Source organism: Meles meles, chromosome X (assembly GCF_922984935.1).
Source record: "Meles meles chromosome X, mMelMel3.1 paternal haplotype, whole genome shotgun sequence".
Classification (NCBI taxonomy): Eukaryota; Metazoa; Chordata; class Mammalia; order Carnivora; family Mustelidae; genus Meles; species Meles meles.
The window spans coordinates 26,533,815-26,605,903 of NC_060087.1; positions in this window are offsets into that span (position 1 = coordinate 26,533,815).

Sequence of the window (72,089 nt, forward strand, 5' to 3'; positions counted from 1 at the left end):
TTGTGCCTGCCATGACAGGCAAAGTTTTAAAATAAATTTGTCACCAGTCACTTGTCGCTGGTCTTGCCTGAGCAAGGGACACCCACGGAGCTGTGTCTCAGTGCCATTCATTCTGTTCTTTTCTTACCACTTCAGCCACATCCTGGGTCAGATAGGACTTGTCTCCGGATATAGCAGCTTGAACTTTTCCTTGACAAGGAAAAGTCGAGATAGGGAGCTGAGCTGATACAGAAATAAATGGAAGGAAATCTACAAACATATGGTTTCTTAAAGTGAGCCCCTAACTATGTGCGTTATAACTACCAGGGTTCTTTGCTAAAAATAGTTATTCTTTGAGACAACAGACCACACTGGATCAACTATTCCAGATTCCTCTGGATGGGGCAGAGGGATCTATAATTTAGAGATTTATGGCAAGCTTCTAAAAATGAGGTAATTGTATCTGTTTTTTACGGCAGTGACCTCAAGGGTCTGGAAAACTCTAGTATAAACTTGGCACATGGGGCGCCTGGGTGGCTCAGTGGGTTAAAGCCTCTGCCTTCAGCTCAGGTCATGATCTCAGGGTCCTGGGATTGAGCCCCGCATCGGGCTCTCTGCTTGGCAGGGAGCCTGCTTCCTCCTCTCTCTGCCTTCCTCTCTGCCTATTTCTGATCTGTCTCTGTCAAAGAAATAAATAAAATCTTTAAAAAAAAAATAAAAAAAATAAACTTGGTACATTATTCTGAAGAGGGACGTTTAAGAGCATGTGGCATCCAGTAGGCTGGGTTCAAGTCCTGACCTGTCATGGAGACTGTCTGTTACTTAACCTCTTAGAGTCTCAGTTTGCTGAATTAAGAGAACCAGATAGGAACATAGGCATGAAGCACTTATAAAGCATCTAGCATTTACTGAGCACTCAATAAATAAAAGCATTATTATGAAAAAGCACATCAAATAAACTTGAATTTCTGTTACAAAACAAGAGATTTTCCAGAAATGTTTTATTTGAAGCTGGTCCTTTCAGACTGTGTTTCTTTCTGCTCTGCCTGTATTCATACTTCCTTGAAAGGTTTAGGAAGCTCTGATCTGAGGAAAGAATGCCATGTGTTTTTTTTTTTTTTTTCTTTAAGGCATTGCTATTAACTAGTCCTTTCTTTGAAATCTTGCTATTATTAGTATTTGCTATTATCTAGTCCTTTCCTTGAAGACTTGCTATTGTAAAGACCCAGGATTGACCATAGCTGAGAAAACAACTAATGCTAACCAAAATATACTTTAGACTAAGGTACCAGAATGCTACATCATTGATTTCAAACAAAAAAAAAATGTGGAAGGATTTTGAATACCATATTGGCATGATCAGGATATTCTTATGCTTAGTCAAGCTATAGAGAAACCAGATATCTTAAAAGGCAACATTTTTTTAAAGTGAAAAATTGTATTCACAGAAATAAAGTAAGTGCCATAAGCCAAACTCTGTCCTATAATCTGCATGCATAGGCATCAGAAGGTCACTAAAAAGGAGACTAACAACAAAAGGACTTCTGTAAATCAAATGTTAATGACAATAGATTACAGTATAATTTTGCTGCAAGTTCTGGAACCTTCCCAGTCTCTTGCCTAAAACTGCATACAGCCATCTTCACTTGGGATTTACATTTGTCATCAACACTGACAAATTCAAAATGTATTAGCTAAGACTTCCTTTCCCGTGAACACCAAACTCAAGATCACCTCCAAAGTTGTCTTGTCTGTTGGTGTTTCTCTTCCCTGTCTTTTCTGTGAAGGCTACAGTGTACTTTTTATAACTTTAACAAAAGTTACTTTCTAGTTAAGTTAATTCATTAAGATGTAAAGACTATAACCTGTTGATGAGTCTTTCTATATTTGAAAAAATGTTACACATATTTTTATCAGGTATCTGTCTGTCTGCCTCTCCATCCCTCCATCCATCCTAATTCTGTTAAAAAATAAATAAATAATGACAGTCTGGTTCCTGTTCCTAAAACTGAATTCTGAAATGCTACAACAACCGGTACATATGAAATTGTACCTGGCTGGTATAAGAACTGGTATAAGAAATTATACCAGGACTGGTATAAGAAATGTTCAGGGTGAGTCTGTGGTATTTGTATGAGAAAGCAAAGAAATATTAAAATCTTGAGAGTTTTATATCCAAAGGACTGTGGGATCAAAACAAAGGAACTCCCACTAAATAAGATGGGAAAACTTGTGCAACAGAAATAAAATCAGATTGCAGCACCTGGGTGGCTTAGTTGGTTAAGTGTCTGCCTTCTGCTCAGGTCATGATCCCAGGGTCCTGGGATTGAGCCTCACATCAGGCTCCCTCCTCCTTGGGAAACCTGCTTCTTCCTCTCTTACTCCCCCTTCTTGTGTTCCTACTCTTGCTATCTCTCGCTGTCAAATAAATAAAATCTTTTAAAAAAATAAAAATCAGATTGTATTCATTAATATACATGGAAAATATATTTTAAAAGTGAGTTAATGAGGATACTTAAAGGGGAGATAGAGTCAAACAATAATAACAACAAGACAGAACACAAACAGAAACTTTATTGATTACCACATAGGTATTTAGAACACAACTTCCTTACTCTAAAATTGGGAATTAAAGGAAAATTTAATATCTTCCATGATGATCTCATATTAACTGTATTTTAGTGTAATCAAATACTCTTAGCTAATAATGAAAAGCGTTTTTTTAGAGAAGAATTTAATAAATGAAGAAGAAATATCAGGATTAGACATTGCTATTTTGCAGGGTTTTTTTTTTTTTATTTATTTGTTTGTTTATTTACAGCATAACAGTGTTCATTGTTTTGGCATCACACCCAGTGCTCCATGCAGTACTTGCCCTCCCTATTACCCACCACCTGGTTCCTCAACCTCCCACCCCACCCCCCACCCCCCTGCCACCCCTTCATAACCCTCTGGTTGTTTTTCAGAGTCCATAGTCTCTCATGGTTCATCTCCCCTTCCAGTTTCCCTCAACTCCCTCTCCTCTCCATCTCCCCATGTCCTCCATGTTATTTGTTATGCTCCACAAATAAGTGAGACCATATGATACTTGACTCTCTCTGCTTGACTTATTTCGCTCAGCATAATTTCTTCCAGTCCCGTCCATGTTGCTACAAAAGTTGGGTATTCGTCCTTTCTGATGGAGGCATAATACTCCATTGTGTATATGGACCACATATTCCTTATCCATTCATCCGTTGAAGGGCATTTTGGTTCTTTCCAGTTTGGCGACCGTAGCCATTGCTGCAATAAACATTGGGGTACAAATGGCCCTTCTTTTCACTACATCTGTATCTTTGGGGTAAATACCCAGCAGTGCAATTGCAGGGTCATAGGGAAGCTCTATTTTTAATTTCTTCAGGAATCTCCACACTGTTCTCCAAAGTGGCTGCACTAACTTGCATTCCCACCAACAGTGTAAGAGGGTTCCCCTTTCTCCACATCCTCTCCAGCACACGTTGTTTCCTGTCTTGCTAATTTTGGCCATTCTAACTGGTGTTAGGTGGTATCTCAATGTTGTTTTAATTTGAATCTCCCTGATGGCTAGTGATGATGAACATTTTTTCATGTGTCTGATAGCCATTTGTATGTCTTCATTGGAGAAGTGTCTGTTCATATCTTTGGCCCATTTTTTGATATGATTATCTGTTTTGTGTGTGTTGAGTTTGAGAAGTTCTTTATAGATCCTGGATATCAACCTTTTCTCTGTACTGTCATTTGCAAATATCTTCTCCCATTCCATGGGTTGCCTTTTTGTTTTGTTGACTGTTTCCTTTGCTGTGCAGAAACTTTTGATCTTGATGAAGTCCCAAAAGTTCATTTTTGCTTTTGTTTCCTTGGCCTTTGGAGACATATCTTGAAAGAAGTTGCTGTGGCTGATATCGAAGAGGTTACTGCCTATGTTCTCCTCTAGGATTCTGATAGATTCCTGTCTCACGTTGAGGTCTTTTATCCATTTCGAGTTTATCTTTGTGTACGGTGTAAGAGAATGGTCGAGTTTCATTCTTCTACATATCGCTGTCCAGTTTTCCCAGCACCATTTATTGAAGAGACTGTCTTTTTTCCATTGAATATTTTTTCCTGTTTTGTCGAAGATTATTTCACCATAGAGTTGAGGGTCCATATCTGGGCTCTCCACTCTGTTCCACTGGTCTATGTGTCTGTTTTTATGCCAGTACCACGCTGTCTTGGTGATCACAGCTTTGTAGTAAAGCTTGAAATCGGGTAACGTGATGCCGCCAGTTTTGTTTTTGTTTTTCAACATTTCCTTAGCAATTCGGGGTCTCTTCTGATTCCATACAAATTTTAGGATTATTTGCTCCAGCTCTTTGAAAAATATCGGTGGAATTTTGATCGGAATGGCATTAAAAGTATAGATTGCTCTAGGCAGTATAGACATTTTAACAATGTTTATTCTTCCAATCCAAGAGCATGGAACAGTCTTCCATCTTTTTGTGTCTTCTTCAGTTTCTTTCATGAGTGTTCTGTAGTTCCTCGAGTACAGGTCCTTTACTTCTTTGGTTAGGTTTATGCCCAGGTATCTTATGGTTCTTGGTGCTATAGTAAATGGAATCGATTCTCTAATTTCCCTTTCTGTATTTTCATTATTGTGTATAAGAAAGCCACTGATTTCTGTACATTGACTTTGTATCCTGCCACGTTACTGAATTGCTGTATGAGTTCTAGTAGTTTGGGGGTGGAGTCTTTGGGGTTTTCCATATAAAGAATCATGTCATCTGCGAAGAGAGAGAGTTTGACTTCTTCCTTGCCAATTTGGATACCTTTTATTTCTCTTTGTTGTCTGATTGCCGTTGCTAGAACTTCTAATACTATGTTGAACAAGAGTGGTGAGAGTGGGCATCCTTGTCGTGTTCCTGATCTCAATGGGAAGGCTGCAAGCTTTTTCCCATTGAAGATGATATTTGCTGTGGGTCTCTCATAGATAGATTTTATGAAGTTCAGGAATGTTCCCTCTACCCCTATACTTTGAAGCGTTTTCATCAGGAATGGATGCTGGATTTTGTCAAATGCTTTTTCTGCATCAATTGAGAGGACCATGTGGTTCTTCTCTCTTCTCTTATTGATGTGTTCTATCACACTGATTGATTTGCGAATGTTGAACCAACCTTGCAACCCAGGGATGAATCCCACCGGGTCATGGTAGATAATCTTTTTAATGTGCTGCTGGATCCTGTTTGCTAGGATCTTGTTGAGAATCTTGGCATCCATATTCATCAGTGATATTGGTCTGAAATTCTCCTTTTTGGTAGGGTCTTTGCCTGGTTTGGGGATCAGGGTAATGCTGGCTTCATAAAAAGAGTCTGGAAGTTTTCCTTCTGCTTCAATTTTTTGGAACAGCTTCAGGAGAATTGGTGTTATTTCTTCTTTGAAAGTTTGGTAGAATTCCCCAGGGAATCCATCAGGTCCTGGGCTCTTGTTTTTTGGGAGGTTTTTGAACACTGCTTCAATCTCATTACTAGATATCGGTCTATTCAGGTTGTCAATTTCTTCCTGGTTCAATTTTGGGAGTTTGTAGCTTTCCAGGAATGCATCCATTTCATCTAGGTTGCTTAGCTTATTGGCATATAACTGTTGGTAATAATTTCTGATGATTGTTTCTATTTCCTTGGTGTTAGTTGTGATCTCTCCCTTTTCATTCATAATTTTATTAATTTGGGCTTTCTCTCTTTTCTTTTGGATTAGTGTGGCCAATGGTTTATCGATCTTATTGATTCTTTCAAAAAACCAGCTTCTAGTTTCATTGATACGTTCTACTGTATCTCTCGTTTCTACCTCATTGATCTCTGCTCTAATCTTGATTATTTCCCTTCTTGCATGTGGATTTGGTTTGATTTGCTGTTGATTCTCCAGTTCTTTAAGGTGTAGAGACAGCTGGTGTATTCTGGATTTTTCAATGTTTTTGAGGGAGGCTTGGATGGCTATGTATTTCCCCCTTAGAACCGCCTTTGCTGTATCCCATAGGTTTTGGACCGAGGTGTCTTCATTCTCATTGGTTTCCATGAATTGTTTAAGTTCGTCTTTGATCTCCTGGTTGATCCAAGCATTCTTAAGCAAGGTGGTCTTTAGCTTCCAGGTGTTTGAGTTCCTTCTGAACTTTTCCTTGTGATTGAGTTCCAGTTTCAACGCATTGTGATCGGAGAATATGCAGGGAATAATGTCAGTCTTTTGGTATCGGTTGAGTCCTGCTTTGTGACCCAGTATGTGGTCTATTCTGGAGAAGGTTCCATGTGCACTTGAGAAGAATGAATATTCTGTTGTTTTAGGGTGGAATGTTCTGTATACGTCGATGAGGTCCATCTGGTCCAATGTTTCATTCAATGCTCTTATTTCTTTATTAATTTTCTGCTTCGATGATCTGTCTATTTCTGAGAGAGGCGTATTAAGATCTCCTACTATTATTGTATTCGTATCAATATGACTCTTTATCTTGATTAATAGTTTTCTTATGTAATTGGGTGCTCCCATATTGGGGGCATAGATATTCACAATTGTTAGATCGTCTTGGCGGATAGTCCCTTTAAGAATTATGTAGTGTCCTTCTGTATCTCTGACTACCGTCTTTAGTTTAAAATCTAATTTATCTGATATGAGAATCGCTACCCTGGCCTTCTTTTGAGGCCCATTGGCATGAAAGATGCTTCTCCATCCCTTCACTTTCAGTCTGGGTGTATCCTTAGGTTCAAAATGGGTCTCTTGTAGACAACGTATGGATGGGTCCTGTCGTTTTATCCAATCTGCAACCCTGTGTCATTTTATGGGCGCATTTAGGCCATTCACATTGAGAGTGATTATTGAGAGATAGGTTTTTATTGACATCGTGTTGCCTTTGAAGTCTTTCTGTCTATAGATTGTTTCTGTATTTCTGTTCAATGATATTCTTGGGATTTTTCCTCTCTTATAGGACCCCCCTTAATATTTCCTGCAGTGTCGGCTTGGTGGTTGCATAGTCTTTTAAGCCTTGCCGGTCTTGGAAACTCTTTATCTCTCCATCCATTTTAAATGTCAGTCTTGCTGGATAGAGTATTCTTGGTTGCATGTTCTTCTCATTTAGTACTCTGAATACTCATTTAGTACTCTGAATTCCCCATTCTAACGATAAGGTGCCATGAGGACTTTCGAGAATCTAAAATCTTGGGAGGAAATCTTTCTGCCTCTAGTACATGAACGTTGTTTCCATTCGTGAGATTGGGAAAATTTTCATAGACAACTTCTTCCACTATATCTTCTAGACTTCTTTCTTTTTCTTCCCCTTCAGGGATTCCAATAATTCTGACGTTGGAACGTTTCATGGCATCGTTTATTTCCCTGATTCTGTTTTTGTGGCTTCTGAGCTGTTTGTTCCAGGCTTCCTCCTGATCCTTTCTCTCTATCTGTTTGTCCTCCAGATCACTAATTCTATCTTCTGTCTCAGTTACCCTAGCTTTTAGAGAATTTAGATTGGATTGGAACTCATTGAGAGCATTTTGACCATCATCCCTGGTGGCTTTCAGTTCTGCCCTAACATTGTGAACATCATCCCTGGTGGCTTTCAGTTCTGCCCTAATCAATTCTGTTTGGTCATCCATGGCTTTCTCCAACCTAGCTATTGCCTGGATAATTGTTAGTCTGAATTCCTTTTCTGACATATTGTCTATGTCGATAGCCATTAGCTCTGTTGCAGAAGGCCCATCCTCTGTATTTTTCTTCTGTTGGGTATTCCTCCTCCTAGTCATTTTGGTAAGAGATGACTAAACAGATGCAGCTGGACTTATCGATTGTGGTGCAGTCAATGTGCACCCTGGAACGCTTCTGTGCAATCAGGATTCCCCACCCAAGTGAGAGAAAAACGAAAAGAAAAAGAAATAGAGAAGTAGAAAGAAAAAAAAAGGGGAAAGAAAAAAGGAAAAAAAAAAGCGAGAGAGAGATAGGAAAAAAAAGGGAAGATAAAAGAGAAGGCTCAGCCCAAATGGGCCCCAAGGTAAGATTTGTGGAGTATACAAACAAAAACAGACAGACAAAAAGAGTGATAAAAGTATATGACAAGAGAAAAAAATATGTATATATAAGCAAAAAAAAAAAAAAAGGGAAGAACCTCATCAGAAAGAACCCCAAGTATAAGGTTTATATATTATCAGGACAAACACAAATTCACAGAAACACTGACAGAAGGAAAAATTGGGAGAATGGTTATAGATTCTCAGTGTGGGTGAGGAAGGTTATTTTGATTCTTCCTGAAGGTATCTTGATGTTTTTGTTAAGGGACTCAACTTTCCTAAGTTACAGGGAGATTAGAAACTGGTTTGCCTATAGGGGTAGCATTGATTGGGGAAAGGGGATTACCTTGAAGTTTAACTCTATATGTATAGTAGAAAATAAAAATTAAAAAAGAATAAACTAGACTAAACTAAGTTAAAATTAAAAAAGAATTAAAAAAATAGAAAAACAAAAGAAAAACACGGGTGTATGTATCAAAAAGTTCAGGTTAGAAGGTTATTAAAGAATTTGATGTACTGGACATCTCAGTGTGATGGTAAATAGGTTAAAAAATTATCTGTATGTATAAAAAAAAAAGAACCAGAATATTGGTAAAGAGTTAAAAATAAAAGTTGTATTTATGAAGTAGTGGTGATTGTTCTCTTGTAGTCTTTTTTTTTTTTTCTTCCTTCCTGGTTGGTTTTCTGGGGGAGGGGCCTGCCACGTGGGTTTTCAGACAATGATGTTCCCTGAGTTAGGTCCTCCAGCTCCCCTCAAGGGGGTGAGCTCTTTTTTTTTTTTTTTTTTTCAGGAAACTGTTTTTTTTTAGCCTTTTATTCTCTGGGGGTTTTTATGTTCTTTCATCTGCTTTCTCTCGCCTTGACAGCTTTTGATGGTTTTTGGAGGTTTAGAGGAGAGCAAACAGAACCCCAACCTCCCTCTCAGAGAGAAGCCTCAGACTGTTTTGCAAAAGCTGCTGGCAGAATCGGTTCTGAGTCACTGTCCCTGGGGATGCAGGAGCTCCTCGTTGTACCCAAAACCAGGGCAGCGGTGGCTGTCTAGGCAGCTCCAGACCGCCAGAGAGGTTCCGAGCAGAGATCGCACACTGAGATTTTCCCGCTGTCCCGGGCTGGGAATGTCTGGTTTTTCCGGCTGCCAGAGCTCCAGGCTAGCGCCTATGAGCACCTATCCCAAGGGAGGGTGTGGGACGCGCACGTTTCAGGATTGCCGTCTGGCCAGGCTCCCAGCCCCTCACGGGAGCCAGACCCCACTCGTTCTCGGGCGCGCTGGCATTCAGGTGCACTGGCGGCTCAGGGATGGAGACCTGATTTCTCCGCCGCACTCTCTCTGGCTCCGCACCAGGGGAGGCTGTCCTGGGTCCGGGGACTTAGGTCCCTGACCCTAACTGCCCAGGTTCCCACTATTACCCCCCCCCCCCCCCCCCCCCGCGATCCTTTGCTGTTTGTTTTTTGAGTGCTTTCAACCAGACTCCAAGTTAATGCTGGTCCCCAGACGCAGAGCACTCTCGTGTTGGGGTGTTACTTTCCGATCTGTCACCTCTGGTGGCTCCCTCCCCCTTTTGTTTATCTTCAGATATCAGTCAGACATTCCCAGTCTGTTTTACCTGCCACTGGCGTCTTCTGCTCCTGTAGAGATCCAGACGTGTATAATTCTGATCTCAGGCTGATTTCATGGGTGGTCGGAGTTCTTTGGTAGGTAATCAGCTCACTTTAGGGTACAGGTTGAAATGGTGCCTCCTCCTACTTCCCCGCCATCTTGACTCCTTAGGTATTTTGCAGTTTTTAATAAAATAATTGTTGGGGCGCCTGGGTGGCTCAGTGGGTTAAGCCTCTGCCTTCGGCTCAGGTCATGATCCCAGGGTCCTGGGATCAAGCCCTGCATCAGGCTCTTTGCTCAACAGGGAGCCTGCTTCCCCCTCTCTCTCTGCCTGCCTCCCCCTTTCTCTCTGCCTGCCTCTCTGCCTACTTGTGATCTCTCTCTGTTAAATAAATAAATAAAATCTTAAAAAAAATAAAATAATTGTTTTAGGCAGAGGGGTGAACAATTAATGAAAAAAATGATGGGGAACTCTATAAAGAAGGAATTGGGCTGTTACCACCAGAATATCAGTGATCAATCTTATGATTATTGAGACAGCCAGATATTTTATACTTCTTAGCAGCATTATTCCTAAAGTTGAACCTAAATTTATTCAGACTTATAGATAATAGTTCCAATTTTTTTAGGAAAAATAACTCCTCTGACAATTTAAATAACATCAAAGAAAGGAGAGAGATAAATCAAGAATGTAGTTCATACCATTGGACAATTTACATGGCTTTCGCGATACGACAAGCATTGTGAAACAAGAAAAGGGAAGATTTGAATAGAAGAAATTATAGGTTAGAAAGACCTCAGAAACAGAACAACCAATCCAATGTATGTAATTTGAACAAAGTACTTTAAAATAGACATTTTAAGACAAATGATAAACTCCCACATGAAATGGTATTAAATATAAAAGAACTGACACATTTTCAGATCTGATACTGGGATTTTACTATAAAAAATCCACAATTTTGTGAGATGTATGCATCATTATATAGTCCCTCACCTTACTCTTTTAACTTTATTCTTGATAATTTTTTTTCCTTGTCCTGAAGTTGGCTTCATCTGAAGTTAATATAGCTACTCTACTTTTCTTTTGATTAGTGTTAGCATGGTATTTCTACCCTCCTTTAGAGAGAGCCAAGTTTCTGATGTATATAATTTTCCTTTAGCCTGAAAAAAAACTGCTGTAAGATTTTTTTTTCTGGAGGGAAGGACTGCTTGAAAAGAATTTCCTCACATTTTGCTTGTGAAATGAAAAGAAATGAAAAGATTTCTTAATCTTTCACTGTTTTTGCCACATTTTTTTAAAATTCCAGTATAGTTAACACTCAGTGTTATATTAATTTCAGGTGTACAATATAGTGATTCACCACATCTATACATCACTCAGTGCTCATCCTGATAAGTGTACTCTTTTTTTTCTAAAGATTTTATTTATTTATTTGACAGAGAGAGAGAGAGAGAGATCCCGAGTAGGCAGAGAGGCAGGCAGAGAAAGAGGGGGAAGCAGGCTCCCCACTGAGCAGAGAGCCTGATGCGGGGCTCGATCCCAGGACCCTGAGCTCATGACCTGAGCAGAAGGCAGAGGCTTAACCCACTGAGCCACCCAGGAGCCCCAGTAAGTGTACTTTTAATCCCCATCACCTATTTCAACCATCCTCCCACCCACCAGCCCTCAGTCTGTTCTCTATAGTTAAGAGTCTGTTTCTTGGTTTGTTTTCCTCTTTCTCTTTCTCTCTTTTTTCCCCTTTGCTCATTTGTTTTGTTTCTTAAATTCCACATGTGAGTGAAATTATATATTTGTCTTTATCTGACTGGCTTATTTTGCTTACTATCATACTCTCTAGATCCATCCATGCTGTTACAAATGGAAGGATTTCATTCTTTTTATAGCTGACTGATATTTCATTGTGTATATCACACCTTCTTTATCCATTCCTCTATCAGTGGACATTTGGGCTGCTTCCTTGGTTTGGCTCTTATAAATAATGTAGTAAACTTCGGAGTGTATATATCCTTTCAAATTTGTGTTTCTGTATTCTTTGGGCAAATGGCTAGTAGTGTAATTACTGGATCAAAGGGTATTTTTACTTTCAACTTTTTGAGGAACCTCCATATTGTTGGCCACAAGTGACTGTACCTCTTCTCATTCCCTCCAACAATGTAGGAGGGTATGTTTTCTACTTATGTCCTCTTCAGCACCTGTTCTTGAGTTTTTGATCTTAGCCATTCTGATAAGTATGAGTTGATATCTCACTGTGGTTTTGATTTGCTTTTCTCTGATGATGAGTGATGTTGAGCATTTTCTTTTTTTTTTTTTAAGATTTTATTTATTTGACAGAGAGAGATCACAAGTAGGCAGAGAGGCAGGCAGAGAGAGAGAGAGAGGGAAGCAGGCTCCCTGCTGAGCAGAGAGACCGATGCGGGACTCGATCCCAGGACCCTGAGATCATGACCTGAGCCGAAGGCAGCGGCTTAACCCAGTGAGCCACCCAGGCGCCCAATGTTGAGCATTTTCTAATGTGTCTGTTCGACATCTGTATGTCTTCTTTGGAGAAGTATCTGTTAATGTCTTCTGTTCATTTTTTATTAGATTTTTTGCCTTTTGGTGTTGAGTGGTGTAAGTTCTTTTTTTTTAAGTTTTTACTTTAACTCCCGTTTGTTAATATACAGTGTTATATTAGCTCAGGTATAAAATATTGTGATTCAACAGCTCAAAACACCACCCTGTGCTCATCACAGCAAGGGTACTCCTTAATCCCGATCATCTATTTAACAAATTCCCAAACCTTCTTCCCCTCTGGTAACCATCAGATTGTTCACTATAATGAATAATAAATTTCTTGCTTTGTCTCTCTCTCTCACTCTTTCTCTCTGTCTCTTACTTTTCCCTTTGCTTGTTTGTTTTGTTTCTTAAATTCCACATATGAGTGAAATCATATGGTATTTGACTTTCATGGACTGACTTCTCTTAGCATTATACTTTCTAGCTCTGTCCATGTTATTGCAAATGGCAAGATGTCATTCTTTTTTATGGCTGAATAATATTCCACCCCCATCTTCTTTATCCATTTATCAGTTGATAGAAACTTTGGGTTTATTATATATAGTATCATGTCATCTGCAAATAATGAAAATTTAACTTTTCCCTTACCAATTTGGACGGCTTTTCTTTTTGTTATCTCATTACTGTGGCTAGGACTTCAGTGCTATTTTGAATAAAAATGCTAAGAGTGAACATCCTTGTCTTCTTCCTGATCTTATTTTTTTTTCCCATTGAGTACGATGTTAGCTGTGGGGTTTTCATATAAAGCTTTTATTATGTTGAGCTATGTTCTTTCTAAACCAGTTGTTAAAGGCTTTATCATGAGTGAATGTTGTACATTGTCAAACTTTTTTTCTATATCTATTGAAATGGTCATGTGGTCTTTATCCTTATCTTACTGATGTGATGAATAACATGGATTGATTTGCAAATACTGAACTGCACTTGCATCCCAGGAATAAATCCTTGTTGATACAGTGAGTGGTTTTTTTTATTACTGTATTGTCAGATTTCAGTGGCTAATATTTTTTGATGATTTTTACATCTATGTTCATCAGAGATATTGGCCTGTACTGTTTTTTTTGTGGTATCTTTACCTGGTTTTGGTATGAGAATAATGCTGGCCTCATAGAATGAATTTGGAAATATTTCTTCCTTTTCTATTTTTTGAAATAGTTTGGAAAGAATAGGTATTATCTCTTCCTTAAAAGTTTGGCAGAATTATCCTGTGACTGTGTCTGGTCCAGGACCTTGGTTTTTTGGGAGTTTTTAGATTACTGATTCAATGTCCTTGCTGGTAATCAGTCTGTTCAAATTTTCTATTTCTTCCTGCTTTAGTTTTGGTAGTTTTTATGGTTCTATGAATTTATCCATTTCTTCTAGGTTGTCCAATTTTTTGGCATATAATTTTTCCTAATATTCTCTTACAATTAGTATTTCTTTGGTGTCAGTTATTATTTCTCTTTGTTCATTTGTGATTTTGAGGGGTTTTTTGATGAGTCTAGCTAAACATTATCAGTTTTGTTCATCTCTTCAAAAACGAGGTCCTGGTTTCATCTATTTTTTTTAAATTTTTTATTTATTTCTTATTTTTTTGTAAACATATAATGTATTTTTATCCCCAGGGGTACAGGTCTGTGAATCACCAGGTTTACACACTTCACAGCACTCACCATAGTACATACCCTCCCCAATGTCTGTATCCCCCCTCCCCCTCTCCCAACCCCACCTCCCCCCAGCAACCCCCAGTTTGTTTTGTGAGATTAAGAGTCACTTATGGTTTGTCTCCCTCCCAATCTCATCTTGTTTCATTTATTCTTCTCCTATCCCCCTAAACCCCCATGTTGCATCTATTTTTTTGTTTAGCTTTTATAGCATTCATTTTTGCTCTAATACTCATTATTTCTACTCTTCTCCTGGTTTTGGGTTTTGTTTGTTCTTTTTCTTGCTTCTTTGGATGTAAGGTTAGGTTATTTTAGATCATTTATTTATTTGTTTATTTTTTATTTTTTTCTTCTTGACGTTGGCTTGTATTGCTATAAACTTGGCTGTTAGAATTGCTTTGCTGCATCCTAATTTGGACAATTGTGTTTCATTTTCATTTGTCTTCATGTAATTTTTTTCTTCTTTGGTTTTTTGGTTGACCCATTCTTTGTTTAGTAGCATGTTATTTAACCTACATGTATTTCTAGTCTTTCCAGATTTTTTCCTGTAGTTGATAATCTAGTTTTATAGTGTTGTAGTCAGAAAAGATGCTATGACAGAAAAGCATGGTATGTAGACAGAAAATATGGTATGACTTTGATCTTTTTGAATTTGTCAAGAATGTTTTATGGCCTAATACATGATTTATTCTGGAGAATTTTCTATGTGCACTTGAAAAGAATGTGTATTCTGCTGTTTTAGGATGGAATGTCCTTTTTTAAAGATTTTTTAATTTATTTGACAGAGAGAATGAATGAGAGAGAGAGAGCATAAGAGGGAGAGAGGGAGAAGCAGACTCCCCACTGAGTTGGGAGCCTGATGTTGGGGCTTGATCATATGTTGTTGGCCCAGGACTCTGGGATCAAGACTTGAGCCTAAGGCAGAAGCTTGATGGACTGAACCACCTAGGCACCCCTAGGATGGTAGGTTCTGAATTTATCTCTTAAATCCATCTGGTCCAGTGCGTCATTCGAAGTCGTTGTTTCTTCGTTGATTTTTCTGTTTGGATGATCTGTCCCTTGATATGAGTGCAGCGTTAAAGTCCTCAACTATAATAGTATTAATCGGTGTTTTCTCTTTTCTTTTTGATAAGTCTAGATGAAGTTTTATCAGTTTTTTTAAAAGGTTTTATTTACTTATTTGAGAGAGAGACAAAGAGAGCTTGAGCAGGGGGACATACAGGGGGAGAGGGAAAAGTAGACACCCTCCTGAGTGGGGAGTCCAGATGTGGGACTCAGTCTCGGGACCCAGGGATCATGACCTGAGCCAAAGGTAGACAGACACTTAACTGACTGAGCCACCCAGGTGCCCCCCAATTTTTTCTTATACTGTTGTCTCATAAGCTCTTAAACAGGTGGATTTTAGTGAGAAATAATGTGTGTGTAGGAATGTTTCCATATTTCTGCTAGTAGGGTCAGTGCTGTAATAAACATTCTTGTGTGGATTTCTCTGAGTACTTTCTGCAGAGAATTCCTGAAGATTGGGTCAGAGGGGAGGTGTATTTAACTTTGTGATAAACCTTGCCAAATCGCCTTTTAGACAGTTTGTTATACTTCATATCCACACCTGTGGAGTGGTGTGAATAGTTGGGCGCCCACACCTGGCCCACACCTGATATTATCAACTTTATTTATTTATTTATGATTTTATTAATTTGTTGGAGAGAGAGCTCACACACAAGCAGAGGGCGTGGCATGCAAGGGGAGAAGCAGGCTCCCTGCTGAGCAAGGAACCCAATGCGGGGCTCAATCCCAGGACCCTGGGATTATGACCTTAGCCAAAGGCAGACACTTAACTGACTGAACCACCCAGGCATCCCTGAAATTTTATCAATTAATTTTTTCAAAGAACCAGCTCCTAGTTTTATTGATCTGATCTTTTGTTGTTGTTGTTCCTTATCATTTATTTCTGCTCCAATCTTAATTAATTCCTTCCTTCTGCTGGTTTTAGGCTCTGTTTATTCTTTTTCAACCTACTTTAGGTGTAAGGTCAGGTTTGAGACTTTTTCCCCCCCTTCTTCTCCAGGTTGGCTTGTATTACTATAAACTTCCATGTTAGAATTACTTTTGCTGCATCCTAAGGATTTTGGACCACTGTGTTCTTATTTTCATTTTCTTCATGAAATTTTTTATTTTGAGTTTTTGGTTGGCCCATTCATTGTTTAATAGCATGTTATTTAACCTACATGTATTTGTAGTCTTTCCAGATTTTTTCTTGTGGTTGATTTCTAGTTTTATAGTGTTGTAGTGTTGTGGTCAGAAAAGATGTATGGTATGACTTTGATCTTTTTGAAAATTTTTAAAAGATTTTACTTATTTATTTATTTATTTGTCAGAGAGAGAGAGAGAGAGAGAGAGAGAGAGCGCACAAGCAGGCAGAGTGGCAGGCAGAGGCAGAGAGAGAAGCAGGCTCCCTGCTAAGCAGGGAGCCCGATGCAGGACTTGATTCCAGGACCCTGGGATCATGACCTGAGCCAAAGGCAGCATCTCAACTGACTGAGCCACCCAGGCATCTCAATGTTTTTGAATTTTTTAAGATTTATCTTGAGGCCTAATATGTGATCTGTTCTGGAGAATGTTCCATGTGAACTTGAAAAGAATGTGGATTCTGCTGTTTCTGATGGAATGTCCCAAAAGTATCTGTTAAGTCCTCTTGGTTCAGTGTGTCATTCAAAGGCACTGTTTACTTGTTTATTTTCTGTTTAGATGAACTATCTATTGATGTAAGTGGGGTGTTAAAAACTCCCCTACTATTACTGTTATTATCAATTAGTTCCTCTATTTTATTATTAATTGTTTTATATATTTGGATGCTCCCATGTGGGGTGCATAAATATTGACAATTGTTAAATCTTGTTGAATTTTCCCCTTTATTATTAAGTAATGCCCTTCTTTGTCTCTTTTTACAGTTTTTGTGTGGTATGGATATTTTAATAATACTAATTATTCTGATCCATGAATATAGAATTTCCATTTGTTTGTGTCTTTTTAACTTCTCTCATCAGAGTCCTACAGTTTATGGGGTACAGTTTTCACCTCCTTAGTAAAATTTATTCTTAAGTATTTTCTTGTTTCATGCCATTATAAATGGCAATCCTTTCCTTTTAGATACTTCATTGTTAGCATCTTGAAACACAAGTGATTTTTTTTTATGATTTTATATCCTGAAACTACTGAATTCATTGATTAGTTCTCATAGCCAAAATATATCCAGCTCCTTATTTCTGGACTTTTTCCAATTTTTCTACATTTTACTACCATAAGTAACCCTGGATTCAACTTCCATTTTTTTAAAAAAGGAAATAGATAATAGCCTTAATTAATGTGTCTTAGACTAGTCTCCTAGAGCTAGAATTATTTCCTCAGTGAATGTGAACATGAGTAATGCCCATCTTACATGTCACTCCCTAGAAATGATGCATCATATTCTTCTTTACTTAATTATAGAAAGCACTATTTCACTATATCCATGTCAAAATAAACTGTTTCCTTTCAAATCTTTTTAGTTTTATTAGCAAAAATACAAGAAGATATATTAATTGTATTTCTTTCATGATTTGAGGAAAACATATTTCAGTACTTTAGCTAATTAGATTTCTCTTCTCATGATTTTCTCTTCTCATGATTTTCTCATGATGTGTTGACTAATAGGTTACCTTGAAATCTTAGTTGTCCAAGTTTTGACTGTTTTTAATTAATTTTCTATATAAGGAAAAATGCGAGAGTCTACATCAGGTGATGGCAGGAGACAAAAGTTTTTAAATTCACTTATTTAATTGAAAATAAACGTGAATATTCCTGATGCAAATATTAAGTATTAGAAGCACATGTTACAATCATCTTTATATAGTGTTTTTTTTTTAAAGATTTTATTTATTTGACAGACAGAGATCACAGGTAGGCAGAGAGGCAGAGAGAGAGAGAGAGGAGGGGAAGCAGGCTCCCTGCTGAGCAGAGAGCCCCATGCGGGGCTTGAGCCCAGGACCCCAGGGGATCATGACCTGAGCCGAAGGCAGAGGCTTTAACCCACTGAGCCACCCAGGTGCCCTATATAGTGTTTTTTAAAATAGGAAAGAGTTAAGTGATTTTGTCAAGAAGTCAAAAAAATGAATATTTTGGCATTTTCTAGTTTCAAGCGTTATCAGTCTATGCAAACACAAAGCTGGTTTGGCATTCCTGGTAATATAGGCAACTAGGAATGAACTTAAAAGTAAATAAAAAGTAATCTGATACCATTCCCCTAGTACAATGATATGGATTTAAATCCATAAAATATTTAAGGGTAATAGAGAAATTAACTTTTTTGGATGTTTCTTTGTTTTTTTGCTCTCAATTTATTTGATTTAATTATAATTTCACAGGCTGCACTTCATGACAGACACTATTTTAAAAATGATTTCTAGAACACACTGGCTTCTCCATTGTCCTATCCTTAATGTTCATGCATCAGAGCATGTAGTTTCAGCATTCATTATATTTGTTTACTGCTTATTAAGTAAATGCATTCTTGGGAGCCTTTTAAATATATATTATATGATCTTAAACTGATATTATATGTTTTATATATATTATATACTATAATATATATCATATAATATATATCATATTCTATATAATATATGTGTTATGTGACCTTAAACTGATGTCCATTTATTTTGTTTATTTTTATTTTTTAAAGATTCTATTTATTCATTTGACAGACAGGGATCACAAGTAGGCAGAGAGGCAGGCAGAGAGAGAGAGGAAGAAGAAGGCCCCCTGCTGAGCAGAGAGCCCGATGCGGGGCTCGATCCCAGGACCCTGAGATCATGACCAGAGCTGAAGGCAGAGGCTTTAACCCACGGAGCCACCTAGGGGCCCCCTGATGTCCAATTAGTTACTTACTTTTTCTTTTCTGTTATTCCTGCCAGAATCTCACTATTGCCAATGGATGTATATTTATCATTTCTAATCCCAGGGATCCCTATCTTCTTCCCACTTTTTGTTGTTGTTGTTGTTGTTTCTAATCAGCTCGTGATCATGTTCTGGGAACTTGAGGCCATTAACAGTGTATTATCTAAATAATAGGGGAGATACTGAAAGTGAATTGAAAATATGGCTACTTCTCTCCCTGTCCTAAAATGTTTCTAGTAGAGGTTTTTTTTAATCCTTAAGATATCAGATGGTCTTACAGGAAAAGTCTTCATTGTTCTCATATCCAGGTTTTCCTAGTTTAGGATCCTCAGATGGGATGCATGGTAAACCAATATAAAAAAAAAAACTATGAAAATGGAGACAATTTCTAAAATAAGCATTTCTAAAGCACTTTTCATTTATTTTAGCACCACAATCTATGTTGTAAGCAGTTGTTTAGCTTCTCAAATTGAGTAGCACCTTTCACCTGTTGAAATTCTTTACATAAAATTAATAAGTCAAACTAAGTTGTATTGAATTACATAACATTTTGGTAACATAGTCTAAGTGCTTCAGAGAAATAGATCTGAGTACACTTTGTTTTTTTTTTTAACTAGTTCTTACACAAATTTGCAATCAGACAGACAACATGAATGAATAACACAATGAACACCACAATCCAGGAACCTGGGATCATGACCCGAGCTGAAGGCAGAGGCTTTAACCTACTGAGCCACCCAGGCGCCCCAATAATCATTAATTTGCTGTATTTGTTTCTTCTCCCTTTCTGTCTGCCTATACACATGCATATGGATGTAATTATGTGTGTTAGTATTCGTGTATGTATTTATATTCATGTATTTGTATAAATATAACTTCACAATAAGCTGAAGACAACAGTTTTCATCTTAAATATTATAAAGTGTATTCAATGAAAATAAGAACATATCCCATTAGTCTTTTTTATCAGCAACTATTAATGTTTTGTCAATATGTCTTTTCAGTCTGTTAATCTAGAGGAGCTCCCTAACTCCTTATTTTTTTTCTATTTTATTTTATGTTATGTTATGTTATGATGTTATGTTATGTTATTTTTTCAGTATTCCAAGATTCCTAACTCTTTATTTTTAAAAGATTGATGATACCATGCCAGGTATCTTACAGAGTGTACCACAATCTAGATTTATCTTATTGCTTTCTTATGTGTACTATTTAAAAAATTTTTATTGACATTAAAATAGAATTTATATACAAAAGCTTGATTAGATTCAGAATAACCTTCCATTTACTTGTTTTCAAAAATCTATCTTCAGTGAGTCTTTATAGTACATATTCCATATTATCAAGTTTGTTTAAAGGATACTTCTACAGAATATCATTGCTTCTTGGGATTTTTAGTGCATAAAGCCATATACTTATTTTAAGTTAAAAATATGCATGTAATGTGTTTCAATTAATGCAGAAATATATTTTTGTATTAAAATCTACAAGATTTTTTCTTCCGTTCTTTTCCTGCTTTAGAGTAAGTCTCATTAAAAATGTAGCATGAAGGGGGGTGCCTGGGTGGCTCAGTGGATTAAGCCGCTGCCTTCAGCTCAGGTCATGATCTCAGGGTCCTGGGATTGAGCCCCGCGTCGGGCTCTCTGCTCCGCAGGGAGCCTGCTTCCTCCTCTCTCTGCCTACTTGTGATCTCTCTCTGTCAAATAAAATAAAATCTTTAAAAAAAAAAAGTAGCATAAAGGGATGCCTGGGTAGCTCAGTGGGTTAAAGCTTCTGCCTTCAGCTCAGGTCATGATCTCAGGGTCCTGGGATTGAGCCCCGCATCGAGCTCTCTGCTCAGCAGGGAGCCTGCTTCCCCTCTCTCTCTGCCTGCCTGTCTGCCTGCTTGTGATCTCTCTCTCTCTCTCTCTCTGTCAAATAAATAAATAAAATCTTTAAAACAATGTAGCATGAAGAACCTCTGTTCTTCAGTTTATTTGGTTGTCAATAATTTGACATGGAGTTGGGATCGGTTTTCTCAGTGGTACTCAATTTCAGATGTTAGAAATTTCCTTCCAAATGTTTTGAATGTGTAAAATATTCACTTAGTCTTAAAGATTCAAAATTCCATAAGAATATACTCAGAAAATTTTTACTTTTTCAAAAAAGATTTGTATTTATTTACCCGAGAATGAGTACAGAGGGAGAGACAGAGAAGCAGACTCCCTGCCAAGCAGACAGCCCAGTTCTGGTCTGGATCCCAGGACCCCCAGATCATGACCTGAGCTGAAGGCTGATGCTTCACTGACAACCACCCAGGTACCTCAGAAAATTTTTGCTTTTGACTCTACCCACACTCATTTTGACCACCACTCAGATAAAGGTGACTCAACATCTCCTTCATTGTTTTGTATAGTTATATGGTACTCCTTTGTATTGATGTACCATTTTTAAAAAAAAATTTTCAAGAGTACCTTAATTTGAACATTTGCACTGTTTAAAATTTTTGCTGTAACCCGTGCTACAGTGGATATTTGCAAAGGACTACATTTAGGTTGGATCCCTAAGCAGTGGATTTGTTGTCCAGTGTTTCCTGGTGGTGTCAGATTTCCCCCCAATATTGTTTGTATCATTTTGTGCATATATGCATAACTATGTGAACTGTGTGAACTATGAGACTAGCTTCCCCCTGCCCAACAAGGGCTGTAGAGTGTTTTGTCAATATTTGTATATTTTGATGTACTAAAAATTAAGAAAAATTTAAAATACAGTTAATTTGAAATTCTTATAAGTGAGTCTGAGCATTTTTCCTAATTTAACATATTTACACTGTTTTCTGTCAAAGAAATTTTTATGTTATTTGTCCATTTTTCTATGAGAATTTGCTTTCCTTAAATAGATACATACAGAAAAAAATAGGAAGGACTGGATGGGAAGGAGAGAGGGAGGAAGACAATGAATGAACACTGGGATTAAACATCTATGATAAGGGGCACCTGGGTGGCTCAGTGGGTTAAAGCCTCTGCCTTCGGCTCAGGTCATGATCCCGGGGTCCTGGGATCGAGCCCCACATCGGGCTCTCTGCTCTGCGGGCGCCTGCTTCCTCCTCTCTCTCTGCCTACTTGTGATCTCTGTCTGTCAAATAAATAAAATCTTTAAAAAAAAAAACAAAAACATCTATGATAAAAATCTGCACATATATTCTGGTTTTAGTTTGAAGTGTGTGTATATTTCTGTGTTCCAGGGTTTTTTTTTTAAAGATTTTATTTATTTGATAGAGAGAGATCACAAGCAGGCAGAGAGGCAGGCAGAGAAAGAGAGAGAGGAGGAAGCAGGTTCCCGCCTAGCAGAGAGCCTGATGCGGGGCTCGATCCCAGGACCCCGAGATCATGACCTGAGCCGAAGGCAGAGGCTTAACCCACTGAGCCACCCAGGTGCCCCAGGGTTTTTTTTTAATAGTGAAATTTATTCACCCTCTAATGCTTCTGAATTTTGAGAACTAATACCCAGGTTTTCCAACTCCGAGGATAATTAATAAATGTTTTCTTGTAATACTTGCATGATTTATTTTTAAACATTCAGATTTCTGATTCATTTGGAGTTTATCCTAGTGAACATAATGATATACATTTTCAGTTTCACTGTTTTTTTAAATAACTATTGAATTCCCTTTAAAACATTGATCAAAAACTCTTTTTCCCTTGAGACTTAATCTACTATATATTATACTTTACATATATTATTTTCATAGATACCAATTTTAATTTTTGGTGCCAGTATCTTTCTGATTGTTCATGTACCAATAGCACGTTGTTTTATGAGAAAGGTGCTTTTCTTTATTTTAATATCCTGTAGTGCCAATTCTATACTGCCTTACTGATCTTTTTATTGTTTTTTTGTTTAGTCATTTTTTCATATGACCTCATAATGACCCCAGGTCTTGGTAGTTTTATTGGGACTACAGTAAATTTATATTTTACCTAGCATGGATTGATGTTTTTATAACGTCTGACTGTTAAATGACAAAAAAAATGGTGTTCCCTTCCATCTTTTCAAAACTACTTTTGTGTCTTTTGGAAGTATTTAAAAATTTTCCTGCTCTAGGTTTTGTGCTCTTTTTTAAAGATATTATTTATTTATTTGACAGAGAGAGACACAGCAAGAGAGGGAACACAAGCAGGGAGAGTGGGAGAGGGAGAAGTGGGCCTACCGTTTAGCAGGGAGCCAGGGCTTGATCCCAACACTCTGGGATCATGACCTGAGTCAAAGGCAGAAGCCTAATGACTGAGCCACCCCGGTGTCCCAGTTTTGCACTTTTTTTTTAAAGATTTTATTTATTTATTTGACACAGAGAGAGAGATCACAAGTAGGCAGAGAGGCAGGCAGAGAGAGAGGGCGGAAGCAGGCTCCCCGCTGAGCAGGGAGCCGGATGTGGGGCTCCATCCCAGAACCCTGAGATCATGACCTGAGCTGAAGGCAGAGGCTTAAACCACTGAGCCACCCAGGCGCCCCTGCACTTTTTTTAAAACAAGATTTTCTTTGTAATTATTCTTGGAATAAAAGAAAGGTTTTTAAATTTCATAATTTTTAATATTCTGATGGCTTACTAAAATGTTTGTATTGGTTTTTATTTTTTTATTTTGAAAGACTTTATTTGACACAGAGAGAGAGAGAGATCACAAGCAGGCAGAGAGGCAGGCAGAAAGAGAGGGGGAAGCAGGCTCCCCCCTGAGCAGAGAGCCCGATGCGGGGCTTGATCCCAGGACCCTGAGATCATGACCTGAGCTAAAGGCAGAGGCTTTAACCCACTAAGCCACCCAGGTGCCCCAGTTTTTATTCTTTTTTAACTTTAACTTTCCCAACATGCTATCATAAAAGGAGGAAATTAAGATTTTTTTCTGTTTCAATTTTTTTTTTGTTTTTTTTTCCATTTTATTTATTTTTTCAGCGTAACAGTATTCATTCTTTTTGCACAACACCCAGTGCTCCATGCAAAACGTGCCCTCCCCATTACCCACCACCTGTTCCCCCAACCTCCCACCCCTGACCCTTCAAAACCCTCAGGTTGTTTTTCAGAATCCATAGTCTCTTATGGTTCGCCTCCCCTCCCCAATGTCCATAGCCCGCTCCCCCTCTCCCAATCCCACCTCCCCCCAGCAACCCCCAGTTTGTTTTGTGAGATTAAGAGTCATTTATGGTTTGTCTCCCTCCCAATCCCATCTTGTTTCATTTATTCTTCTCCTATCCCCCTACCCCCCCATGTTGCTTCTCCATGTCCTCATATCAGGGAGATCATATGATAGTTGTCTTTCTCCGATTGACTTATTTCACTAAGCATGATACGCTCTAGTTCCATCCACGTCGTCGCAAATGGCAAGATTTCATTTCTTTTGATGGCTGCATAGTATTCCATTGTGTATATATACCACATCTTCTTTATCCATTCATCTGTTGATGGACATCTAGGTTCTTTCCATAGTCTGGCTATTGTAGACATTGCTGCTATAAACATTCGGGTACACGTGCCCCTTCGGATCACTATGTTTGTATCTTTAGGGTAAATACCCAGTAGTGCAATTGCTGGGTCATAGGGTAGTTCTATTTTCAACATTTTGAGGAAACTCCATGCTGTTTTCCAGAGTGGTTGGACCAGCTTGCATTCCCACCAACAGTGGAGGAGGGTTCCCCTTTCTCCACATCCTCTCCAGCATCTGTCATTTCCTGACTTGTTAATTTTAGCCATTCTGACTGGTGTGAGGTGATATCTCATTGTGGTTTTGATTTGTATTTCCCTGATGCCGAGTGACGTGGAGCACTTTTTCATGGGTCTGTTGGCCATCTGGATGTCTTCTTTGCAGAAATGTCTGTTCATGTCCTCTGCCCATTTCTTGATTGGATTGTTTGTTCTTTGGGTGTTGAGTTTGCTAAGTTCCTTATAGATTTTGGATACTAGCCCTTTATCTGATATGTCGTTTGCAAATATCTTCTCCCATTCTGTCAGCTGTCTTTTGGTTTTGTTAACTGTTTCCTTTGCTGTGCAAAAGCTTTTGATCTTGATGAAATCCCAATAGTTCATTTTTGCCCTTGCTTCCCTTGCCTTTGCCGTTGTTCCTAGGAAGATGTTGCTGCGGCTGAGGTCGAAGAGGTTGCTGCCTGCATTCTCCTCAAGGATTTTGATGGATTCCTTTCTCACATTGAGGTCCTTCATCCATTTGGAGTCTATTTTCGTGTGTGGTGTAAGGAAGTGGTCCAATTTCATTTTTCTGCATGTGGCTGTCCAATTTTCCCAGCACCATTTATTGAAGAGGCTGTCTTTTTTCCATTGGACATTCTTTCCTGCTTTGTCGAAGATGAGTTGGCCATAGAGTTGAGGGTCGATTTCTGGGCTCTCTATTCTGTTCCACTGATCTATGTGTCTGTTTTTGTGCCAGTACCATGCTGTCTTGATGATGACAGCTTTGTAATAGAGCTTGAAGTCCGGAATTGTGATGCCACCAACTTTGGCTTTGTTCTTCAATATTCCTTTGGCTATTCGAGGTCTTTTCTGGTTCCATATAAATTTTAAGATTATTTGTTCCACACCAACAACAAGACTGAAGAAAGAGAAATTAAGGAGTCAATCCCATTCACAATTGTACCCAAAACTATAAGATACCTAGGAATAAACCTAACCAAAGAGACTAAGAATCTATACACAGAAAATTATAAAGTACTCATGAAAGAAATTGAGGAAGACACAAAAAAATGGAAAAATGTTCCATGCTCCTGGATTGGAAGAATAAATATTGTGAAAATGTCTATGCTACCTAAAGCAATCTACACATTTAATGCAATCCCTATCTGTTTCAATTTTTATTTCTCACATTTCTTGTGTTCTTATTGTTTTGAATAATAACTATAGTTCAGTGTTAGATATTAGTATAAAAAAATAGTGGTCCTGGGGCGCCTGGGTGACTCAGTGGGTTAAAGTCTCTGCCTTAGGCTCAGGTCATGATCTCAAGGTCCTGGGATCAAGCCCCACATCGGGCTGTCTGCTCCGCGGGGAGCCTGCTTCCTCCTCTCTCTCTGCCTGCCTCTCTACCTACTTGTGATTTCTCTCTGTCAAATAAATAAAATATTTTTTAAAAAACAGTGGTCCTTTTGTGTATTTTAGTGGTAAGTGTTCTCTCTTACGGTGTCAGAGATTGACTTCGCAACTGATACAGTCTAAGATTTATGTAGATTCAAGGTTAGGAAGTCATCACAATTTTTTATTTTATGGGTACTTTGTTAACAAAGCCAATGGTGTGAATTACATTAGTGGATATACCATATTAAATCATCTAGTTTCTAGAAGAAATCCTACTTGACCATGATGCATTGTTTTTAGTGTGATTTTTATATCCTTCTGAAATTATTTATTTGTGATTAAACAGGAGTTGTCTGTACTTATTTTTTTATATCTTTAAACTTTAACATTCTTCTAAAATGAAATGACAGTCTTGATTGGGCATAATATCAATATCTTCCTTTATAAAAAAAAAAAGCTCTGAATGTTTTCTGGTCTTTCTTAACCTTTGTAACAATTTAACTGGCATTAGAATTGACTGCTTTTCAGTGTTTGGTAGAATTTTCCACTGAAACTCAATCTGGTTCTTGTGGAGGGTAGCGCTTTGAAACTGGTTTTTGTTTGCTTTTTCTGTCGTACATTTTTAAAATCTGAAAGGCAGTGGGTATACAGATGTTTTGCTGATGCATTTTTTTTTTTACAGAAGCTAAAAAAATAACATTTTTGAAATGGAGGTTTGTTTACTTCTAATGCTGTTTCATCCAGTATTTGTTAGACAGTATCTCTTCATTCTTGTACCCAGAAATCAGCTGATGATTAATCGATATATTACTTTGTTGATCACTTATAGAGCTTAAAACAAAGAGTGAAAAAATAAAATAGAAAGAATGAAAAATAGGTTAACTCAGATTTTTAAAATATCATTTATTTTCCTTTGCTTCTGATATCTGAATGAAAAGTGATAATTTCCATCTGAGCTATTATTTATTTTCTCTCTTAATTCATTAAAAATAAACTCAGTGACAGAATTGTCATATCTGTATTCATGCATTTGTCAATATTTTAATTTTGAAAGGAATTTTTCCCCCACATAACACAATTGCAAAAATGCTCTCCCCTGTGACAACCACAGATGTGCCCATGGAATTCTAAATGTTTTTTTCTGAAATATTTTTATACAAAGCATCCCAAAGCTTTCTGTTAATTTTTCTTTGCACAGGGCATACTTCTGACTGGCACATACCACCTGCTCCAAGCAAAAAATTCTTTGTGATTTCTGTCCATCAGGGTCAAAGGGGCATCTTAAAAATCAGAGAATGTAGTATTTACAAATTGATTAATAATGCTCAATATCTTAACTATAAAAAAAAACCCAGCACTATGTGAAAGCAATTTGTATATTACTAACTACAAAATGCATAGAGAGAAGTTTGGTGGGGTTGTTTTTTTTTTGCCTTTCTTGATATCAGGATAGGAATATTTACAGGTCTGAGCAATTAAAATATCTGAGAGAGTTAATTCTTTTAGGATTTCTGGGTGTCTCACACAAAATTCAAAAATTAAGTTTTAGAGAAATGAGTACTGTTAGAGCTCCAAACTTGCTGTTCTCTCCCCCTTTCCTTTTAAAGTTTTTATTTAATTTCTAGTTAGTTAAAAAAATAAATTCTAGTTAACATACAGTGTAATATTAGTGTCAAGTGTACCATATAGTGATTCAACACTTCCACACATCATCCAGTGCTCCTCTCAGCAAGTGTGCTCCTTAATCCCCATGACCTATTTTCCCCGCCCCTACCCGCCTCCCCTGTGGTAACTGTCAGTTTGTTTTTTATCGTTGTGAGTCTGTTTCTTGATTTACCTCCCCCCTCCCCCCCACTGTGTTCATTTATTTTGTTTCTTAAATTCCACATATGAACGAAACCATATGGTATTTTTCCATCTGTGACTGACATATTTTGCTTAGCACAATACACTCTAGCTCCATCCATTCATTGCAAATGACAAGATTTCATTCTTTTTACAGCTGAGTGCTATTCCAGTGTGTGTATGTGTATACACACACACACACACACACAAACACACACACTATTTCTTCTTTATCTATGTGTCAGGCAGTGGACACTTGGGCCGTTTCCATAATTTAGCTATTGTAGATAATGCTGCTATAAACATCAGGGTGCATGTACCCCTCTGAATTAGTACTTCTGTATTCTTTGCATAATTATCTAGTAGTGCACTTGCTAGATTGTAGGGCAGTTTTATTTTTAACTTCTTGAGGAAACTACATACTGTTTTCCACAGGAGCTGCACCAGTATGCATTCCTACCAGCAGTGTACAAAGTTTCCTTTTTCTCCATATTTTTATAAACACATGTTTCCTGTGTTTTTGATTTGAACCTTTCTCATTGTAGTTTTGATTTGCATTTCCCTAATAATGAGGGACATTGAGCATCTTTTCAGATGTCTGTTGGCCATCTCTCGTCTTCTTTGGAGAATGCCTATTCGTGTCTTATACCAATGTTTTAGTTGGATTATTTGTGGGGTTTTTTTTGTGTTGAGTTTTATAAGTTCTTTTTGTATTTTGAATACTAACCCGTTATTGTATTTGTCACTTGTAAATATCTTTTTCCATTGCATAATTGGCTTTTGGTTTTGTTGGTTGTTTCCTTCACTGTGTAGAATCTTTTTAAAAGCAAAATAAACCATCGGGGTTTCATCTCCCCTTTACTCTTTAAAAATATTTTCCATTCATTCAGCACATACTTCATAAGCATGTTATTTCTCTTGGAAATATACATAATTACATCTATGTCCTTATGATGTCCTTACCATGTTGTGGATTTAATGACCATGAAATAGTAAATTCTGTCTCAATTTTATGTTACCTGCTTAAGAAAGCCTATTAAACATAATGAAATGCTTTCAGATTTACTGAGTTGAGCTCTTTCCACTTCGCTATTGGAAGTGTAAGTGTACACAAAGAAAAATTTAAAACTAATTGTCAAGATACCAAAAACATACAACATATATGTTTATGTTACATATAATATTTTATATATATATAATATATGACTTAGTAATTCTCATTGTAGAATTCTGACTTAAAGCAGAACCTCTGGTAATAATTATAAAGAAATTCAATATTATTTAATGTAAAACTTGGAGTAAATAATTTATCAAGCAATAGTATGTCAGAATAGACACTATATATATCTGAAATCCAATACCCTATATTCAGTTTTTTAAAGATCAGCATAGCTCATGAGACCTCTTTCCACTTGAGAGTCAAAGTTTTAAAATCAGAAGCAAAGCTTTAGAACTCAAAGAATGTCTCAAGCAAATGCATTGTCCCAACCCTTATAACTTAGTTCCAGCCAAATATTTTACTACCTCAGAACCATTACATTCCAGCTATCATATTACCCATTATTATTATTATCAGTCATTATTTCATTATGACCCATTTTCATTGTTCTATTTTACCATCATCACTACTCAAAATTACTAGATTGATATTTTTTATTATTATTTGTCTCCTTGTATTGAAATACAAGCTGCATGACAGTCTGGCCTATTCTCTTCAGTACTCCCTATTAACATACACATACTTCTTGATTTATTGTAGGCACTCAAAAATGTTCAATGAATAAATAGGTGAATAAAAATTTAGTAATAGGATTTAATGGAACCATTAAAGCACTTTTAAAAAAGATTTTATTTATTTGCGATAGAAAGAGAGAGGGAGCGCCAGCAGGGGGCGGTAGAGGGAGAAGCAGACTGCACAATCAGTGCAGAGTTCAGTGCAAGGCTCAATCCCAAGACCTTGAGATCCTGATCTGAGCAGAAATCGAGTTGGATGCTGAACCAACTCAGCGACCCAGGTGCCCCTGTTCAAGCACTTACAATATTTCAGACAAATATTTTTTTAAAGAATGAGTGTTCAACAAAATTGTAGTTATTGTTTCCACATATATTTAAAAGCAGAGGGAAATGAAAATATGAATGTTAAGAGTGATAACTCACAGAAGTATTAAAAATATAAATTTTGATCTCCATACTTTTCATGCTAAATTTTCTGTAATGAGCATTATTAATTTTCTAGTCAGAAAAGTAAACACAGTATCTCAAGCTAATGATATATAGTAGGAAAATCATATGAATAGAGACATTTCTCTTTTAACTCCTTAATACATGCCACTTTGAGTAAACTACTAAAGCACTTAAAAACTTCAGGAGAAAAAAATATATATTATAGAAAAAAGATGTGTACATCTTTTTTATAAAATATAAGAATATCTCTTGATAAAAATCAGATTATCAAATGTTAGTTGTTTAAAAAATGTTCAAATATGTTACAATGTTCAAAAGAATCTTATAATGAGCATAAACAGTTACTTTTCTTTTAATGTTTATAAAGAAGAAATTAGTTATCATTTTCTGAATGAGAAAAACATTACAAGAACATCAGCTAAAACTGTTTCAGAAAGTATCTTTATTATAAAATATCAACTATCATTGCATACCTCGTATGCCATTATATCTCTAACATCCTTATAAAATGAAATAAAAACTGAATATAATTTTCTTGTCATGATTCATTATAAAATACCATTAAGTTAGTCAGTGATCTGTGAATAAATCACAATTATCTTTTTTTTTCTCCTGGAGATCTAGTAACTTAAATGTTTTAAAAATCATATTGAAATGTAAGTCTTAAATATACTAAAATAATTCTTGCCTAAAATTTTTCAAAAATAATTTTCAAAAATAGTTCTTACCTAAAATTTACCAGAAGCATTTTTTAAAAAGATTTTATTTACTTGACACAGAGAGAGAGTTCACAAGTAGGCAGAGAGGCAGGCAGAGAGGGGGGGGAAGCAAGCTCCCTGCTGAGCAGATAATGTGATGCGGGGCTCGATCCCAGGACCCTGGGATCATGACCTGAGCCAAAGGCAGAGGCTTTAACCCACTGAGCCACTCAGGCGCTCCCAGAAGCATTTTTGAGCGAACTGTATATAGGTATTAATAGTTCTTCTAAGTTACATAATCTACAAATTCATTCAAATTAAATTATTCAACACTTGTAATGTTATACTGACTAAGCTATTAGGGGCTTATTAAATGATTAATCCTAGTGTGATTTTCAGAAAAAAAAATGAGGGCCTTCTATTGTCAGCATAGAAATATGATTATACTGTTATTGTGCTCAACTGTCATCAAAGAATACAGAATAAGGTCCAGTAACAATGACACTACTTTGCTAGCTGTATTGGGCTTATAAAATTATTTGAAATGTGAGAGACTTTGTAGAGTCAATTAAAACTTAAATATTTAAGGAATGATATGTGTAATCATTTGAAAGTTACTAGGTTGTTTTTATAGTTCTTTGATATAAATAAACAAATGTAGAAAATGTTTCATTGAAACATTGAAAAATAACATTAACTATTTAATATCATAAAATTAGTCTCTTTTAATAAAAATTAAAATCTCCAAACTGTTATAAGAATGAGAGGAACTGTTTCTGAAGCTGTCAGAATAATATGGTTTTCCTTAATCATGAACCTCACTTTTGTTCAAATCAGCAATATGCTTAAATAAAATAATCAGCAATTTCCTTGGAAAGATGGATGCATTCATTCCCAATGATTCCTAAGATTAAGACATGATCAAGGTTAACTAAATAAGGAGGAAATTTTTCTCATACAAATGACAATGTAGTCAGCAGGACGTAAGCATTAATTGGTGAATATTTTCCATTGTATGAAATTCTTCTTTAGCCTGCCCTTAATTGAAGTAACTTCTTTTAGACTTATTCTGTTTTTTCTTAGATTTTTATAAGTTCATTTTTCTTTACCCTTAGTAAAATATTAACATATAACATGTGAAGTTTAAGGTGTACATCCTCATGATCAGAATCATGCATGCATTGCAAATGCTTACCTCAGTAATCTTAAATAATGCCTCTGTCTTCTCACTTTTAATTTGGGGGAAGAGTGGTAATATTTAAGATTTACCCTCTTAACTTTCAAGTATATAATATAGTATCATTAATAATTGATACCAGGTTATAATTATACACTAGATTCCCAAACCTAAGTGATATTATAGCTGCAAGTTTGTGCACTTTGACCGATTTCTCATTTCTGCCACCCACAGCCCCAAGCAACCACCATTTTGCTCTCCGTATCTGAGACTGGTTTTAGAGTCTGCACATAAAAGACAACATAAGAATCTACTGAGTACAATAGTAACTGAAATGTCAGAGAAAGACAAATACCATATGATTTCAATGGTATTCGGAATTGAAGAAACAAAACTAACAAAGGAAAAAAAAAAGATGTAAATACCAGCAAAAAAAAGGCTCTTAAAATAGAGAACTGGTGGTTGCTAGAGGGGAGGTAGGGAAGGGAAATTGGTAAAGGGGATGAAGAGCGCACTTGTCTTGAAGAGTACTGAGAAATATACAGAATTGTTGAATTATTACATTGTACACCTGGAACTAAACAGTAGTAATCAATTAAAAAAAAAAAAAAAACACTTGTCATTCTCTGACTTTTGCCCCTTAGTTTGTCCTCAAGCTTCATCTGTGTTATTGCAAAGTCAGAATTTCCTCCTTTCATGGGGCCAAATAATATTCCATTGTTGTGGATGGGGGCACTTGGGTGGCTCAGTCAGTTAAGCATCTGCCTTCAGGTGAGGTCATAAGCCTGGGGTCCTTGTATCAAACCCTACATTGGGCTCCCTGCTCAGCGGGGAGCCTGCTTCTCCCTCTGCCGCCCCCACCCTGCTTGTGCTCTAATAAAATCTTTAAAAAATATATCCCATTTTTTTGGATATATACTACCTTCTCTTTATCCATTTATCTTTTGATATACATGTGGGGAGATTCCATGTACTGGTTGTTGTGCATAATGCTGCAGTGAACATGAAGCCACAAATATCTCTTCAAGGTTCTGTTTTCATTTTCTTTATATATACTACCTAGGAGTGCATTTGCTCAATCATATGGTAGTAGTATTTTTAATGTTTCTGAGGAAACTCCATACTGTTTTCCATGGTGGCTTACCATTTTATATTCCCAAAGTAGTGCTCAAGGGCTCCCCTTTTCCCACAGCATTGCCAACATGTGTCTCTTGTCTGTTCAATAGAGCTGTTTTTTGTTTTTTTTTTTAAGATTTTATTTATTTATTTGACAGATGGAGATCACAAGTAGGGAGAGAGGCAGGCAGAGAGAGAGGAAGGGAAGCAGGCTCCCTGCCGAGCAGAGAGCCTGATGCGGGGCTCGATCCCAAGACCCTGGGATCATGACCTGAGCGAAAGGCAGAGGCTTTAACCCACTGAGCCACCCAGGCGCCCCTCCAATAGAGTTGTTTCAACAGGCATGAAATACTCCTTCAGTGTAGTTTTGATTGCCATTTCTCTGATGAAGTGATGTTGGGCACCTTTCACATACCTGTTACACAGCTGTATGTCTTCTTTGGAAGAATGTCTATCAGGTCCTCTGCCCATTTTTAAATTAGATTGCTTGGGTTTTTGCTATTGAGTTGTGTGAATAATTTATATAGATATTATATTAACTCCTTATCTGATAGATGGTTTTAAAAGTATTTACTGCTGTTTGTAGATTTTGTTTTCCTAATTCGTTTGCTTTGCAGAAGCTTTGTAATTCAATATAGTTCTACTTTTTAAATTTTTGCCGTGGTTGCTTGTGCTTTTGTTGTCATATCAAAAAAATCATTGCCGGGGCGCCTGGGTGGCTCAGTGGGTTAAAGCCTCTGCCTTTGGCTCAGGTCATGATCCCAGGGTCCTGGGATCGAGCCCCACATCGGGCTCTCTGCTCCACAGGGAGCCTACTTCCTCCTCTCTCTCTGCCTGCCTCTCTGCCTAGTTGTGATTTCTGTCAAATAAATAAAATATTTTTTAAAAAATCATTGCCAAGACCACATGGAGGAACATAGTCCCTGTGTTTTCTTTTAGTAGTTTTACAGTTTGGGATCTTACATATAAGAATTTAAGCCATTCCAAGTTAATTTTGGGCAGTGGAGTAAGATAGGAGTCCAGCTTCATTCTTCTGCATGTTGTCGTCCGGTTTCCCCAACACCACTATTCCTTTCCTCTTTTTCTCTTCTTTCCTCTGTTGAATCTTCTTGATTTCCTTGTGAAATAGGAGTTCACCATATATGCAAGGGCTCATTTCTGGGCTCTAGATTCTGTTCTGTTGTTCGGTGTGTTTGTATTTATGCCAGTACCATTCTGTTTTCATTGCTACAGCTTTGTATTGAAGTCTGAAATCAGAAAGTATAATGACGACCAGTTTTGTTTTTCCTCAAGATTCCTTTGGTGATTCAGAGTCTTTAGTTGTTACATAAAACTTTAGGATTGTTTTTCTCTTACTATGAAAACTGTCATTAGAATTTTGATAGGGCTTGCACTGAGTCTGTAGATAGCTCTGGGGAGTATGGACATTTTAACAATGTTCATTTATTCATGTCTTCAGTTATTTCATTAGTGTCCTAAATTTTTTTAATGAAATATATTTGATATATAATACTGTAAAATTTAAGTTGTATAAAATGTTAACGATATATTTATATATTATAATTGTCATTGTAGCAGTAATTAGCCCCTCTCTCATGTCATATTTCTTTTTAGTGATTAGAATAATTATGTTTTAGTCTCTTGGCAAATTCGATGTTTGTTGTATTTACTATCTTGTGCATTAGATCTCTAGAGCTTATTTACTACTCATTGTATGTTTGTAACCTCGGTCAGTATTTGTCCTTCCCCTCTATCCCCCAGCCCCTGGTATGACCTCCATTTTACTGTTTCTATGAGTTTGACTTTTTTAGATTCCGCATGTGACTGATACATAGTTTGTTTTTCTCTGACTTATGTCACATAAACTAAGGTCCTCAAAGTCCATTCATGTTTTCCCAAATGGCAGGATGTTCACTCCTAGGTTCATATCCAGGTTAAAGATGTTCCTGCATATTTTGATGCTCTTGTAAATGGAATAGTGTTTCTTTTTCAGATAGTTTTTTCTTAGTGTATAGAAACACAACTAATCTGTTTTTTTTTTTAATTTTTATTTGTCAGAGAGAGAGACAAAGCACAAGCAGGGAGGGCTGCAGACAGGGCAGGCAGAGGGAGAAGCAGGCTCCCCACTGAACAGGGAGCCATGCAGGACTCGATCCCAGGACCCTGGAATCATGACCTGAGCTAAAGGCAGACACTTAATTGACTGAGCCACCCAGGCATCCCACAACTAATCTTTTTATATTAATTCCATATCCTGTAACTTTAATTTGGTGATGAGTTCTAATACTTTTTTTGGTAGGGTCTTCAGGGATTTTCTGTGTAAGATCATATTTTCTGTAAACTGAAATAGTTTTACTTCTCTCTTTCCAATCTGGATGCCTTTATTTCTTTCTTTCTTTCTTTTTTCTTTTTTTTTTTTTTTTTGCTTAATTGCTCTACTGGGACTTCCAGTGCTGTGCTGAATAGGAGCTGAGAGTGGGCACCTTGATCTTGTCCCTAATCTTAGCAGGAAAGTTTTCAATTTTACACCACTGAGGTATTTTTATATAGATGTTGCTATGTTGAGGTGCATTCCTTTTATACCCAGTTTCTTGAGTGTTTTTAATATGCAAGGATGTTGAATCTTGTCAAATGCTTTTCCTGCATCTATTGAGATGATTATAAATTTTTTTCCATATTTATTTTTACTTAAATTCAGTTAACTAACATATAATGTATTATTGCTTTTAGAGGTAGAGGTCAGTGATTTATCAGTCATTTATAACATCCAGTGCTCATTACATCACATGCCCTCCTTAATGTCCAGCACCAGTTACTCCCTTCCCCCCACCCAACTCTGCTCCAGCAACCTCAGTTTGTTTCCTATGATTAAGTCTTTTATGGTTTGTCTCCCTCTCTGATTTCATCTTGATTTTATTAATTTATTACATTGAATTATTTGCATATATTGATCTACCCTTGTATCCCAGGGAAAAATACCACTTGATCATGGTGTATAGTCTTCTCAATGTCCTGTTGGATTTGGTTTGCTAGTATTTTGTTGAGATTTTTTGAAAATGTATTTATAAGAAAACCACAGGCCAGGAGGGCACCTGGGTGGTGCAGTTGGTTGAGTGACAGACTCTTGGTTTCAGCTCGGGTTATGATCTCCTGGTCATGAGATCGAGCCCCACATTAAGCTCTGTACTTGGTATGGAGTCTGTTGGAGATTCTCTCCCTCTGCCCCTCCAGCTCATGCTATCTCTCTCTAAAATGAAGAAATAAATCTTAAAAACAAACCAAAAAACCCCACAGGCCAATATCCCTATACATGGTGTCCTAATATGACTTTGGTATCAGGGTAATGCTGGCCTCATAAAATAAAACTTAGTTTAGGAATATTCCCTCTTCTAATGTTTTTTTTTTAATATTTTATTTATTTATTTGACAGAGAGAGAGGAAGAAGCAGGCTCCCCACGGAGCAGAGAACCCGATGTGGGGCTCGATCCCAGGACCCCGAGACCATGACCTGAGCTGAAGGCAGAGGCCTAAACCACTGAGCCACCCAGGCGCCCCCCCCCCTTCTAATGTTTTTAAGAAGAGTATGAGAACTGGTATTGATTTTTTTTAATGTTTGGTAGAATTCATCAGTGAAATCATCTGGTCCTGGTGTTTCTCATGAGGTATAATGTCTGTTCTTTCAGTTCTGAGTCTTCATTTTTTAGGGATTGTCAACTTTTTTATGTTTTAAAAAACACACCTTTTAGTTATAATGTCTTTTTAATCTCCATTTATTTTTGCTCTGATCTTTGTCATGTTTTTTCTTCTACTAACGCTGGACTTACTTAAGTTCTTCTTTTTCCAGTTCCTTGAGATGTACATGTAGATTCTTATTTGAGAGCTTTCTTTTAAGGTAGGCATTATCTTTCCTATTAGAACTGCTGCTGCATCACATAAATTTTGGCATATTGTGCTTCCATTTTCCTTTATTTCAAGGGGTTTTTTAATGTCTTTTTTTTAGATTATATTTTTATTTATTTATTTGACAGAGAGAGAGAGAACACATGAGCAGAGGGAACAGAGAGGGAGTGAGAAGCAGACCCCCTGCTGAGCAGGGAGCCTGATGTGGAACTCGATCTCAGGACCCTGGGATCATGACCCAAGCTGAAGGCAGATGCTTGACCATCTGAGCCACCCAGGCGCCCTTGATGTCTGTTTTTATTTCTTTGATGCATTGTCAGTTCAGGAGCCAGGTGGGTCGGCCACGTGGGCCTGGACTGTGGGACCGGAAGGTCACAACACTCATCTGGTGAGAATGCACTCCCAACACCGGGCTTGTGCAAGGCCCAAATAGCCACACAATGCTGGCCAATTCTCAAGAGCTTTCTGCCCAAATCTTTATCAATTTGGGTAGAAAGCTCGTGTGAATTGTCCAAAAACCCCCTGTACTGAAGTTTACAGCAGAGATGTCTTTCAGGGGAGCTGCCTGAGCCTGGCTCAAGGTCCTGAGCAGTCGTGGCCCAAACCCCGGGAGAAAGCACCCTAAAAGCCAGATGCACACGTGGTCAAAGCCTCCCTATAATCAGCTTCCTGCAGTGCCGGTCTCAGAAATGGCAGATCCAGCCTGCCATGCCCCTTTGCCCTAACCCAAACACTAGGTTGGCTTTTCAGGCTTCCGTCCCCAGGGCCCCATTCCCCAAGCCCTCCAGATTGAGGACCCCAGAGCAAAACCCCAGGAATCCACCTGCTACCCAGGAGGAAACCGTGCCTTTTGGAGCTACACAAAAGCCTCTGAGCGGGAGAAAGCTGCATACCCCCCCTGAGGCCACCCCCACATTCGGTGCCCCACCAGGCCACCAACACAGAGCCTGATGCTTGGCCTGAGCCCTTCCCTCACCTCTGCCCCCCAGAAAGCTCCCTCAGCTGGGGCCATCAGGGGAGCCACGTGTCCACGTCCTGAGTTCCCTGATGATCACGGCACGCACCTAGCGAGAAAGCAGTCTAAACAGCGGGTGCGAGGGTGGCCCAAATCACCGCACAACGCCAGCCAATTCTCAAGAGCTTAATGCCCAAATCAATATCGATTTGCGCAGAAAGCTCGTGAGAATTGGCCAGAAACCCCCCGCGAACTCCATTCTGGCTGTGTGGGCCCTCAGGGGAGCCGCCTGGGCCTGGCCCAAGGTCCCAAGTGGTCGCAGCAAGAACACTGCGAGAAAGCTCTCTAAAAGCCAGGCACATGCGTGGCCAAACCCTCCTTCTAATCATCCCCCTGGGGTGCTGGTCTCAGCACTGGCAGATGGGGCCTGACATGCCCCTAGGCCCTAACCTGAACCCTAGGTTGGGTTTTCAGGCTTCCCTCTCCAGAGACCTGGACCTCAAGCGCTCCAGATTGGCAACCCCTGAGACACACCTCAGATCTCTGCCTGCCATCCAGGGGGAAACCATGCCATTTGGAGCTGCACAAACCCATCAGAGCAGGAGAAACCTTCATGCCAGGGTTCATGTGTGACCATTCGGGAGCCCAGGCCATGCCCCCCGTGGGGGCCTGTGCTGCTGGAAGCGAGTTTACAAGGTGTTTTCTGACCAATTCTCACAAACTTTCTGCCCAAATTGATTTCAATTTGGGCAGAAATCTAATGATAATTGGCCAGTGTTGGGCAGCGATTTGGGCCATGCTGGCATTCGCAGTCTAGAGTGCTTTCTCGCTAGGTGCATGTCGTGGCCATCTGGGAACATGGGCCGGACCCCCGCGGCTCCCCAGAAGACCCCATGCACGGTAGCTTTCCAGGGGCAGAGTTGAGGGAGGGGTTCCGGCTGAGCATCAGCCTCCATGTTTGCAGCCCGGTGTGGCACCGAATGTGGGGGTGACCTCAGGTGGGGGGCATGCAGGTTTCTCCCAGTCGGTGAGTTTTGTGCACCTCCAAACAGCACAGTTTCCTCCTGGATGGCTGTCGGAGTCCTTAGGTGTGCCTCTGGGTTCCCCAATCTGGAGGGCTCGGGGGAGATGCCCCTGGGGACAGAAGCCTGAAGACCCTACCAAGGTTTAGGGTGAGGGTCTAGGGGCATGGCAGGCCCGATGGGCCAGCCCCGGGTTGGGCACCTCAGGGGCTGAGTAGCAGGAGGCATTGTCCTTGCATTCACCTGGCTCGTAGAGTACTTTCCTACGGGGTTTGGGCTGCAACCACACCGGACCCTGGGCCGGGCCCAGGTAGTGGCCCTGCAGGCCTGTGCCACCAGAAGCAAGTTCACTGGCAGTTTTACAGCCAATTCTCATGAGCTTTCTGCCCAAATTGCTATTGGTTTGGACAGAAAGCTTGTGAGAATTGTCAGCTTTGGGAGGCGATTCAGGCTGGGCTGTCCCCTGCCATCTAAAGTGCTTTCTTGCTAGGTGTGTGTCGCAACCATCTGTCAACGTGGACCAATGCCACATGACTCCTCTGAGGGCCCCCGCCCAGGGGAGCTATCCAGGGGCAGAGTTGAAGGAAAGGGTCCGGCTGAGCATTAGTCTCTGTGTTTGTGGCCTGTTGTGGCGCCAATGGTAGGACAAGACATCATCCAAGTCGATCTGACCACAAACAACCACTTACACTAGATGCTGGCCATTCCACCACAACCTCGGCCCAATGGAATAAGCACTGTTAGGTGAAGGAACACATTCTATGTTCAAAACACACACCTAGTCCGTCTCATCTTCCCTTTCGAATCCAAGGGATTGCCTGGGAAAGAGATGCTCCAAATACCTTCGGAAGCCAGAGATGAACAGAGAAAATGGGATCCCTGCAGGGAAACTCAGCAACTCGGGCCCCCACTCTAGATCCCTGGCAGCTGCTTCAGTGTGACTTTGTGGCTCCACTGGAGACCAGAGAAAAGCCCAGGAGGTTTGGGGTGAAAGAGAAGTTTCACCCCAGAGAGAAAAGAAAGTCCCATGCCAGGATGGGACTTTGTGCCCAATGGGCCTGTTTTCTCTGAACGCTGACATCCTGGAACAGGCTGCATGACTGACTCAGATGCTGATTTCCAAACTTCAGGTCTGGTGGAGCCAGAGTGAAGAAGGGTTGGCAGGTGGGGATAAGCAGGCCCCTCCCACCTACAGCCTGCACACCTGCTCCGATTCCTGGGAGAAGGAGAGACACATGCTTGTTTCTGAAGTGGTAATAAACTTCCTCCTAAAGCCGATCAATGCTCTTGTCGTTTTTGGACACGTGAATATACTCTTCCATACAAACACTGAACTCATCGGTTCCAAATGCAACATGAGTCAGGTGTGGTTCCCTCCCCCCCCCCCCCCCCCCCGTTCCAGACCCCCAGCGGGAGGACGGTCCTGCACCATCCTGACCGCACATTTCCACCAAACCTGGGGACACGGGGCACAATGCTGAGTGGGGGGACAGCTCCAGTGGTGGTTGTTACCACCACTCTTGAGCCTGGGGAAACAGACTATACAGCTCACCACTCCCTCCTGTAGAAACAAGGGGCAGTGCCTCACCTTTCTGGTGTCTCAGCCAGCACCTCACCACTGCCCTCAGAGCCAACAGGCTGTGCTGAAGCCTCTTCAGGCTTGTTTCCCACTGCAGCTCACCACTGCCTCTAGTGGTGACAAGCAGCATTGCCATGCCTTAAAGTGCCACTCCCATCACAGCTCACCACTCCCTCCAGTGGCGTGAACTGGCACTGACGGGCCTTCCAGCGTCTCCTTAGCAGATCAGACAGCCACTGCAGGTCTAAAGCCACACTGGCACCGTCCCTCCAGATTGGGGACCTCTGAGCTACAACCCAGGACTCTGCCTGCCACTGAGAAGGAAACTGTGTCATTCAGAGCTGTGCAGAACCATCAGAATGGAAGAAACCCGCATGCCTCCCTGAGGCCACTAGCATCTTCATTGGGTCACCCTAGGCAAAAACTCACAGCGTGACATGCTACCTGACCCCTGCCCTCAACTGAGCTCCCAGGAATCCTGCCTCAGCGTCAGCAGATCAGGTCTGCCATGCCCCTGAGCCCTCACCCTAACCCTCGGTTGGGTTTTCAGGCTTCCTTCCCCAGGGGCCTGTCCCCCAAGCCCTCCAGATTGGCGTCCCTGGAGCCACAACCCAGGAGCCAGCCTGCCACCCAGGAAGAAAAACCGTGGCATTCAGATCTGCACAGAACCCTCAGACCAGGAGAAACCTGCATGCTTCACTGAGGCCACCACCACCTCCCGCGGCCAACCCAGCCACAAAACCTGAAGCCTGACATGCCCCCTGACCCCTGACCTTGAGTCAGGCCCCCTGGGGCTCACTGCCTCAGCACTGGCAGATTGGGCCTGCCATGACCCCAGGCCCTAACACTGACCTGAGGTTGGGTTTTCAGGCTTCCGGCCCCAGAGACCTGGCCCCTAAGTCCTCCCAAATGGGGACTCCAAAGCCACACCCCAGGACTCTGACTGCCACCCAGGAGGGAACTGTGGCATTCAGAACTATACAAAATACTCAGAGCGGGAGAAACCTGAATGCACCCCGTGAGGCCAAACCCACCTTTGGCACCCAACGGGCCACAAACATGGAGGCTGATGCTCAGCTGGACGGCTCGGCTCCCTCAACTCTGATGCCAGAAAGCTCCCCTGTGCAGGGGCCCTCGGGGGAACCGCATGGGCCTGGCCTGTATTCCCGGATGGCTGTGACACACAGCTAGTGAGAAAGTGCTCTAGACTGTGGGCAACAGCATGGCCTGGGCAGGGCCTGGGGTCCCAAGTGGTCATGGCTCAAAGCCTGCCAGAAAGCACTTTACAAGCCAGGCACACGCACGGCCAACCCCTCCCTCTACTGAGCACCCCTGAGGTATCCGACCCGGCACTGGCAGACAGGGCCTGTCATGCCCCCAAACCCTAACCCATACCCTAGGGTGAGTCTTCAGGCTTCTGTCCCCAGGGGTCTGGCCCCCAAGCCCTCCAGATTGGCGACCCTGGAGCCACAACCCAGGAGTCTGCCTGCTACCCAGGAGGAAACTGTGCCGTTGGGAGCTGCGCAGCACCCTCAGACCGGGAGAAAGCTGCATGCCTCCCTGAGGCTAGCCCCACTTTGTGAGACCCTGTGGCCATCAACCCGCAGCCTGACATGCAGCAGGACCCCCGTCCTCATCTCAGTCCCCCAGGGATGCTGCCCCGGCGCCAGCAGGTCAGGCCTGCCATGGGAGGCCCTATCCTTAACTCTAGGTTGGGTCTTCAGGCTTCTGTCGCCAGGGTCCTCTGCCCAAGGCCTCCAGATTGGGGACCCCGGAGCTGCACTGCAGGACTCCACCTGCCATCCAGAAGGAAACCGTGCTATTTGGAGCTGCATAAAATCCTCCAAGCAGGAGAGACATGCATGTCCCCCGAGGCCACCCCCACCTTTGGCGCCCCAATGGGCCACAAACACAGAGGCTGACACTCAGCTAGAATCCCTCCCTCAACTCTGCCCCTGGAAAGTTCCCCTCAGCCGGGACCCTCCAGGCAGCTGCGTGGTCCCAGCCCATGTTCCCGGATGCTTGCCACGTGCACCAGGCCAGAAAGCACTCTAGACCATGGGCGCCAGCGCCATCTGAATCGCCGCCCAACGATGGCCAATTCTCGTGAGCTTTCTGCCCAGATCGGTACCGATTTGAGCAGAAATCTCATGAGAACTGCCCGGAGATCTTCTGGCAAATGCCTCACCAACCTCAAAGGCCTTCAGGCCAGCCGCCTGTGCCAGGCCCGCGATGCCTAGTGGTCGCGGCCCAAAGCCTGCCAGAAAGCACTCTACTGGCCCAGCGCACACGGGGCTAACTCTACCATCTACTTCACCCCCTGGGGTGTGCGCCCCGGTTCCAGTGGCCTGGGCCTGCCATGCCCCTGGCCCTAACCCAAATCCTAGGTTGGTTATTCAGACTTCTGTCCCCGGGGCCTGTTCCCCAAGCCCTCCTGTTTGGGTACCCAGAGCCACATGCCAGGAATCCACCTGCCACCCAGGAGGAAATGGCCATTGGGAGGCATGCAGCGCCCTCAGACCGGGAGAAACATTAATGCCTCCCCAAGTCCACCCCAAATTTCAGTGACTCCCCTGGCCTCAGAAAAGCAGCCTGATGTGCCACCGGACCCCATCCTCAATTCAGCCCTCCGGGGATGCCGCCCCAGCACTGCCAGATCGGGCCTACCATGCCCCCAGGCCCTAACCTAAACCCTAGGTTGAGTCTTCAGGCTTCTGTCACCACGGGCCTTCCCCCCAAGCCCTCCAGATTGGGGACCCCGGAGCCACACACCAGGACTCCGCCTGCCACCCAGGAGGAAACCATGCCATTCAGAGCTGCGCAAAAACCTCCAAGTGGGACAGACCTGCCTGTCCCCCCTTAGGCCACCCCCACTTTCCACGCCCCACTGGGCCACAAACGCAGAGGCTGACACTCAGCCAAAACCACTCCCTCAAATCAGGCCCCAGAAAGCTCCCCTCAACCAGGACCCTCAGGCAGCTTAGAAGGCCTGGCTCGTGTCCCCTGATGCTTGCAACGTGCACCTAGCCAGAGAGCACTGTAGACCAAAGGCGACAGTGCAGCCCAAATCGCCCCTCCAATGCTGGCCAATTCTCACGAGCTTTCTGCCCAAATCCTTATGGATTTGGGCAGAAAGCTCGTGAGAATTGGCCGGAGAAGCCCCTGTGAATGTACTGTGGGCAGAGCAGGCCTTCAGGGCAGCCGCCTGGGTCTGGCCCATGGTCCTGAGTGGTGGCGGCCCGAAGCCTGCCAGAAAGTGCTCTATAAGCCAGGCGCACACACGGCCAACCCCTCCCTCTACTCAGCCCCCTGGGGTGCTTGCCCTGGCGCCAGCAAACCAAGCCTGCCTTGCCCACAGGCTCTAAACATAACCCTAGGTTGGTTTTTCAGGCTTCTGTCCCCAGGGACCTGTACCTAAAGCCCTCCAGATTGGGGACCACTAAGCTTCATGCCAGGAATCCACCTGCCACCCGGGAGGAAACTGTGCCATTGGGACAGTTCACCCTCAGACCGGGAGAAATCTGCATGCCTCCCCAAGGCCACCCCCAACTTCGGTGGTACCCCTGGCCACAAACCCCCAGCCTGACATTCTGACCACCAGCCTCAACTCAGTCCTCTGGGGATGCAGCCTTGGCGCTGGCGGATTGGGCCTGCCATGCCCCTAGACCCTAACCCTAACCTTAGGTTGGGTCTTTGGGCTTCCATCCCGAGCTCTGGACCCCAAGCCCTCCAGACTGGGGACCCCGGAGCCATACACCAGGACTCCACTTGCCACCCAGGAGGAAACTGTGCCGTTCAGAGCTGTGCAAAGCCTTTGGAGCAGGAGAAATCTGCATGCCCCCTCTGAGGCCACCCCCTTCGGCGCCCCACCAGGGACCACACATGAGGCTGACGCTCAGCTAAAACCCCTCCCTCAAATCTTCCCCTGGAAAGCTCCCCGCAACTGGGGCCCTCAGGACAGCCCCACGGGCCCGGCCCATGTTCCCAGATGCTTGCCACACGCGCCTAGACAGAAAGCACTCTACACCACAAGCGCAAGCGCAACCCAAATCGCCACCCAATGCTGGCCAATTCTCAAGAGCTTTCTGCCCAAATAGATACCAGTTTGGGCAGAAAGCCTGTGAGTATTGGCCGGAGAAGGCTTGGCAAGCACTCCGACAGGGGTGAAGGCCTTTAGGGCAGCTGCTTGGGCCTGGCCGGGGGTCCTGAGTGGTCGCAGACCAAAGCCTGCCAGAAAGTGCTCTACAAGACAGGCACATGCGAGGCCAACCCCTCCTTCTACTCAGCCCCCTGGAGTGCCCGTCCCGGCATTGGCGGTCCGGGCCTACCATGACCCAAACACTAACCCGAAACCAAGTTGGGTCTTCAAGCTTCTTTCCCCAGGGGCCTGTCCCCCAAACCCTTCACACTGGGGACCTCTGATCTATACACCACAAATCTGCCACCCAGGAGGAAACTGTGCCATTGGGAGCTGCACAGTGCCCTTAGACCTGGAGGAACCTGCATGCCTCCCTGAGGCCACCCTCACATTCAGCGGCCCCCCTGGCCAGAAATCCGCAGCCCGATGTGCTGCCCGCCCCCGTCCTCAATGCAACCCTTCAGGGATGCTGCCACTGATTGGGGCTGCCATGCCCCTAGGTCCTAACCCTAACCCTAGGTTGGGTCTTCAAGCTTCCATCCCCAGGGCCGTGGCCCCCAAGCCCTCCAGATTGGAGACCCCAGAGCCACAAACCAGGACTCCACCTGCCACACAGGAGGAACCCTCGCTGTTCAGAGTTGTACAACATCTTCCGAGAGAGAGAGAGACCTGCCTGCCCCCACCCCGAAGCCACCCCACCTTCAGCAGCCCACCAGGCCACAAACACGGAGGCTGATGCTCAGCAGAAACCTTGCCCTCAAATCTGCCCCCGGAAAGCTCCCCTCAGCTGGTGCCCTCAGGACAGCTGTGCAGGGCCAGCTGTGTTCCCGGATGCTCGCCATGCTCACCTAGCCAGAAAGCGCTCTAGACCGCGGTCACTAGCATGGTCAGAATCACCGTCCAACAACGACCAATTTTCACAAATCAGTATTAATTTGGGCAGAAATCTCATTAGGAATTTGCCGGAGAACCCCCGGCGAATGCAGCGTTGGCGTTTCCGGCCTTCAGAGCAGCCGCCTGGGCTGCCATGCCCCTAGGCCCAGATTGGGCCTGCCATGCCCCTAGGCCCTAACACTTACCTTAGGTTGAGCTTGCAGGCTTCTGTCCCCAAAGGCTGGACCCCCAAGCACTCCAGATTGGGGACCCCTGAGCCACAGCCCAGGACTCCACCTGCCACCCAGAAGGATACTGTGCCATTTGGAGCTGTGCAAGTCCTGCAGAGTGTGAGAAACCTCCATGCTGCCCTGAATCCAACCACACATTTGGTGGCCATGCTGGACACAAACCCACAGCCTGACATTCAATCTGACCAACCCCCCACCCCCGCTTTCAACTCAGCCCCCTGGGGAGCTCGCCTCAGCACTGGCAGATCAGGGGTGCTATTCCCCTAGGACCCTAGGTTGGATTTTCAGGCTTCTGTCCCCAGACTCCTGTCCCTGAATCCCTCCAGTTTGGGGATCCCTGAGCCATACCACAGGACTCCTCTGGCCACCCAGAAGGAAACTGTGCCACTTGGAGCTGCAGAAAACCCTCAGAGCAGGAGAAACCTGCATGCTCCCTGAGGCCACCCCAATATTCGTGGACTCTTGGACACAAAGCTGCAACCTGATACTCACTCTGACCCCACCCTCAACTCAGCCCCCTGGTAAGCTCACCTCAGCTCTAGCAGATCAGGCCTGCCATACCCATACACCCTATCCTTAACCCTAGGATGGGGTTTTCAGACTTCTGTCCCCAGAGGCCTGGCACTCAAGCACTCCAGATTGGGGATCCCTGAGCCACGACACAGTACATCGCCTGGCCCCAGAAGGAAACCATGCCATTTGGAGCTGTGCAAAGCCCTGAGAATAAAAGAAACCTGCATGCCCCCTGAGGCTACCCCAACCTTTGGTGCCCGCCCACCCCAGCCACAATCCTGGAGCCTGACCCTCAGCCTGACCCATGTCCTCAACTCAGCATCCACAGGAGCTCACCTCAGTGGCAGCAGTTTGGGTCCCAATGTCCCTAAGTCCTACCCCCTAACCCTAGTTTTGTTTTCCTGGCTTCTGTGCACAAGGCCTGGCACCCAAGCCCTCTTCTTCTGAAACCTTTCCGAAAAATAGAACTGGAAAGAAAACTTTCAAACCTTTTGGATTAGGCCAGAACCTTGATCCCAAAACCAGACAAAGACCCCACACAAAGAGAATTATGGGCTACTATCCCTGATGAATATGGATGTAAAAATTCTCACCTACATACTAGCCAGTAGAATCCAACAGCCCATTAAAAAGATGATTCTCCATGACCAAAGTGAATTTATTCCAGGCTGCAAGGGTGGTTCAACAACCACAAATCAATGCATGGAATTCACTACCCTAATAGAAGAAAGAACAAGAACTATAGGATCCTCTCAATAGATGCAGGAAAAGCATTTGACAAATTAAAGCATCTTTCCTGATAAAAATTCTTCACTGTGGAGGGATAGAGGGTACATACCTCCACATCATAAAGGCCATCTATGGGAAACCCACATCAAATATCATTCCCAATGGGGAAAACCTGAGAGCTTTTCCCTTCAGGTCAGAAACATGGCAGGGAAGGCCATTCTCATCATTATTGTTCAACATAGTACAGAATTCCTAGCTTCAGCCATCACGCAACACAAAGAAATAAAAGATGTCTGAATCAGCAAAGAAGTCAAACTCTCACCCTTTGCAGACAATAAGATACTTTCTGTGGAAAACCCAAAAGACTCCACCGCAAAATTCCTAGAACTCATCCAGTAATTCTGTAAAGTGACAGGATATAAAATCAATGTGCAGAAATCTATTGCATTTGTCTACAGCAGCAATGCGACAGAAGAAAGAGAAAATAAGGGGTCCATCCCATGTATAATTGCACCCAAAACCATAAGATACTTAGAAATCCATCTAACCAAAGAGGCAAAGGATCTGTACTCAGACAACTATAGAATAACCATGAGCAAAATGGAGGAAGACACAAAGAAATGGGAAAATATTCCATGCTCATGGACTGGAAGAAAAAATATTGTGAAAATGTCTATGTTACCTAGAACAATCCACAAATTCAATGTAAAAACTATCAAAATACCATCCACATTTTCCACAGAACTGGAATAAATAATTCCCAAATTTGTATGGAAGCAGAAAACACCCCAAATAGCCAAAGGGATATTGAAAAAGAAAACCAAACTTGGTAGCAATGCAATTGCAGAGTTCAAGCTCTATTTCAAAGCTGTAATCATCAAGACAGTGTGGTACTGGCACAAAAGCAGACCCATAAATCAATGGAACAGAATAGAAAAATCAGAAATGGACCCTCAACTCTAGGGTCAATTAATCTTCCTCAAAGCAGGAAAGAATATCCAATGGGGGGGAAAAAGTCTCTTCAACAAATGGTGCTGGGAACACAGAATAGCCACATGCAGAAGAATGACACTGGGCCATTTTCTTATACCATACACAAAAAATAGACTCCATATGGATAAAAGACCTCAATGTGAGATGGAATTCATCCAAAACCTTGAGGAGAACAGAGGAACAACTTCTTTGACCTCAGTCACAGCAACTGCTTGCTAGATAGGTCTCCAAAGGTGAGGGAAACAAAGACAAAAATGAACTGCTGGGATTTCATCAAGATAGAAAGCTTTTGCATAGAAAGGAAACAGTCAACAAAACCAAAAGACAACAAACAGAATGAGAGAAGATGTTCTCAAACGGGCATATCAGATAAAGGGCTAGTATCCAAAATCTAGAAAGAACTTACCAAACTCAACATCTACAGAACAAATAATCCAATCAAGAGATAGGCCAAAGACATGAACAGACATTTCTCCCAAGAAGACATCCAAATGGCCAACAAGCACATAAAGTGCTCAACATCTCTTGACATTAGGAAAATACAAATCAAATCCATAATGAGATACCACCTTACACCAGTCAGAATGGCAAAAATGAACAAGTTGGGAAATGACAGGTGTTGGTGAGGATGTGGAGAAAGAGGAACCCTTTCATACTGTAGTTGGGAATGGAAGCTGGTGAAGCCACCCTGGAAAACAGTGTGGAGGTTTCTCAAGAAGTTTAAAATAAAGCTACCCTATGATCCTACAATTGAACTACTGGGTATTAAGCCCAAAGCTGCAAATGTAGTGATCTGAAGGGTCACGTGCATCCCAATGTCTATAGCAGCAAAGTCAACAAGCATGATACTTTCCAAAGATGGCATACAGGTGGCCAACAGACAAGAGAAAGTTGTTCAACATCACTAATTGTCGTCAGGGAAACAAGTCAAAACCGCCATCAGCTATCACCTCACAACTGTGGGAACGGCAATTGGCCCAGAAACAGACACCCGGTGTGGTCAAAGGTTTGTACACAAGGGGACCCTGTGCATTGGTGGTGGGAATGGAAATGGTGCAGCCACTGTGACAAATGCTATGGAGGTTCCAGGAAAAAATCAATACAACTACCACATGACCTGGTAATTGCTCTACTGGGATTTCTTTGGAGAACACAAAAACACTCCCACCAAAAGAGAGATGCACTCCCATGTTTATGGCAGCATTGTTCACAATAACCAGACATGGAAACATCAACCTTGGGAGACTTATGCTAAGTAATTCAGACACAGAAAGACAAATACCAGAGGCTCCCATGGACATTCCACATGGGTAAAAAATACTGAATGCATAGATAATGAGAACAGATTGGTGGTTGCCAGATTCAGGGATGGTGGGGGAAAATGGGTGAAGGTAGTCAAAGGCGCCATGTTTGAGTGATAAAATCTGCAAGTCATGGAATGTTCTGTGCAGCATGGAGATGAAAGCTAACCCTGCAGGATGGGGTACAGGCTCCCCTGGTACTTGAATGTACAGTGTTCCTAGGAAACCTTTCACAGCATAAATGGCATAAACTGACAACGGAATTACCATTCATTTCTACAGAAAAATGAGTGAGAATGTTCAGACACCCAAAGTTCCTTCTCTTTGGTTATTCTTAGGCCTCAGGACATAACATCCCAATGGATGCCTTAGATAAATGGAAATAAAGCACTGTAGATGCTCACAGACACAATTCAAAGTGCTGGTGGCTGGATGTGGAGAGCACTGCACAGGAAGGAGCTGGTTGGGGTGCATGCAGCTTTTGTAGTGGTTCCCCACAAAACAGATGCTGAACACAATGCCCAGTTCTTGACATTTTTCATAAGAGGAAAATCCTCTCCAGGTTTCTTCCTGCTACTAGAGCTGGGTAATAACATAGATCTTTCCAAAAAGCCAAGTGCCTTACCATGAACTTTGAGGAAAGTGGGGAAGACTTGTACTTGAAAATTGCTGGGGGTGGGGGTAGAAGTTCAGCGTTCTCCCAGACACAAACATCAGCAGGTCCACTGTGAAAGGCATCTTCCTCAGCAGGTGGAACACAGACTACCTCCTACCCCAGAAACCTCCTCCTTTGCCTCAAGCAGGACAACCAACAAGAAGTCAGAGTTACTGCAATTCCTTCCTCCTCCCATTTCCAATATTGAACACGTTGGCAAATCCTGTGAGCTTCATCTTTAATAGGTACCCAGAATAGCACTAACACCTCCTTTCAAGGCTGCTTGTCTGGTCCACACTGGTGCCCATCTCTTGCCTGAATTCCTGGAAAAGCTTCATCATTGACCTCCCTTGCCCATCCACAACCCTATGTCATTGTTCTCAACACTATAGCCAGGATGGCCCAGGGAAACAGGGTCCCATGGAGTCATGGCCCTGCAATGGCTTTCTGTAACCCTACTGTCATCTCCCTGAGGTCATGTCCTAAGCTGTCTCCTGTGGCCACAGGGCCTTCTTGCTGCTCCTGGACATACTTGGTATACACATTCCCCAGGGCCTTTGCATATGCTTTCCCTTCCATTTAGAAGGCTCTTGATGTGATATCACTCACCTTCTTTCGAATTTGACTCAAGCATCACATTCCTAGTGAAGACCCACCTGGCCCCATGTGAAAAGCAAGCACCACTGCCACCTCCCCTTCAGCACCCCAGCCCTCTCTCCTGCTTTCTATTTCCAGAGCTGTTATCACAGTCACCAGGCCATCTCGGCAAGGGAAAAACAGGCCTATTCAGATGGTTTCACCACTGACTCCCTCCAATTTCCTACTCCAGAGCCCTGGAGGAAAAGGTGACCAGAGTTCTGGCATGGAAAGACAATGCATCCCTCTATGGCACCCTGAAGACCATCAGGAAAATGAGCCATAAGAGGATTCCAGTTGCACATGAAACCTGAAACCAAGACACCGTCCTCAATTTCAGGTGAGCACACACACTTCTTCCCCTTGCCTGATGTGCTTATCTGAGAAACCTGAGCACAGAAGCAACCCAGGGTCCAAATCTCCCTCTGGCCAAGGCCCTAGGATACAGACAACTCTTCTCCCTACACCAGCCACCTGTGACTGACGTTTGGCATCCTCCTGGGCTGGGGCAGAATGGTGCACCTGTCCCTCTTTCCTGGGATGTCATCACAAACCGGGCTTTGCTGCACAGTTTTCAGGAAGGAAACTGCTGTGCAGCAGCAGCAGCAGCAGCTGCCCAGGCTTGGTCTCAGCCTCACACATCAGACCCCCTGGGGAACTAGAGCTTCAAGAAGACTAGTGTGCTATGTGGCCTTGGAACCTAAAGGCAGGAGCTGAGATTTCAGTTGAAATGAAAACTGGCCTCTTCCACACAACACAAGAAAGTGGAGGATTTCTCAGGGGTGTGGCTGTGGAAGAAGTGCTTCTGCTGACTGAATTCTCAGATAAAAGGCAGAGGACACCTGCGGTGCATCATCCAAGGAAGCAAGGGGCACACTGGGCAAGAATCCATAATGGTGTCAGTGGGCTGCTTCCCACCAAGCCCCCTGTTGAAACAAGGGCTAGAGAACCAAACAGGAAGTAAGTGTCATATCACATTTGCAGCAGGAGTGCTGGCTAGGGAACAGAGCCCTGTCCCTGGAGCAAGCTGGCCTGTGCATCAAGAGCAAAAGCCCACCGCCACAGCCTCGCAATTTCCCAGCTATCTAATCTGACTACCCTGCCAGGCTCACACCTGCTGACATGATGACTCCTAAGACCCAGAGTTTCCACGCCAGCTCAATGCTATTCACAGAGAAGCAAACTCCAGTCTCAGAAGCATGTTCATCATTAGCTCTGCAATTCCCTGGGTTTGTCTACACTAGCCCACTGAGATGTCCCTTCCAGATCATTCCTCCAGTGCCCTAGGGTTTCAAGCCACCTTCAAGCTGCCCTTCAAAAGGCAGGAACAGGTCTGTTTAGGCAGACCAGCTGAGTGACTCTGTGTGCAGGAAACTCAGACAACATCCTCCCTGAACACCAGCACTTCCAGGTCCAAGCTTCAAACCCTCACACACTGGGCACAGAGCACCACATCAGCAGGAACACTGCTCTTTCAAATCTCCTGTTTCCCTTTCCTTAAAATCAGAAACCAATCTCCAGTCACCACTCTATTTTCCCTCCAGAGAAGTAAGGAAAATGATAGAATAAAACACTATGTGTGGAGGGAGGACCAAGATGGCAGAGGAGGGAAAACTTAAATAGCATCATTTCCCAGGAGTTCAGCTGGATAGTTATCAAACCATTCTGTACACATACAAACTCAACAGGAGATAGAAGAGAAGAAGAGAAGCAATTCTAGGAACAGAAAATTGACAACTTTCCAGAAGGTAGGGCATACAGAGAAGTGAATCCAAGGCAACCTATGGGTAGACTGACCATGGGAGAAGGGGTCAGCTCCTGGCAAGTGAGAGAGAAACAGAGCACAAAATTGGAACTTGTAGAAGTCTGCTCCACTGAGGGACATTGCTCCAGGAGCTAAGTGGTAGGTGGAGTCCTTGCAGGGACAGTGTGGTCTCAGGACCCGCGGGGTCACCAAAAGACCAGGGGTGGCTAGGGGTGGCAGAGCTCCCATATATTATAGTGGGGAACCCAGCTGTAGAGATGGTGCTGAGGAGTCAGTTCTCAGCTCAGGGTTACCTTACCTTAAACTGTGATCCGTGGCACAGTTGGGCCACTGCTCTTTGAGCAGAGACCCCACAAGTGGCAGATCCATGTAGAACCCCTCCTTTCTCTTCCAGGAGGAGAAGCACAGAGGCACATGGCAGGAATCTGCTGGGTTTGGAGACTCCAAATGGGGCTATGCACTAGAGATAGAAACACTCTGTCACAAGTTGGGTGAACATGGAGTGTGGCCAGAGACCAGGGAGATGGGAAGGATTGACTGCTTTTCTCTGAGGGTGCACTGAGGAGTGGGGTCCTGAGCTCTCAGCTGCTACAGGGCCAGAGATTGGGAGGTCGCCATTTTCATTCCCGCCCTCCAAAGATGTATGGAAAGCATTCAGGCAATAAAAGCTCCCGAGACCAAAACTGCACAGATTACTTAGCCTAGCCTCTGGAAAAGGTGGTGCAATTCTGCCTTGGGCAAACACATTTGAGAATCACGGCAACAGGCCCCTCCCCCAGAAGATCAGCAAGAACACCCAGCCAAGGCCAAGTTTACTGATCAATGAGAATTGCAAAACTCCAGAGCTAGGGGAATGCAACACATACAATTCATGGCTTTTGCCCCATGATTCTTTAGTCTATCAATATTAAATTTTTTAGGGGCACCTGGGTGGCTCAGTGGGTTAAAGCCTCTGCCTTCAGCTCAGGTCATGATCCCAGGGTCCTGGGATCGAGCCCCGCATCAGGCTCTCTGCTCAGCAGGGAGCCTACTTCCCACCCCCCCACCCCCTGCCTATCTCTCTGCCTACTTGTGATCTCTGTCTGTCAAATAAATAAATGAAAATCTTTAAAAAAATATTAAATTTTTTAAATTTTATTTTTTCTTATTCTATTTCTTTTAGTTTTTTTTCTTTCCTATTTTAACGTTTTAAAAACTATTTTATCTTATTAATACCTTTCTAAAAATCTTTTAAAATTTTCATTGTTATAGTCATATTATATCCCTTCATTGTATTTAACCTTATTTTTTGTATACATATAGGGTTTTTTTTTTCTTTAAAATGTTGGGATACAATTTCTTTTAATAGATCAAAACATACCCTAAATCAAGTGCATGACCTTATTCTAGTCTCCAGCCTGATCACATCCTTTCCTCTTTTTTTTTCCAACCAACTTCTTATCTTATCAATTCCTTTTTAAGAATATTTTTTAATTATCATCTTTAGGGTCATATTCCATCCCTTCATTGTGTTTACCCTTATTTTTGTATATATATAAGTTTTTCTTTCTTTCAAATTTTGGGAGGCAATTTCCTCTAACAGACCAAAATTCATGCAAAATCAAATGTGTGACTCTGTTCAATTCACCAGTATTTTATTTTATATATATATAAAATATATATAAATATATTTATATATAAATATTTTTATATTTATATAAATATATATATTTATATATATATAAACTATATAACTATAACTATAACTATATATATATATATATATATATATATATATAGTTTTATCACCCTTTCCTCTCCCCTCAGTTTTGGGTCTCTTCTGATTTGCTTAGTGCACATTTTTCTGGGGTCGTTGCTACCTTTTGAGTATTTTGTTCTCTCATTCATCTATTCTTATCTAGATAAAGTGACAAGGCAGAAAAACTCACCAAGAAAAAAAAAAAAGAAGAACAAGAGGCAGTACTGATAGCTAGGGACCTAATCAATATGGACATTAATAGTATGTCAGAACTAAAGTTCAGAATTCTCAGGGGACTAGGTGAGTTCAAAAAAGCATGGAATATATTAGAGAATCCCTTTCTGTAGAAAGAAAATCCCTTTTTGGAGAAATGAAAGAACTAAAATCTAGCCATGCTGAAATCAAAAAAGCTATTAATGAGGTACAAACAAAAATGGAAGCTCTTATGGCTAGGATAAATGAAGCAGAAGGGAGAGTTAGTAATATAGAAGACCAAATAACAGAGAATAAAGAAGTTGAGCAAAAGAGAGACAAACAACTGGACCACAAGGGGAGAATTTGAGAGATAAGTGATACCATAAGACAAAACAATATTAGAATAATTGGGATCCCGGAAGAAGAAGAGAGAGGGGGGCAGAAGGTATATTGGAACAAATTATAGCAGAGTGTATCCCTAATTTGGCAAAGGGAAAAAGCATCAAAATCCAGGAAACACTCAGAACCCCCTTCAAAATCAATAAAAATAGACCTACACCCTGTCATCTAATAGTAAAATATACAAGTCCCAATGACAAAGAGAAAATCTTGAAAGGAGCTCTGGACAAGAGGTCAGTAACATACAATGGTAGAAATATTAGATTGGCAGTAGACCTATCCACAGAGACCTGGAAGGCCAGAAAGGACTGGCATGATATGTTCAGAACACTAAGTGAGAAAACTAGCCAAAAATACTTTATCCAGCTAGGCTGTCATTGAAAATAGGAGACATAAAAAGCTTCCAGGACAAACAAAAACTAAAAGAATTTGCAAACACCAAAGCAGCCCTACCGGAAATATTGTAACAGGTCCTCTAAGCAAGGAGAGAGCCTAAAAGTAACAGACCAGAAAGGAACAGAGACAATATACAGTAACAGTCACCTTAGAGGCAATACAATGGCACTAAATTCATATCTTTCAATAGATACCCTGAATGTAAATGGGCTAAATGCTCCAATCAGAAGACACAGGGTATTGCAATGGATTAAAAAAGAAGAAGAAGACCCACTAATATGCTGTCTGCAAGAAACTCATTTTAGGCCCAAAGACACCTCCAGATTTAAAGTGAGGGGGCAGGGCCACCTAGGTGGATCAGTGGGTTAAAGCCTCTGCCTTCAGCTCAGGTCATGATCTCAGGGTCCTGGGATCGAGCCCTGCATTGGGCTCTGCTCAACAGGGAACCTGCTTCCTCCTCTCTCTCTGCCTGCTTCTCTGCCTACTTATGATCTCTGTCTGTCAAATAAATAAATAAAATCTTTAAAAAAAATAAAGTGAGGGGGCAGAAAAACATTTTACCATGCTAATGGACATCAAAAGAAAGCTGAGGTGACAATTCCTATATCAGATAAATTAGATTTTAAGCCTAAGGCTATAATAAGAGATGAGGAAGGACACTATATCACACTCAAAGGGTCTGTCCAACAAGAAGATCTAACAATTTTAAATATCTATGCCCCTAACAGGGAAGCAGTAAATTATACAAACCAATTAATAATAAAATCAAAGAAACACATCAACAATAATACAGTAATAGTAGAGGATTTTAACACCCCCCTCACTGAAATGGACAGATCATCTAAGTAAAAGATCAACAAGGAAATAAAGGCTTTAAATAACACACTGGACCAAATGGACATCACACATATATTCAGAACATTCCATCCCAAAGCAACAGAATACACATTCTTCTCTTCTGCACCTAGAACATCCTCCAGAATACATCACATCCTGGGTCACAAATCAGGTCTCGACCAGTGCCAAAATACTGGGATTATTCCGTGCATATTTTCAGACAATAATGCTTTGAAACTAGAACTCAATCACAGGAGGAAAGTTGGAAAGATCTCAAATAGATGGAGGCTAAAGTGTATCCTACTAAAGAATGAATGGGTCAACTAGGAAATTGAAGAGGAATTTTTAAAACTCACAGAAACAAATGAAAATGAAAATACAACCATTCAAAATCTTTGGGACCCAGCAAACGCAGTCCTCAGAGGAAAGTATATAGCAATGCAAAACTTTCTCAAGAACCAAGAAAGTTCTCAAGCATACAACCTAACCATACAACTAAAGGAGTTGCAGAAAGAGCAGCATGGAAAGCCTAAACCCAAAGGAGAAGAGAAATAATAAAGATCAGAGCAGACGTCAATGAAGTAGAAACCAAAAGAATAATAGAACAGATCAACAAAACTAGGAGCTGGTTCTTTGAAAGAATTAATAAGATTGATAAGCCCCTAGCCAGACTTATCAAAAAGAAAAGAGAAAGGACCCAAATAAATAAGATCATGAATGAAAGTGGAGAGATCACAACCAACACCAAAGAAATGCAAACAATTACAAGAACATATTATGAGCAAATATACACCAGCAAATTGGACAATCTGGAAGAAACAGATGCATTCCTAGACCTGTATAAACTACCAAAACTGAACCAGGAAGAAATAGAAAACCTGAAGAGACACATAACCAGTAAGGATATTAAAGTAGTCATCAAAAATCTCCCTACAAACAAGAGCCCAGGGCCAGATGGCTTCCCAGGGGAATTCTACCAAACATTTAAAGAAGAACTAATACCTATTCTCCTGAAACTGTTCCAAATAATATGAATGGAAGGAAAACTTCCAAACTCATTTTATGAGGCCAGCATTACCTTGATACCAATACCAGACAAAGACCCCATCAAATTACAGACCAATATCCTTGATGAACACAGTTGCAAAAATTTTCACAAAAATATTAATCAATAGGATCCAACAGTACAGTAAAAGGATTATTTGCCATGACCAAGTGGGATTTATTGTAGGGCTTCAGGGTTGGTTCAACATCCACAAATCAATCAATGTGGAACAATACATAAATAAAAGGAAGGACAAGAACCATATGATACTCTCAATAGATGCTGAAAAAGCATTTGACAAAGTACAGCATCCCTTCCTGATCAAAACTCCTCAAAGTGTAGGGATAGGGGGTACATACCTCAATATCATCAAAGCCATCTATGAAAACCCCATTGCAAATATCATTCTCAATGGGGAAAACTGAGAGCTTTTCCGCTAAGGTCAGGAACATTGCAGGGATGTCCATTATCACCACTGCTATTCCACGTAGTACTAGAAGTCCTAGCCTCAGCAATCAGACAACAAAAAGAAATTAAAGTCATCCGAGTTGGCAAAGAAGAAGTTAAACTATCATTCTTTGCAGACGATATTGATACTTTATGTGCAAAACCAAAAAGACTCCACTCCAAAACTGCTAGAGCTTGTATAGGAATTCAGTAAAGTGTCAGGATATAAAATCAATGCACAGAAGTCAGTTGCATTTCTATATACCAACAACAAGAGAGAAGAAAGAGAAATTAAGGAGTCAATACCATTTACAATTGCACCCAAAACCATAAGAAACCTAGGAATGAACCTAACAAAGAGGCAAAGAATCTTTACTCAGAAAAATATACTCATGAAAGAAATTGAGGAAGACACAAAGAAATGGAAAAATGTTCCATGCTCCTGGATTGGAAGAACAAGTATTGTGAAAATGTCTATGCTACTTAAAGCAATCTACACATTTAATGCAATTCCCATTCAAAATCCCATCCATTTTTTCTCAGAAATGGAACAAATAATCCTAAAATTTATATGGAATCAGAAAAGACCTCAAATAGCCAGAGGAATGTTGAAAAAGAAAACCAAAGTTGGTGGCATCACAATTTCAGACTTTAAGCTCTATTACAAAGCTGTCATCATCAAGACAGTATGGTACTGGCACAAAAACAGACACATAGATCTATGGAACTGAATAGAGAACCCAGAAACAGACCCTCAACTCTACGGTCAAGTAATCTTCAACAAAGCATTAAAGAATGTTCAATGGAAAAAAGACAGCCTCTTCAACAAATGGTGTTGGGAAAATTGGACAGCCACATGCAGAAAAATGAAACTGGACCATTTCCTTACACGACACACAAAAATGGACTCAAAATGGATGAAGGACCTCAATGTGAGATAGGAATCCATTCAAATCCTTGAGGAGAACACAGGCAACAACCTCTTCAACCTCAGCCACAGCAACTTCTTCTTAGGAACATAGCCAAAGGCAAGGGAAGCAAGGGCGAAAATGAACTATTGGGACTTCATCAGTATAAAAAGATTTTGCACAGCAAAGGAAACAGCTAACAAAGCCAAAAGACAACTGACAGAATGGGAGAAGGTATTTGCAAACAACATATCAGATAAAGGGCTAGAATCAAGATCTATAAAGAACTTATCAAATTCAACACCCAAAGAACAAATAATCCAATCAAGAAATGGGCAGAGGATATGAACAGACATTTCTGCAAAGAAGACATCCAGATGGCCAACAGACACATGAAAAAGTGCTCCACATCACTTGGCATCAGGGAAATACAAATCAAAACCACAGTGAGATACCACCTCACACCAGTCAGAATGGCTAAAATTAACAAGTCAGGGAATGACAGATGCTGGTGAGATGCAGAGAAAGAGGAACCCTCCTACACTGTTGGTGGGAATGCAAGCTGGTGCAGCTACTCTGGAAAACAGCATGGTGATTCCTCAAAAAGTTGATAATAGAGCTACCCAGGACTCAACAATCACACTATTGGGTATTTACACTAAAGTACAAATCTAGTGATCCAAATCCGAATGTTTATAGCAGCAATATCCACAATAGCAAAACTACAGAAAGAACATGGATGTCCATCAACAGATGAATGGGTAAAGAAGATGTGATATATATATATATAGGAATACTATGCAGCCGTCAAAAGAAATGAAATCTTGCCATTTGCAACGACATGGATAGAACGCAAGGGTATTATGCATAGTGAAATAAGTCAATCAGAGAAAGACAATTATCATATGATCTTTATATAAGGATGTTGAGAGGCAACATGGGTATTTTGGGGGGTAGGAAAGGAATAAATGAAACAAGATGGGATCAGGAGGTAGACAAACTGTAAGAGATCTTAACCTCACAAAACAGAGGGTTGCCGGGGTGTGGGGAGTAGGAAGAGGGTGGTTGGGTTATGGACATTGGGGGAGGTATGTGCTATGATGAATACTGTGTAAATCTGGCGATTCACAGACCTGTACCCCCAAGGCTAATAATACATTATATGTTAATAAAAAAATTTAAAAATAGCAAAATTTTCACACCAAAAAAAAAAGGAATCGAGTTCTGATATCTGCTACAACATTGATGAATCTTGAAAACATTGTGCTAATTAAAAGAAGCCCAACAAAAGAACAAATATTGTGTGGTCCCACATAGATGAAATAATCTAGAATAGGCAAATTAATGGAGACAGAAAGGAGATTACAAGTTACAGGGGCCTAGGGGAAAGGGGGAAATGGGAACTATTGCTTAGTGATTAGAGAGTCTCTGTTTGTTGTTGTTGTTATTATTTTAATTAGGTTCCATGTCCAATATGGGGCTTGAATTCATGACCCTGAGATTAAGAGTCACGTGTTCCACAGAGGAGCCAGCCAGGTACCCCCCAGAGTCTCTGTCTCATGTGATGAAAAATTTTGAGAAACAGTGGTGAGTGTTGCACAGCACCATCAATGTGATTCATACCACTTAATTATACACTTAAAAATGGTTAACAAGGCACATCTTGTTTTATCTATTTTATCACAATAAGAAAGTGAAGAAAATTAAACTTACGGGACATCTGTTTTAAAAATGCAAATAATCACATCCCACCCTCGGGAATTCTGATTGAGTAGATCTCAAGAAGGGCCCAGAATTTTCGTTTTAGTAAGTCACTCTCCCTCCCACCCCAAAGTGATTCTGATACAGGGAGCTCAAAGATCTCACACTGAAAACACTGGTATTTTTCCTCTTTTGTAAATAACACGTGAGGCCCTTCCTCCAGGGGGTTCATACCGTCAGCTCCTACACTTCAACTTCTTATTTGATTCTTAAGGAAAGAAAACAAATGTTTTACTAAAAAAATTTTTAAAGATTTAATTAATTTATTTATTTGACAGAGAGAGAGAGAAACAGCGAGAGAGAGAACAGTAGCAGGGGGAGTAGGAGAGGGAGAAGCAGGCTTCCCACTGAGCAGGGAGCCCGATGTGGGGCTCAACCCTGAGATTATGACCTGAGCCAAAAGGAGATGCTTCAAGACTGAGCCACCCAGGTGGCTTTTATATTTTTATACAAGATAATAATTTCTTAACTTTATAACAAGTTTTATCTATTCAAAACAGAGAGTGGGGGACACCTGGGTGGCTCAGTTGGTTGAGCCACTGCCTTCGGCTCAGGTCATGATCCCAGTGTCCTGGGATTGAGTCCCACATACGGCTCCTTGCTCCGCAGAGAGCCTGCTTCTGTCTCTGTCTCTGCCGGCCACTCTGTCTGCCTGTGTTCACGCTCTCGCTCTCTCTGACAAATAAATAAATAAAATCTTAAAAAAAAAAAAAACAACAGAGAGTGGGAAGGATCGGTCTTTTGAGGCCCTGTTCCACTTCCCAGAGACTGACACTGTGACTGTGATATGCACTCTTCAGAAAAGAAAAGGAGGATCCTCAGCTGCAGGGCTTCTCCAACTATTTAACTTGCTAATTTGCACCAGGACTTTGCAAAAGTTAGGGACTCAGGGATCTCTAAACACTTTGAAGCATGAGTCCTGTTTCTTCCTGATTAGTACCTGCACTATCAGTGTTCCAAGAATTACTCTCTGGGCCATGCTGAAACAGGTAACATGCACACAGAAGGGATTTCCAAGTGTACGGAGATTACTTCTGTCCCAGATCTTGTCAAATAGCACTTGGCATCTTTTCAATCTCTTCTCTGTTCCTTCTTCTATTACCAGAACTTGAAAATTTTATTAACAGATAGCCTTCCATTGAGGGACTGGAGGCAATTCAGCTTCAGGCAATTCACGTGAGATGTGGATGGCTGAGAGGAGAGAAATCTTGCAACAGGGGCGGTGATAGTTTCTAACATTTATGAATTCTTGCGTGGTCACATTCCACCCATTATCATTTATATATCAGCTGTGTGGGGAGAAGTGTATGAAATCTAGATGCTTATTTCAAAGTGTGCTGGACTTTCCTTCAGTTAATCTGGAAGATTATGGCAGATTCCCCAAACTTCTACTCCTCCAGCCCTTCCAAGGATGGTGTGAGCATCTAATTCCCTACACAAAATAACTTTTTTGGCCTGACTGCAGTGGTTGCCATTTCTAGCTGCACTGGTAAAATTTTGGAAATATCCTTTTCAAATGATTTCACCTTTTATTATCTAGCATTTTTTTTCTTTCATGGCAAATTCAAGTTACTATGTCTAGCAATAAGTAAGGTGATACATTTCAAATCGCTAAGCAAAGCAAGATATATCTATAATCAAGCTTTGGTATAGTCCAAAATCAATTGGTACTGTGATTTCTTTTTTTTAATTTTTTAAAAAGATTTTATTTATTTATTAGCCAGAGAGAGAGAGAGTGAGCACAGGCAGACAAAGTAGCAGGCAGAGTCAGAGGGCAAAGCAGGTTCCCCGCCCAGCAAAGAGCCCGATGTGGGACTCGATCCCAGGACACTGGGATCATGACCTGAGCCGAAGGCAGCCGCCTAACCAACTGAGCCACCCAGGCGTTCCGGTACTGTGATTTCTTTACATCACAAAAAGATTTCCTCTGTCCCTTAAAATTACTTTTGTCTTGATCCAGATGATGTCCCAAGTTCCAGCCAGATGAGGTGGCATACCACCCCACATAAAAGTCTGAGATCAGCTCAGTGAGAATGAAAATCAGCTCAGTGAAAATCCCCAATGTAAAGCATAGTTCTTTAAAATATGGCTGGGGGGCATCTGGCTGGCTCAGTGGATAGGATGTATGACTCAACCTCAGAATCCGGAGTTCAAGTCCCATGTTGGACATGGAGACTACTTTAAAAAATAAAATAAGAAAATATGGTCAGAATTATATTTAACCAAGGGAGACAAGATGACGGGGAAGTAGGAGGAGGCGCCGTTTCAACCTGTACCCTAAAGTGAGCTGATTACCTATCAAAGAACTCCGATCACCCATGAAATCAGCCTGAGATCAGAATTATACATGTCTGGATCTCTATGGGGCAGAAGACACCAGTGGGCAGGTAAAACTGAGTGGGAACATCAGACTGATATTGGAAGATAAACAAAAGGGGGAGGGAGCCACCAGAGGCGACCGATTGGAAAGTAATACCCCAATGCGAGAGTGTCCTGCATCTGGGGACCAGCATTAATCTGGAGTCTCATTGAAAGCACTCAAAAAGAGAAAAGGATCATGGGGGGAAATTGTGGGAATCGGGGCGGTTAGGGACAGGGGCTTAAGTCCCCGGACCCAGGACAGCCACCCCTGGCGCTGAGCCAGAGAGAGTGCGGCGGAGAAACCAGGTCTTCGTCCCTGAGCCACCAGTGCACCTGAGAGCGCATGGGGTCCTGTGAGGGGCTGGGATCCTCACCAGCCAGCAGAAGCAAAGCCTTTTTGCAGTCTCCACGCATGCCGTGCCATGCTATCAGAGCCTGAGACGCGCGCACCCCACACCTTGCCTGAGAGAGGTGCATGCAAGCCCCGTGCTCTCGGACCTGGAAAGACCAGGCACTCCCAGCCTGGGCCAGCAGGAAAACCTCAGTGTGCGATCCCTGCTCCGGACCTCTCTGGCAGTCTGGAGCTGCCCAGACAGCTGCCACTGTTGTGGTTTTGGGTACAAGCAGGAGTTCCTGCGTCCCCAGGGACTGTGACTCAGAATGTGCTCTGCCAGCAACTGAGGGGGAACTTATGTGCTCTGCAGCACCCAGAGGGGAACAGACTGAGGCTTCTCTCTGAGAGGGAGGTTGGGGTGCAGTTTGCTTTCCTCTAAACCTTCAAAAACCATCAAAAGCTGTCAAGGCAAGAGAAAAAAAAACACACACACACACACACAAAAAACGAACAAACATAAAAACGTCCAGAGAACAAAAGCCTGAAAAACCAGTTTCCTCAGAGCCCACCCCCTTGAGGCGGGTGGGAGGACTTAACTCAGGGAAAATTGCCTGAAAACCCACGTGGCAGGCCCCTCCCTCAGAAAACCAACCAGGAAAAAAAAGAAAAAAAAAGACGACAAGGGAACAACCACCACTACTTCATAGATACAACTTTTATTTTTAATTTGTTCCCACTATTCTGGTTCACTTTTTTATATAGATAATTTTTTTAATTATTTATTCATTTTTTATAAACATATAATGTATTTTTATCCCCAGGGGTACAGGTCTGTGAATCGCCAGGTTTACACACTTCACAGCACTCACCATAGCACACACCCTCCCCAATGTCCATAACCCAGCCACCCCATCCCCAACCCCCCCCCCAAAAAAAAATTGGAACGGGAGGCGAACCATAAGAGACTATGGACTCTGAAAAACAACCAGAGGGTTTTGAAGGGGCGGGGGTGGGAGGTTGGGGAACAGGTGGTGGGTAATAGGGAGGGCACGTTTTGCATGGAGCACTGGGTGTGGTGCAAAAACAATGAATACTGTTACGCTGAAAAAAATAAATAAATTTAAAAAAATTGTCTTAGAAAGAATTGGGGTTAGGGGGATAGGAGAAGAATAAATGAAACAAGATGGGATTGGGAGGGAGACAAACCATAAGTGACTCTTAATCTCACAAATATATAGATAATTTTTTAACCCATTTACCATCACAGTGAGATGTGCAGTACATCAAATTCCATAATAACCTTTTAACCTGAACTTTTTGATACATATACCTGTTTTTCTTTCGCTTTTCTATTTTTTAATATTTTTTTAAATTTTAGTCTAGTTTAGTTTATTCTTTTTTTAATTTTATTTTTTAATATTCATATAGAATTAAACTACAAGGTAACCCCCTTTCCCCAATCAATGCTACCCCTATAGGTAAACCAATTTTTAATCCCCCTTTATCTTAGGAAAGTTGAGTCCTTTAACAAAGATATCAAGATATATCTAGGAAGAATCAAAATAACCTTCCTCGCCCACACTGAGAATTTATAACCACTCTCCCATCTTTTTTCTTCTGCCAGTGCTTCTGTGTATTTGTGTTTGTCCTAATAGTATATAAATCTTATACTTGGGGTTCTTTTTGACGAGGTTTTTTTTTTTTTTTTTTGCTTTTATATATATATATTTTTTTATCTTGTCATATACTTTTATCAGTTTTTTTGTTTGTCTTTTTGTTTGTATGATTCATAAATCTTACCTTGGGGCCCATTTGGGCTGAGCCTTCTCTTTTATCTTTCTTTTTTTTCCTATTTCTCTCTCTTTTCTTTTTCTTTTATTTTTTGTCTCTTTCTTTTCTCTTTTGTTTGGGTAGGGACTCCTGATTGCTCAGAAGCGTTCCAGGGTGCACCTGGACTACACCATGGTCGATACATCCAGCTACATCTGTTCAGCCATCTCATACCAAAATGACTAGGAGGAGGAATGCCCAACAGAAGAAAGATTCAGAGGATGGGCCTTTTGCAACAGAGCTAATGGCTATTGACATAGACAATATGTCAGAAAGGGAATTCAGGCTAACAATTATCCAGGCAATAGCTAGGTTGGAGAAAGCCATGGATGACCAAATAGAATTGATTAGGGCAGAACTGAAAGCCACCAGGGATGATGTTCACAATGTTAGGGCAGAATTGAAAGCCACCAGGGATGATGTTCACAATGTTAGGGCAGAATTGAAAGCCACCAGGGATGATGTTCACAATGCTCTCAATGAGTTCCAATCTAATCTAAATTCTCTAAAAGCTAGGGTAACTGAGACAGAAGATATAATTAGTGATCTAGAGAACAAACAGATAGAAAGGATCAGGAGGAAGCCTGGAACAAACAGCTTGGAAGCCACGAAAACAGAATTAGGGAAATAAATGATGCCATGAAACATTCCAACATCAGAATTATTGGAATCCCTGAAGGGGAGGAGAAAGAAAGAAGTCTAGAAGATATAGTGGAACAATTTCTCCATGAAAATTTTCCCAATCTCACTAATGGAACCAGTGTTCATGTACTGGAGGCAGAATGGTCTTCCCCAAAGATTATAGATTCTTGAAAGTCCTCGAGACACCTAATAGCAAGAGTGAAGAATTATAATTGTAGTCAGGCCCTTTTGAAGGCAGCTAGGACAAAGAAGCTCCTTATGTACAGAGGAAAGTCCATCAGAATAACGTCAGGCCTGTCCACAGAAACCTGGCAAGCCAGAAAGAGCTGGCAAGATATATTCAGGGCACTAAATGAGAAGAACATGCATCCAAGAATACTTTACCCAGCAAGACTGACATTCCAAATGGATGGAGAGATAAAGAGTTTCCAAGACCAGCAAGGCTTAAAAGAGTATGCAACCACCAAGCTGACACTGCAGGAAATATTAAGGGGGGTTCTATAAAAGAGGAAAGATCCTAAGAATATCATTGAACAGAAATATAGAGAGAATCTACAGAAAGAATTCAAAGGTAACACGATGTCAATAAAAACATATCTACCGGGCGCCTGGGTGGCTCAGTGGTTTAAGCCTCTGCCTTCAGCTCAGGTCATGATCTCAGGGTCCTGGGATAGAGCCCTGCATCAGGCTCTCTTCTCAGTGGGGAGCCTGTTTCTCCCTCTCTCTCTGCCTGCCTCTCTGCCTACTTGTGACCTTGCTCTCTGTCAAATAAATAAATTAAATATTTAAAAAAGTATCTATCAATAATCACTCTCAATGTGAATGGCCTAAATGCACCCATAAAATGACACAGGGTTGCAGATTGGATAAAATGACAGGACCCATCCATATGTTGTCTACAAGAGACCCATTTTGAACCTAAAGACACACCCAGACTGAAAGTGAAGGGATGGAGAAGCATCTTTCATGCCAACGGGCCTCAAAAGAAGGCCAGGGTAGCAATTCTCATATCAGAGAAATTAGATTTTAAACTAAAGACTGTAGTCAGAGATACAGAAGGACACTACATAATTCTTAAAGGGACTATCCACCAAGATGATCTAACAATTGTAAATATCTATGCTCCCAATATGGGAGCAGCCAATTACATAAGAAAACTATTAATCAATATAAAGAGTCATATTGATATGAAAACATTAATAATAGGAGATTTTAACATTCCTCTCTCAGTAATAGACAAATCACCCAAGCAGAAAATCAATAAAGAAACAAGAGCATTGAATGACACATTGGACCAGACGGACCTCATAGATATATACAGAACATTCTACTCTAAAACAACAGAATACTCATTCTTCTCAAGTGCAAATGGAAACTTCTCCAGAATAGACCACATACTGGGTCACAAATCAGGACTCAACCGATATCAAAAGACTGAGAGAATTCCCTGCATATTCTCAGATCACAATGCTTTGAAACTGAAGCTCAATCACAAGGAAAAGTGTGTAAGTAACTCAAACACCTGGATGCGAAAGACCACCTTGCTTAAGAATGCTTGGATCAACCAGGAGATCAAAGAAGAACTTAAACAATTCATGGAAACTAATGAGAATGAAGACACTTTGTTCCAAAACCTATGGGATACAACAAAGGCGTTCTAAGGGGGAAATACATAGCCATCCAAGCCTCCCTCAAAAACATTGAAAAATCCAGAATACACCCGCTGTCTCTACACCTTAAAGAACTGGAGAATCAACAACAAATCAAACCAACTCCACACATAAGAAGGGAAATAATCAAGATTAGAGCAGAGATCAATGAGGTAGAAACTAGAGATACAGTAGAACATATCAAGGAAACTAGAAGCTGTTTTTTATTAAAGAATCAATGAGATCGATAAACCATTGGCCACACTAATCCAAAAGAAAAGAGAGAAAGCTCAAATTAATAAAATTATGAATGAGAAGGGAGAGATCACAACTAACACCAAGGAAGTAGAAACAACCATCAGAAGTTATTATCAACAGTTATATGTGAATAAGTTAAGCAACCTAGATGAAATGGATGCATTCCTGGAAAACTATAAACTCCCAAAATTGAACGAGGAAGAAATTGACAACCTGAATAGACTGATATCTGGTAACGAGATTGAAGTAGTGATCAAAAACCTCCCAAAAAATGAGAGCCCAGGACCTGACAGATTCCCTGGGGAATTCTACCAAACTTTCAAAGAAGAAATAACACCTATTCTCTTAAAGCTGTTTCAAAAAATTGAAGCAGAAGGAAAACTTCCAGACTCTTTTTATGAAGCCAGCATTACCCTGATTCCCAAACCAGACAAAGACCACACCAAAAAGGAGAATTTCAGACCAATATCACTGATGAATATGGATGCTAAGATTCTCAACAAGATCCTAGCAAACAGGATCCAACAGTACATTAAAAAGATTATCCACCATGACCAGGTGGGATTCATCCCTGGGTTACAAGGATGGTTCAACATTCACAAATCAATCAGTGTGATAGAACAAATCAATAAGAGAAGAGAGAAGAACCACATGGTCCTCTCAATTGATGCAGAAAAAGCATTTGACAAAATCCAGCATCTGTTCCTGATGAAAACACTTCAAAGTATAGAGATAGAGGGAACATTCCTGAACTTCATAAAATCTATCTATGAGAGACCCACAGCAAATATCATCCTCAATGGGAAAAAGCTTGCAGTCTTCCCGTTGAGATCAGGAACACGACAAGGATGCCCACTCTCGCCACTCTTGTTCAACATAGTATTAGAAGTCCTAGCAACAGCAATCAGACAACAAAGAGAAATAAAAGGTATCCAAATTGGCAATGAAGCAGTCAAACTCTCTATCTTCACAGATGACATGATTCTTTATATGGAAACCCCAAAAGACTCCATCCCCAAACTACTAGAACTCATACAGCAATTCAGTAACATGGCAGGATTCAAAATCAATGTATAGAAATCAGTGGCTTTCTTATACACTAACAATGAAAATAAAGAAAGGGAAATCAGAGAATCGATTCCATTTACTATAGCACCAAGAACCAAAAGATACCTGGGAATAAACCTAACCAAAAGGTAAAGTATCTGTACTCAAGGAACTACAGAACACTCATGAAAGTAATTGAAGAAGACACAAAAAGATGGAAGACCATTCCATGCTCTTGGATCAAAAGAATAAACATTGTTAAAATGTCTATACTACCTAGAGCAAGCTATACTTTTAATGCCATTCTGATCAAAATTCCACCAGTATTTTTCAAAGAGCTGGAGCAAATAATCCTAAAATTTGTATGGAATCAGAAGAGACCCCGAATTGCTAAGGAAATGTTGAAAACAATAAACTGCCATAAAACTGGCGGCATCACGTTACCTGATTTCAAGCTTTCCTACAAAGCTGTGATCACCAAGACAGCATGGTACTGGCATAAAAACAGACACATAGACCAGGGAATAAAGTAGAGAGCCCAGATATGGACCCTCAACTATATGGTCAAATAATCTTTGACAAAGCAAGAAAAAATATACAGTGGAAAAAAGACAGTCTCTTCAATAAATGGTGCTGGGAAAACTGGACAGCTATGTGTAGAAGAATGAAACTTGACCATTCTCTTACACTGTACACAAAGATAAAATCAAAATGGATAAAAGACCTCAACGTGAGACAGGAATCCATCAGAATCCTAGAGGAGAACATAGGCAGTAACCTCTTCGATATCGGCCACAGCAACTTCTTTCAAGATATGTCTCCAAAGGCAAAGGAAACAAAAGCGAAAATGAACATTTGGGACTTCATCAAGATCAAAAGCTTCTGCACAGCAAAGGAAACAGTCAACAAAACAAAGAGACAACCCACGGAATGGGAGAAGATATTTGCAAATGACAGTACAAACAAAAGGCTGATATACAGGATCTATAAAGAACTTCTAAAACTCAACACACACAAAACAGATAATCAGATCAAAAAATGGGCAGAAGACATGAACAGACACTTCTCCAATGAAGACATACAAATGGCTATTAGACACATGAAAAAATGTTCATCATCACTAGCCATCAGGGAGATTCAAATTAAAACCACATTGAGATATCACATAACACCAGTTAGAATGGCCAAAATTAGCAAGACAGGAAACAATGTGTGTTGGAGAGGATGTGGAGAAAGGGGAACCCTCTTACACTGTTGGTGGGAATGCAAGTTGGTGCAGCCACTTTGGAGAACAATGTGGAGATTCCTCAAGAAATTAAAAATAGAGCTTCCCTATGACCCTGCAATTGCACTACTGGGTATTTACCCCAAAGATACAGATGTAATGAAAAGAAGGGCCATCTGTACCCCAATGTTTATAGCAGCAATGGCCATGGCCGCCAAACTGTGGAAAGAACCAAGATGCCCTTCAACGGACGAGTGGATAAGGAAGATGTGGTCCATATACACGATGGAGTATTATGCCTCCATCGGAAAGGATGAATACCCAACTTTTGTAGCAACATGGACAGGACTGGAAGAGATTATGCTGAGTGAAATACGTCAAGCAGAGAGAGTCAGTTATCATATGGTTTCACTTATTTGTGGAGCATAACAAATAACATGGAGGACATGGGGAGATGGAGAGGAGAAGGGAGTTGAGGGAAATTGGAAGGGAAGATGAACCATGAGAGACTATGGACTCTGAAAAACAACCTGAGGGTTTTGAAGGGGTGGGGGCGTGGGAGGTTCTGGGAGCCAGGTGGTGGGTATTAAGGAGGGCACGTATTGCATGGAGCACTGGGTGTGGTGCAAAAACAATGAATACTGTTATGCTGAAAAGAAATTAAAAAAAAAAAAGAATTACATTTAACCTTGTCTGTTACATCAAAAAGTAAAGCAAATGATGGGTTCTAAATTGACAAAATTTCTTACGTGAATTATTAAGTTTTTCTTCCTCCCCTTGAAAAATAATACCAACATGTTTAAAACTTCTGTCATAGAAAACATTCTATTTAGAAATGAAAATATGCTTCCCTAGGATCAAGTCTCAGCATCCCTACAAGGCAAATTTAAGATGTCTACAGGATAGATTATGAAGTTAAGTAAAATACTGTAAATCTTAGCTGTTTTCATACATCCATGTGGATGGGCTGCTTTGCCAAAATATTTATATATACTTCAATTAAACAGATATCAGTTAGTGAACATAATGATTATTTATATTGAAATATTAATTTGTAGGAGTATCATTAGGTTTTAAACTGCCACATCATTTCTTAGAATAGCACAATTTATTCTACAGAATTGAATCTCTTATGATGTGACTTAAGGACTGTCACATTAATTATAGGCAACTGAATATAGAAGACATTTTGAGGATATATGAATTTAGAAAGAAGCAAAGGTTGCTCAACTGATAATTATGCACTTTGTTAAATTTGAAGCAGATGAAGCTATAGCAAAACATGTTCTAACTACAGAAGGATTCCCTTGCATAGAAGAATTACCACCTCATATATGACTAAAGGTTATCAGTCTTCTTCAGGAGAACCAGATGACATTATATCAAGGATGAAATTATTTGACCAGTTGGTTTGCTCAACTGCAAACTGTGACTGAACTCAATACCATTATCAATAAAGAATGTTACCATGGCATTAAAGTATCTTCATATAAGATGGCCTAGTTGTGGGGAGAAGTTGGGTGAGGGGACTCTAGGATTTCATGGGACTGTATGTACTGTTTTGTTACTTCCTATGTGACTCTACAGTTACTCCAAAAACAAACGTTTAAAAAAAGGGTCCCAAAGGTTTGTAAAGACAGTTTAACTTAGGTACCCAAACCATAACCCTGCTCTCCAAAGTGATACATTGAATGCAGCATGCAGACTGGCTCTTCTAGTTTTCACAATTTTGCTACAAACCCTTGTTTTGAAAAGAAATCTCTGTAGTGCTGACTTTTAAAAATCCGAATTAGACCCAAGTGAACTTCACGTTAATGCAATGGAATCATAAAAATTTTCATTACCATTTTTAAACCAAATTATGGAAATTTCCTCAGCAACATACCAAAAGTAACTATTTCATTACTTCTTTGTCAATCCTAAGAGTTTTTTTTTTAAACTATAGTGCCCATGTAACCACTAAACAGAAAGGATCATTATGTAACATTACAGAAGTGTTAATTGTCACTACAAAAGCAATCATATTACTATGTACAAGTGTATCAAAGTAACATTCGTTGAGGTTGCTCTGCTAATAATTATGCACTTTGTTAAATTTGAAGCAGATGAAGCTTTAACAAAACATGTTCTAACTATAGAAGGATTCCCTTGCATAAAAGAATTACCACCTTATATATGATTAAAGGTTATCAGTCAATTTTCAATTTCATATTTCAAATATATTCCATTTAAAAGTAAATTAGTTTAAAAGTCTACTTCTCAAAAAAAATTTGTATGCATTTATGCTGATGGGGATATGAATCTTTGTCACAGCCTGATTTCAAACTATATTATAAAGCCTGTAGTAGTCATAACAGTGTGGTATTGGCACATATACAGACACACAAATCAATGCAACAGAACAGAGCACCCAGAAATAAACCTATGCATATATGGTCAATTAACACATGACAAGCGAGCCAATAAAAAACAATGGAAAAGGAGCGCCTGGGTGGCTCAGTGGGTTAAAGCCTCTGCCTTCAGCTCAGGTCATGATCCCAGGGTCCTGGGATCGAGCCCCATATCGGACTCTCTGCTCTGCGGGGAGCCTGCTTCCTCCTCTCTCTCTCTCTCTGCCTGCCTCTCTGCCTAGTTGTGATTTCTCTCTGTCAAATAAATAAAATATTTAAAAAAAAAAACAATGGAAAAAAGATAGTTGCTTTACGGGGCGCCTGGGTGGCTCAGTGGGTTAAAGCCTCTGCTTTCGGCTCAGGTCATGGTCCTAGGGTCCTGAGATCGAGCCCCGCATCGGGCTCTCTGCTCAGGGAGGAGCCTGCTTCCTCCTCCTCTCTGCCTGCCTCTCTGCCTACTTGTGATCTCTATCTATCAAATAAATAAATAAAATCTTAAAAAAAA